Source organism: Solanum dulcamara, chromosome 1, assembly GCF_947179165.1.
Source record: "Solanum dulcamara chromosome 1, daSolDulc1.2, whole genome shotgun sequence".
Classification (NCBI taxonomy): Eukaryota; Viridiplantae; Streptophyta; class Magnoliopsida; order Solanales; family Solanaceae; genus Solanum; species Solanum dulcamara.
This window is the reverse complement of record NC_077237.1, coordinates 3,594,144-3,666,232: the sequence shown is the minus strand read 5'-3', so window position 1 is coordinate 3,666,232 and position 72,089 is coordinate 3,594,144. Positions and strand designations below refer to the sequence as shown.

General features: G+C 32.3%; 7 protein-coding genes and 2 pseudogenes across 11 annotated transcripts in view; 6 read left to right on the top strand and 3 right to left on the bottom strand.

Annotated features, from left to right (window-relative positions):
* Positions 1–3,408, bottom strand: part of LOC129898123 (protein DETOXIFICATION 27-like) — a 7,832-nt gene extending 4,424 nt beyond the window's left edge. Inside the window, exons 1-3 of the mRNA XM_055973083.1 lie at positions 3,036–3,408; positions 1,729–2,270; positions 878–964 (exon numbers count right to left, since the gene is read on the bottom strand). Of these exons, the coding sequence (XP_055829058.1) occupies positions 878–964; positions 1,729–2,270; positions 3,036–3,320 (914 nt within the window). The 5' untranslated portion in view covers positions 3,321–3,408. The remainder of the gene's footprint in view (positions 1–877; positions 965–1,728; positions 2,271–3,035) is intronic.
* A 2,134-nt stretch (positions 3,409–5,542) lies between these two features.
* On the bottom strand, positions 5,543–6,377 carry LOC129885141 (CENP-B homolog protein 2-like; annotated as a pseudogene).
* A 10,501-nt stretch (positions 6,378–16,878) lies between these two features.
* On the bottom strand, positions 16,879–17,566 carry LOC129886073 (classical arabinogalactan protein 4-like). Its single transcript, XM_055960602.1, has one exon. The coding sequence runs from the start codon at positions 17,500–17,502 to the stop codon at positions 17,113–17,115; it is 390 nt and encodes a 129-aa protein (XP_055816577.1). The 5' UTR covers positions 17,503–17,566; the 3' UTR covers positions 16,879–17,112.
* A 7,976-nt stretch (positions 17,567–25,542) lies between these two features.
* On the top strand, positions 25,543–28,714 carry LOC129885131 (hyoscyamine 6-dioxygenase-like; annotated as a pseudogene).
* Positions 28,715–33,997: 5,283 nt separating this feature from the next.
* Positions 33,998–37,129, top strand: LOC129886063 (hyoscyamine 6-dioxygenase-like). The gene is made up of 4 exons (XM_055960589.1): positions 33,998–34,204; positions 34,679–34,929; positions 35,375–35,693; positions 36,782–37,129. Exons 1-4 carry the CDS (start codon positions 34,010–34,012, stop codon positions 37,025–37,027), a joined length of 1,011 nt encoding a protein of 336 aa, XP_055816564.1. The 5' UTR covers positions 33,998–34,009; the 3' UTR covers positions 37,028–37,129.
* Positions 37,130–37,479: 350 nt separating this feature from the next.
* On the top strand, positions 37,480–41,207 carry LOC129886046 (esterase FUS5-like). 3 transcript variants are annotated; one of them, XM_055960570.1, is made up of 5 exons: positions 37,480–37,810; positions 38,976–39,074; positions 39,296–39,482; positions 40,754–40,846; positions 40,945–41,207. In XM_055960570.1, the coding sequence occupies exons 1-5, from the start codon at positions 37,586–37,588 to the stop codon at positions 40,998–41,000; spliced, it is 660 nt and encodes a 219-aa protein (XP_055816545.1). In that variant the 5' UTR covers positions 37,480–37,585; the 3' UTR covers positions 41,001–41,207. The 3 variants fall into 3 exon arrangements, with proteins under 3 accessions (XP_055816545.1, XP_055816554.1, XP_055816536.1); XM_055960561.1 differs by having other exon boundaries at positions 37,483–37,810; positions 40,745–40,846; XM_055960579.1 differs by lacking the exon at positions 38,976–39,074 and having other exon boundaries at positions 40,745–40,846.
* Positions 41,208–42,041: 834 nt separating this feature from the next.
* Positions 42,042–45,546, top strand: LOC129898070 (uncharacterized). 2 transcript variants are annotated; one of them, XM_055973079.1, is made up of 5 exons: positions 42,044–42,340; positions 43,303–43,401; positions 43,986–44,172; positions 44,734–44,835; positions 45,340–45,544. In XM_055973079.1, the coding sequence occupies exons 1-5, from the start codon at positions 42,125–42,127 to the stop codon at positions 45,441–45,443; spliced, it is 708 nt and encodes a 235-aa protein (XP_055829054.1). In that variant the 5' UTR covers positions 42,044–42,124; the 3' UTR covers positions 45,444–45,544. The 2 variants fall into 2 exon arrangements, with proteins under 2 accessions (XP_055829055.1, XP_055829054.1); XM_055973080.1 differs by lacking the exon at positions 43,303–43,401 and having other exon boundaries at positions 42,042–42,340; positions 45,340–45,546.
* Positions 45,547–45,832: 286 nt separating this feature from the next.
* Positions 45,833–50,637, top strand: LOC129898096 (uncharacterized). 2 transcript variants are annotated; one of them, XM_055973081.1, is made up of 5 exons: positions 45,856–46,181; positions 47,109–47,207; positions 49,239–49,425; positions 50,010–50,111; positions 50,425–50,637. In XM_055973081.1, the coding sequence occupies exons 1-5, from the start codon at positions 45,963–45,965 to the stop codon at positions 50,508–50,510; spliced, it is 693 nt and encodes a 230-aa protein (XP_055829056.1). In that variant the 5' UTR covers positions 45,856–45,962; the 3' UTR covers positions 50,511–50,637. The 2 variants fall into 2 exon arrangements, with proteins under 2 accessions (XP_055829057.1, XP_055829056.1); XM_055973082.1 differs by lacking the exon at positions 47,109–47,207 and having other exon boundaries at positions 45,833–46,181.
* A 2,642-nt stretch (positions 50,638–53,279) lies between these two features.
* On the top strand, positions 53,280–55,927 carry LOC129898054 (GLABRA2 expression modulator-like). The gene is made up of 4 exons (XM_055973078.1): positions 53,280–53,916; positions 54,227–54,328; positions 54,933–55,204; positions 55,517–55,927. Exons 1-4 carry the CDS (start codon positions 53,568–53,570, stop codon positions 55,703–55,705), a joined length of 912 nt encoding a protein of 303 aa, XP_055829053.1. The 5' UTR covers positions 53,280–53,567; the 3' UTR covers positions 55,706–55,927.
* Positions 55,928–72,089: the final 16,162 nt, after the last annotated feature.

Here is a 72,089-nt window from a genome sequence, read left to right as displayed (position 1 = left end):
CCCCCCCCCCCCCGAGCTCATCACCCTACTCCAACCCCCGTAGCCCCACCCCCACACCCCCAAGCCCAATTTTTTTAAAAAAAGTTTCAAAAAGAAAAAAAATAATTTTGGCCCCCTCTCACCCACCCCCACGGACCCCCAACCCAAACCCCCTCCCCCCTCTCCCACCCCCCACCACCCAATTTGTTTTTTTATTTTTCTTAAAATTTTCAAAAAAAAAAATTGCCTCCCATTCTACCCCCCATCCACCCCATTTTTTCTTTTTTTTTTTTAAAATAAAAAATATTTTTAGTGCAACAAAATTTTGTTATTATAAGTGAGTGATTTAACGGTCTATATGAATACTCATATTTTACCCACTTTATCCATATTTGTATGAATTTTTAAAATTGATCAATCTATATTTATTCATTTAAAAAATATAAGTAATTCATTTAAATAAATATGGGCTAAATGAATTTATTTTACTTAAACATATTGAAATTGCCACTCTTATGTTGAGCAAATTAAAAAAATAGCTTAGTCATTTTCTTCTTTGTAATAAATTATTATGTTCTTGTTTGACAAGTTGAAAACAGTTGCCCATTAAATTTGACTAAGACAGACGTATGAGACTTGTCATCTTAAACGTCCAAGAATGATAATGACAATAGTTAAAGACAAGAATAATAATATGACAATACCAATGACAAGATTAACAAAAGTTAATTTTTTTTTTGTACATTTAACTACTTAATTTAAATTTGTTAGTGTTGTCATTAACATTTAATAGTACAATTATAATCATCAATAGTGCCATAATTTATTGGTTGTCTTGTCTACTTTTTTTCTTTTGTGGTTAAAACAAAGTGTGATTAAGAAGAATAAGTTTAATTACCAGATTGATAAAGCATCCAAAGCAATTTCAGCATTCTCCAAATTACCAGTCATCACAATTAGCACCCTGTAGTACCAGTTCTCCAAGCTGTTTCATTTGCACCAAAAATGAAAAAAAATATTAAAACAATTAAGTATAATAAATAAATCATTATGCACCTTATGCAATCTAAATCTGAATTAATTGAATTAGTGAGTTTCAGATAATAATTAACTTAAATAAATAGATAACGTAGAAATGGTGCTCACTAGCTAGCTACTTTTCACTTCAGTCTTTAAAAAATAGTCATTATCATAGAGTTTCAAACTTAACAGTGATTATTTGGTTGTCTTTAGAAAATAATTGCTCATGTCATAGAGTTTCAAACTCCAGAAGTGCAATTCCATAACATGTCATGTAGTTCACGTGTGGAATCTGAAACTCCATAGCAGTGATTATTTGACTGTCTTTAGGAAATAATCATTGTCATAGAGTGTTTGTTTGACTTAGCTTATTTAAAACAATTTATAAGCTAAAATCAGCTTATAAGCGAATATAAGTTGCTTTATAGAAGCGGAGCCAAACAAACCATTTTTTGGGCTTATTTTAAGCACAAAATAGCTTTAAGTTGATTAATCTAAACACTCAAAAAAGCTGAAAACAGTTTATAAGTAGTTGAAGCCAATCCAAACGGGCTCAGAGTTTCCAACTCCAAAAGTGAAATTTCATGACATGTCCTGTACTTCAATGTGAAATATGTACTTCAATGTGAAATCTGAAACTCCATGACTGAAACTATTTTTCAATTACATGGACTAAAAAGTGACTTTGCAAATTTAGCCAAAGTTAAACTCAAAGTTAGAAATTGTTACCATAGCATGACTCCAGAAGAAGCAGAAAGCTTGAAGAAGTCCCAAAGTCCAGAAAAGGCCTCCATACTAAAACCTTTCCAAGAAAGTGGACATCCACCACAAGTAGAATAACAAAATAGCACCAAACATATCAACCACCAAGAGAAATTCAAAGTAAGTGTTGTCCCAATAATTCCCAACTGAAACTTGTACACAACTAGCCAACTTATCAACACATGGACAATGAAAGCCACAAAATTAGCCCAAGCAATCACATTGTTTTTCAATTGGCTTTGCAAGAACCTTTGCAATGGGAATTGAAATGCAAAGGAAAAGTGCAATGGGATAAAGGCTAAAACTACAACTCCAGAGAGCTCTGCCACATCCTTTGGTTGGCCTAAAAATAGCAAGATTGGTGTTGCAAAGCAAAATATTGGCAACATTATGATGCAACATAAGAAGAGTACTATCCATGAACGTTGCAAATATACCCCTAACATGTAGTATTTCTTGGCACCAAATGCTTGTCCACATAGTGTTTCCAATGCACTTGCCATTCCTAGCTGCATAATAGTTAATTTTCACTATTATATGTTTGTACAATTCGTGTGTATCGACAAAAAATAATAATTACGCTTCAATTTTAAGCAAAATAGGATCGGTCAAAGGTAGAGTCGTGTGTAATAATGAAAGGAGTTCAATTGAGTCCCCTCCTAACGACGATTCTTGAAAGATAGTATATAGCTTATGTAACAACAAAGAGTAATAATTGTGTTTCAATCCTAAAGCAAATTAGGGTGGCAGACACTACTAGAAACAAAGAATTTTCTTACCGCTAATCAATGAAAATTTTGTGTTAAAAACATGACTTTTCCATCGAATCAACTCACTTGGAAAACATAGCAAAAATACGACTAAACTTCAGTGAAAAATTTCAATTGGAAAATAGTGATTTTTTAGTAATGAGAGTTGTGCATAATGAAAGGAGGTTAATTAAATCCCTAGTAAGTATGATTTTCGAAAAATGATATATAGCTCATGTAACAACGAATAATAATAACCGTATTTCAATTCTAAGCAAATTAGGTTATGCACGTGGTAGAGCCGCATGTAACAAAAAGGGTTCAATTGAATCCTTCGTTGAAAAATTATACAGTAAATGATTCAAGAATCTTTTTTAGGTTGCGTTCGAATCCCAAGAAGTTGACACTTTTGCATTTTTCAAAGAAAATTCATATACACACATATATCATACTTTCAATAATAGAATTGAAACGTAATCAATTGATTGATTGATTCGCATTATAAAAAAAAGGGAAATTATGTACCATGAGTCCAAAATCGAAGCCGAGAACAACATTACTAGCAATGGACATAGCAGCAAGTTCAAGATTACCAAGATGGCCAGCAAAAGCTTGAGTGATTACAAACATTGAATAAGAGGCTATTCTACTAAAGATGGCTGGCCCAACTATGTGCCATAGCTTCTTTGATTCTATACAAAATCTTCTTCCAAATCTTTGATCATTTTGTTCTAAATAATTATTATTTGTGGAAACATAATCTAATAAGGGTACCTTATTTTCATCCATTAATTTCCCATTGCTAGACATTTTTTGCCTTTTTCCTATAGACTTTCTCTCTCTTAAGGCAATAGAAGAGAGAGAGAGAGAGAAAGGATGAGGAAATGAGAGGTAAGATGAATTCATTTGTGTTGTAATGATTATATATATAGTAGTCTACAATAAGAGAACTCAAAAGAAAAACAATAAGAGAACTCAAAAGAAAAACAACTTATGATTAATACTCCCTTCGACCCACTTTATTTGTTATATTGCGCTTTTCGAAAGTCAATTTGATTAATTTTTATGATTAAATTATATTATTTTAACTCAATATTATATAGTAAAAAATTAAAAATTTAAAAACTATACAAAAAGTACTATAAATTATAATTTTTTTATATCAATATGATAAAAAATTATATCTTAATACCTTTCTTGGAGTAATCATTTGTTCCTCAATGTCTTTTAAAGGGATCATGTGTTCCTTTTTCCTTCACTTTATGTCTTTTAAGATTAAACGTCAGTAGGTTAAGCGTTGTTAAGTTTATTACCCTTTTATTATTTTATTCTTTGATTTAAATATTATATGTTAATTATTATTTTTTTTGCTTTAGTTATCATATTATTAGCTTTGATGTTGCTATTGTGATTTTTCTTCTTTATTTTCAGCATGATTTATTTTATATTTTGATATGATTTACTTGAGCCGCATGAATATATAAAAAAACAATCTCTCCATCTATATTTTAAAATATCATGCATCAGCCATTATTATCGAATTTAATATAAATTTTGAATTTAATTACTATCAAATTTAATATAAATTCTGAATTTACCTTCGAGATTAAATTGTACGTATGTACGTATGTTTGGAGTTCATCATTGGGATCAAGAAAGCAAGTTGTCCACATATTCTTGGAGGATAGTACATCAATTTTAACAAGTGTCATATGACGGTTCAGCCCTTTTTATTTATTTATTTATTTATAATCACTATTTTCTTTTGTGGTGAAGTACACAAGATGAGGTCTTTCTATCCACCACGTCTTTTTTTTTTTACCAGATTTTAGAAAAACAAGACACCAAAGAAGACCAAAGGAATATCTACTTTAAAATCGTAGAAATATAAAGAAATTCATTAATTTTGATTAAAATTCTATATATTTTTTTAAAAAATTCATTAGATATCTATAAATTATTAATTTAGAATTTCTTGACTTAAGAAAATTAAAATCTTAAATTCATAAACAAATTTTGATTTCGCCTCTAAATTTATCTAAGATATTTCATATGTAGAATGTGAAACTTAGTGGGTCTTGACAATATGACTATTTTTCAAGCATAGGGCCGATAAGTGACCACTCGATCCGATCTATTACCTAACCCTTAGGGGTTGTTGGAATTGATTAGAGTTATAAGTAATACAAGAATTAATGTTGAGGAAATATATGTATTAGTAATTATTTTACTTTTTATCTTGCATAAAATAATACAGATTCATCTCATAAGTTAAATATTTATTAGTTATGTGGGTTTCTAAATTATATTACAAATCAAATACCGTATTAATTTTATACATGAATGAATAACTTATCTCCTAACTAACCAATTACCATATATGATATGACTTATGCAGAATTTAATATATTTAGTAAAACCTCGATAAAGTAATAATCTCGCTAAATGAATATTTTTCTCCGGTTCTCACTTGGGCCAGTTATATTAAAGTAATATTCTCGCTAAATGCATTAGATAATAATTAAAAATAAAGTATTAAAGGCCCAGAAAAAATATAAAGTAATTATTACTAAAATACATCAACAATTTATAGATATTTAATCAGTCAATAATACTAGACCAATAACTATTTCTTTTTAAAATATGATTTTATAGTTGATTTTTTTTCTTCCCACCAAAACCAAAATTAATCTCATCCTTAACTTTTTGAAGAGCGAACACAGTTTTTGGAATATTTTATTCGTGTTGTACCAAATAGTTTGACAATATAGTCATTGCTTGAAATGCCTCCTTTGACGATACATGTGGAACAATGCTACTATCATCTTGTTCAGGATCATTCTCATCATCATTATTCATTAAAGATTGAATAATCTTTTCCTCCGTAGGTGATTTCATAACTGTATCATTCTCGTTAGGGTAGTTCAAAATATGTTCAACATCCATCACAGTTCTGTAGGCTAAATTAGAGATGACATCATTTAATTCTTGGATACCTTTATCTAATTCACCAACTTCTTTGATACCTTCATCTAATTCACCAACTTGTGGTTCAGAACATTATTTTCTTCTAACCGGATCTTGCAATGCCAAAAATAATTTGCAATTGTTATTTCTTTCGTATCAAATTCCAAGCCAAGTTAGCAAAATTAATAGCATTCAAAATATTAATTTTTTCAGTATTCGGTGCTTCAACCTCAAGGCCTTGTAAGATGCTGAAATAAAGACGACGATGATAATGAGCTTTGAATGCTCGAATAATCCCAACATAATATGGTTGAATCTTAGACGTTGTGTTAGGAGGTAAGAAAAACAACTTTACATTTCTTAGGTCTTCAACTATCTTTGGATGAGTTGGACAATTGTCTACTATTAACAAACCCTTTGTGTTATCCATTCTCTTATCAAACCAGCCAACATATTCTTGGAAAAGCAAGCCAGTCATCCAAGCTTTCGTGTTGGATCTATACATGCAATTAAGAATGTTTGTGGTCATATTTTTAAAACATCTAGGATTTGCAAACTTACCAATAATCCACAATGGTACTTTGTCAGATTCATCACCATTGCAACAGAGAGCAAGAGTAATTCTCTCTTTGTCTTTTTTGCGACCTTGAAGCTGCTTGGTAGCAAGTGAATGATCAGCTTCCAATCGATAAAATAGTCCAGTTTTATCCATATTATAAATATCATTATATTCAAACTGCTCTAGTTTTGATCGTATGTTAGGCAATTCGTTTCAATGTTCTCCATGATAACTGAATCGCTTTCACCAAAACGTCTGTAAGACTTGATTCCGTATCTTGATTTGAAACGTTCTAACCAACCAGAAGAGATGCTGAATTTTGGATTAGTTTCACCATACATTTCAGAAAAAGATCTTTTGCTTTTTCTTGGATAATTTTCCCTGACATATTCACTTTTCTCTTGCATTTGAAGAAACTACTCGTACAAAAATTTCTCTAAATCGGGGTATTTTATCGGTTTATACCTTTTGACATCGCTATTTTTTATCTCAGTTGAGAAATACTCTGTCGACCTTTTGAGAGTGTGATATTGTTGATTGACTAATAGTCAAATCAAACTTTTGTTTCACCCATGCTTGCAAATCTTTTTGGCTAATAGTTGAATTCTCTTTCTTATGCTCACATATTGTGTTTCTTATTTTATTGGTTAAAGATGATTTTTGTATGCGTTTCAAATGATGAGAAGACATTATACTTGGATTATGATTTTTAAACATCTAGCTTTTTTCTTTTATAGTTAACATAAAATCTTTTCATATTCTACATACATGAATACAATTAGAAACATTAAGCTTCACTAAATTCGTTTAGCTTTTCTAGATTAAAATAATAAATATGCAAAGACTGCACTTTTTAGTTTCCTAGATTTAAACTTTTGAAATTCTTAATTCATTTTTTTTCTTTCTTATGGCACATACTACAAAATACTCTTTAAAATAATAAATATTTATTTATCGATAAATAAATATTTTATGTATTTATCGATAAACTAATAATCTCGATAAATGAATATTTTTTTTCGGTCCCAAGCATATACATTTATAGAGGTTTTACTGTACATAACTTACATCCAAATCAGCTACCAAACGACCTCTTAATCTAAAAGAATTTTTTGAAGGGGTCAAATATCAGTAGACACTTAAAATCGACATCAATTCTAGGATAAACATTTTAAGATTAAAAAAAATCAAAAACTTCAAATGCATGCATTACTATATATTTCTGGATCAGTCAATCTGATTAATAATCAGGAGCGAATTCAAAATTTAAATTTTATGCATTCAATTTTTAAGATTGTTATTGTTGAATTCATTGTATTTTAAAAATTATAAATTCATATCTATTATGTATTGTATTTTTTGTGGAATTTTACATATAAAACTATGCTCCGCTACAAAAGTACCAAGTTCACTTGAACTCAATACTCATCAACGCCATCTGCCTTTGCTAACAATATTATAGAATCAATCAGAAGCAAATTCAAAATTTATATATAATTTATAAGTTTATCTGAATTATAATATATATTTTTTATTAAATTTTCAATAGATTATTTATACCTATTAAATAAATCTTTATAATATAAATAAAGAACTTAAATCAAACTTATTAAATTTTATAGATATTATAACAATAATAAAAACACATAATAAAGCCCTATATATAAATACAAATCATGAATTGTTCCGTAATAAAATCGACTTAGAAAACTCAAAAGGAAGGTATAAGGCCAAACTCAATCGTTTAGAGAATCGTCAGCTTTTTTAACAATTTGAAAGAAAAGTTTGCAGGGATAATATCTCTTTCTTTGGTCAAAAATGTAGACAAAATTAATTGCCATTAAAATGGACCTATCATATAAATTTGGTATAATTAACCACATCGACTAAAAAGCATTCACTATTAAAAAAATTGAATGTAGCAATAGATAAATTTTATAGCTAAACAACAAAATTCATCATTAATTTCACATAATAACAAATTAGTGATAAAATTTAGTTAACTACAAACAAAATAGCGATAGATCAGCAATAAAATTCATAGCTTATTCCAATGTTAGGGTTCTTGATTTCTTGATATATACATGGGCCAAATAAATATTTTGGATCGTAACAACATTATGTTGTAAGGTCCCCATCACCTTAGAATACAGGAAAACTTAGTTGGTATTTTGCACTGATGTAATGGCTTACGCATTATTTCTAAATCCATGTGAACTAATAAATCAGTATCACATGAAAATAATAATATTGAAAATAATTGATTTCAATAAGTAAAAGGAGAACAAATCTAATATCATTTCAATATATTATGGGCCTGTTTGACTATTTTCCTTATATATTATTATCGTAATTTTGTCTCGCATCATTTTCTATAGTGTAATGAGCATATTTTTATTCATTGACAATAGAGCCAAGAAGGAAATCGAGTGAATGACTTTAACTATCATTTTAAAAATAACGATTTACTAACCATATATTTTATACTTTTAAAGTAATTTAATATATTATAATTGGTTGCTTATATTTCTTAGGTTATCACCAATAAATGCTAGTTATTAGGAATTACTCCCTCCAATTTAAAATAAATAAATTGTTGAGGCAATGCATACTACTTTTGTCATTTTAGTTATTTTTAAACTATTCTTAAAAATAAAAATAATTCAAATTAAAATCATAAATATGAATAATTAACTCTCTTAAAATTAATTATCACTTAGAAATGTAAATGATGAGACAAAATTGAAGAAATTTTCAATAACTCTCTTGAATTTTGAACAATTCACATATTTTTTTTAAAAAAAAAATCAACAATTCACTTATTTTAAATGCAGAGAGTACCTTTTTAAATGGCATAAAATAAAACTTACTTGAAGATATTCTAATGGTAATTAGTTCTCTAATCACTAACATATGTATCTAACATAGTTGCATCTTATTGACCAAAGGGGTCAATTTCCTTGTTTCCCAAGGGAGTTGACCAAATTATTCCTAACAATAACTTTTTTCAAAATCAAATATATGTAAATTGTAATATGCCATATCTATTTTAGCCTCTCTCTTTTCTTTTCTTTTTTTTTTGGGGGGGGGCGGGGGGGGGGGTCCAATTATTTAGTAGCCAATTTATTTTTTGGTTTAATTATTTATTAGCCTCTTTTTTTTTGGCCAATTATTTCTTACCTCTTTTTTCTTTGTGCAATCATTTAGTACCGTATAATATTTTTCTTTTGTCCAATTATTTTTTAGCCTTATTTAGTCTACTTAAATATTTCATTTATCACATTAATATTAAAATATTATAATTTATAGTACTTTTCGTATAATTTAATATTTAAATTTTGGTTTTAAAATATCGAAACAACAATATGCCCAGAGTATCACATGCAATTGTACCCACGCATTTTAGCACTGTATGCCAGTAAATTCGTAAGCAATGGCAGAAAATCGCAAGCCGATACACACGAAAGCAAATTCAGTGATAATATATATATATATAACAAAAATACAAAGTTTATAAGTCTAAAATAAAATACTATAAATATATATATATATATATATATATATATATATATATAGTGATAATATCTTCATTTTTGCAGTAATATATATTGTCGTAAATACATTAAGCAATAATTCATTAAGTTAATAGTATGTTTATTATTACTGTTAAATATAATATAGCTATAATTATATTATTATCGCTAAATAATTACTATAAAATTCTTTATTTGTTATAATATGATTTTAGGTTCACAATTAAATAGTTATAATTATATTTTAAATTTCTTAATGCATACATAAGATCTGAAGAAAAAAAAGCAAATTACTAATTAAGTTCATATGAATCTATAATATGTTGCATACTAAATACGTCAATGTTTATAAATAAAACAAAATAAATAAATGAAACATGAATATATGTTTTATTTTCTTGGATTTTTTATCTTTATTAGGTTAAGGTCATGGATTTTCTGCATGAGGTTATTATTTAGAAGAATCAAGAAATGAAAGTGATTTTGTGGGCTTAAATTATTCTCGTCTTCTGGAATAGCCATGTGTGGTCCTAATTGCATTTGTCCCAATGAAATGAATGTATGAATGTATGTCATCTTTCTTGGTTAAATAAATTTGTCTCAAGTATTTGCCAAGATCAGAATAATGTATTGTATGATAAAAACTAGTAATATATATTATTGTTACGTTAAAGAGAAATGTTATTTACACTTCATAGATGTAAATATTTGTCCATGAATGTTAATCAATCGACTCGATCGATAGAGATAGATCTAAATTTGAAATTTATGAATTAAAATACTATCATTTTTATTAAATTTATTAGGTTCATAATCTATTTTTAACACACATACATAATTTAAGCACACGTATATAACTTAAGCTAAATTCTATAAATTCAGATAAATAAATACTTAATACACTGAATATCTTATTATTATATAAGGTCTTCTCAAGTCTTATCATGAATATATCAATAATCGTGACATATGATTAAAACGTTGAAGCAAACGAGGAGGTCGCAACACACACAACTAAAATATAGTAATTCACCGCTCAACTCTTTATTTTCACGATCTTAATGACATATCTAAAATATATTGAAAGTGGTGTAAAATCTTTAATTAAAAAGGTAAGTAAATTGTAGTAATAAATTGTACCAGATGATTTTATTATCATTTTAAGAAAATAATTGTATTTCTTATAAATTACTCTTTAGATCTTGTATCCCACGTAAATTCACTTTATATAATGGTAAATCATACTAGTTTAAGAACTAATTACTTAGATACACTTTAGTTTGCAATATTACGTATCTTACCAGATTTTGGTGCATTCAAATACATTCAAATACATGTATCTCGGGATACCTTGAGTCAAAATTAGTTGTAATATATTCTTGATATAGTGTATTCAAGTGGATTCACATGTATTTGGGATACATAGACAAATTTCGTTCGCCTCATTTCCCTCTCTCCCCATCTGGCTTGCCTCTCTTCCTATTTTAGTGTATATGGTAGCAGAAATACAGGTATCTTGGTGTATCTTCCTTAGTATATGGTAGAAAACTCTTAATTAGTGATAAGATATGTAACTATTTAAAAGTATATGTAGAATTATTATATATTGTATGGATGTATGTTTAAAAACTCTTATGGTTGTTTGGTGGGAGCCGAAAAATCGAAAAAAGTGATGGATACATTGAGTCGCTTGTATGATTACTACATGAGTTTTTTTTGTGGGACTCATACCGATAAAATTGGTGGTCAAACAAGCTTGAATGATGAAATTGATACCATGGATAGTGAGGAGATGTGACAATCACAATGGGAGAAATATTGGGCAGATGAAGACAATACTGAAAATAAATCAGAACTCGAGAAGTACTTGGTAGATGATTTGGAAAAGACCAAAGAGTTAGATATTTTGGCCTGGTGGAAAATTTCTTCGGCTAGATATCCAATTATTTCTAGGATAGCAAGAGGTGTTCTTTCTATTCTTATTTCTACTGTTGTTTCTGAATCAACTTTTAGCATCGGTGGTCGGATTCTTGACTCTTATCGAAGTTCTTTATCTCCAAAGACAGTAGAAGCTCTTATTTGCACTCAACAATGGTTAAGATCAACTTCCAAAGAATGCAAGCTTGAAGATCTTTTAGAAGAAATTCAGAAACTTGAGATAGTTGAAAAAAGGTAAATTTACACATTTAACTCTGTATGAATATGTCTTTTATGTTTTAAAAAGTTTTAACGCCTACTTTGTTAAACTTTCTTATTTCTTTTTTCAGAATATGCTGCACAATCTTGAGCATTGATTAGTTTGGATGTTGCAATTGAAATTCGTAGTGCAACTGCTTTGCTTTTTGGTAGTTAATTTTCAGATTTTTGTTGTTGCTTCACCTGAAGTAATTTTGGATTATGCTATTGACTTATTTTTTGTATTTAATCACACTTTTATGCAAGCAATTAAGTGATCTTTCTCTGGTGACAGTTGGGTATATTGTTCTTTTGTGTTGAATGTTGATCATTCGGAGGACTGTTTAAAGACCTTGTTATTTTTCTCAACTTGATTAATGAAAAAATAATGTATATAATTAACATTTTATGGGCTAGCATTCTTAATTTTGTTGTTGTGGAAGTTGTACTACTATGCAGTAGTTGCTATGTTCCTCGTGGTGGAAATTTTATAATTTCTTTCGAGGCTATTTTTGAATATGCTGTTGTGCTGATCCGTGCTTTCAGTTTTCTTTCAAATAGTTTTATCTTGGAGAAAAGTAAAGTAGCAAGTTTTTCATTGGCCACGGCTGGAATGCTTCAATTACTTCATGCAATAGTGAAAAAAATTATGCTTCTTGAAGGACTTCTTTTTATTCTGGTGGTTCCTCTTCTCAGATTCGGTATCGAACTTGGACAGTCAAAACAGGCTGTCAATTCTTTATTTTTGAAGTCATTTCCTTCATGGACCGTAGGAGTTGAACAATCTACCAACTTATGGATTTATGTTGCGGATATTTTGCCCTTTTTAGAGCTTATCATTTTATTTTATATACTTTACAAGAACGTCAGACATAGTTCCAGTCAGGACATATTCAAGTTTGTTATTATTGGAACCATATTTGCTTCTCTCTTATAGCTCTAGCTTGGACTTTAGATGGTAACTTATTTAGCTCATATACTTTTCTTCTGTCCTCACTATCTCTGAACGAGTTCAGGTATCTTTGAAAATTAATGGCAGTTGTTTTGAAATTCTATTGATTTGCAGAATGAAGATAGTAAATAAGTTTGTCAATTTTTTTGCATTATAAAATATATTATTTCAACCCGTAAAAAATGAACCAAACTGATAAAAAAAACAAAATCGATAAAATCGAAACCGATAGAATTTATACTATAATGGTTTGGTTTGGTTTGAATATTAAAAAAATGTCTTAATTGGTTTGGTTTAGTTTTAATCAAAAACTGAGTCAAATCGGACCATGAACACCCCTAGGCAGAATAAAGAAGATAGAATAAATTTGTAGAAAAACATGATGATTCCCTCCTAGGATAAATAGCAAAAATTCCCCAGAATAAGAATCTTTTAATACTCCAACCACAATGCATGCATGTGTGTGAATTGCTTTTTACCTTCCATCTTGCCAACCTAAGGAACCAAAATATCAACATGCCAATCTTTTAAACTGTTGAAAGGGTTTTAATCAGAAATTTAGTGAAGGATGTATAATTATTTTGTTCAATTATAATAAGGATGTGCAAATTTAAATATATGTATTTATAATAGGAGGAATATTTAACTCTTGTACACACTCTGTTAGTGTGTACTGGACCACCCTTCGACTAAGGTGGCTTCGACCATACTTTTAAGAGGTATTGGTTGTAAAATATTCTTTCAAACGAGGCTATATCCATAATAACAATAAGTATATTCAGTTTAATCTCACAATTAGGATCTAAAAAGGGTAGGATCCATGTACATAAACTTAATTTTTATATATCTCCCAGAGAAAGCTAGGTTGTTTTTATAGATCTCCGCCTTAAAAAAAAGTATAATTGAAGCAGAATTGAAAAGAGAATAACACACAACAATAAAATAGCGGATAAACGGAGCAACATATATGTGCGAAAATCGAAGAATAAGATAGAGTGTGAATACCGATGAATACTACTAAATAAGGGAATGATGAGAAGAGGAGACTGACCCTACCTTTCCTACATAAAAGTATGATAACACTCAATTACCTCCTGCTCTCTTTTACCCTTATTCTGAGTGTTCATACCTTTCTATTTAGGGTGATGTCCTCAGTATGTCGAAGATGAAGATTATATCTACTTGCTAGACAGAAAAAAATATACTTTTTTCATATGAATATTATTAGGAGTACCACATAGAGTTAATTAGAATTGGAGCTGGTGCAAGGAAGTTGTCAAAATTTATTTTTCGTATTTACAAATGGCTAAAATTTGAATAGACTTGGAATGCCGATTAAATCCCAATTTTAATTAGCGATATAAAAGTGGCTATTTTTCAAATAGTTCATGAGAGAGAGATTCTTAGGTTACAGGCATACAGGCCCATTTGTGCCAAATGTCATTATTAGTTGAATAGCCCAATTGAAACTCAAGAAGGATTGGGCCAATGGAGTAACATCCGTTCATGAACAATACAGTAAGGAGTCGTTTGGTGTGAGGTATAAGATATAATAATTCAGAATTAAAATACAGAATTATTTTATCCTGCATTTGGTAGGAGGTATTAGGAAGTCCTTGGATTATTTATCCAACCATTTATACCATAGTGATAGAATAAGTTATCTCATATACACAATGAGATAACTTATCCCGAGATGATTGATCCTGGGATAACTTGTTCCCAACAAACAACTCCTAAAAGTTTCATGAGGCATCTATTTTGACACTGACATTAAATCTAGGTTTTAAAATTTATTTTGTATATATCACTTCATATATGCAGTATATGAAGTAACACCTCGTTGAAATTCGTCATTTTTGCATAAAGTTCTGGCAAAGATGGTTGGATTGCAATCATTTTTGCCTGACTTGAGCCACTTCTGACTGAAGTTGAAGCACATAACATTGAAATTCAAGCAAGAAGTCAACAAAAATGGTTAACTTCAGTCATATATAGCCACATATGATTAAAGTTAAAAAAAAAAATTGGAGTAAGGAAAAAATGATCAAATTTTAACCACATATGCTTGAAATTTAGGCAAAATATGTGTTTCAATCGTATATATATCTGAACATTAGTTAATATAAACTTCATAAACAAATCTGAAGCTAGACTTCGTTAAAATTAACTTTATGCCACGTATATCTAAAGTTATCCATATATGTGCAACAACAAAAAAATTGGGTACAAATTAAAGGAAAAATTACGCGGATAAATAAATATATACTAGTTAATTAGCTAACATAACTATAATTTGAATTAATTATGGCTCACGGTAAACATCTTGCTGTAATTACAGTTTGAGTTTTGTATAATTTGCGCGATTATACAGTTGAGTTTTGTATAATTCGCGCGATTTATACAAATGATGTGCACGAATCAAATTGTATAGCGAAACATACAAACACTACAAATTGTATAACAAATTATACAAACGTTGTGTATGAATTGTTTAGTGAAATATACAGACGTTATACAAAAACTGCAAATTGTATAGTGAATTATACAAACGCTTTTAGAGCAGAATAGAGGTCTATAGGGTTTGGAAGGAAATAAGAGGGAACTGAAAATCTAACGAGGAAAAAATTTATTTATGCTAACTATTCAATAAGGATTTTTTATTTTACTTTAAACGTAAATGGGCTTGGGGAACATGGGCTAGTCTTTTTTCTTGGAATGGTCCTAAATTATGAAGTTAAAAAATAGATAAAATTTAATAAACACATATAAATATATATAATACTTTTAATATGTACATATTTATCGGTTCGATTCGGTTTAGTTCGATTTTCTTTATGGGTAACATCAAATCAAACCAAATGTTATCGGTTTTTAAAAATCTAAAACCAAACCAAATCAAACTGAGCCAATTTTTGATTTATTAAATCGGACTTGATTTATCTGTTCGGATCGATTTTTCGGTCTCGTTCGAATACCCCTGATTCTGCCGGACAGAGTCATGATTTAAAATTTATAATTTTTTGTAATAATTTATTCTAAATTTCTACTAATTTTTTCTTTAAAAAATTATATTATTATTATTTAGTCTCAACCGGGGCGAAGCCAACATGATGTTATGGTTTCATTCGAATTTCTTCGGTGAAAAATTACACTATTTATAGATGATTGAAATTATTTTTTTATGTATATAAATAGATGTCAAACTCTTTCGATTTTCATATATTTACTTCTTCATATTTTAATTTCCTCATTAAAAATCTTGACTCCACCATTGATCTCACCAACTTTTTTTATAGGAAAACAAGCAATCGAGCAAAACGAGTAGTCTTTTTTTTTTTATTCATAATTTAAAGTTTACTTAATAGAAATGAACGACTTTTGAGATTCATAACTATTTTTATATTTTTCTTTTGAAAATGCCAATTGCATTAATATATTTGCAAACAAAAAAAAGTTTTTAAATATATTTAGTTAGCAATTATCGGCGCTTCATGTGCAAAGTTTGCGTACAATCTTGACTTCAAAGTTCTAAAGTCTACGATTTACCCTAATTATCATTAAATTATAAATATTTTTATTTATAATAAAATCGTCTAAAATATAAATATAATAATTATTTTTGTTTCGTCCTTCAATTATTAATACCGCTAATTATTAAAAGAGGATGTTGTCCTCTCAAAATTATGAATATTTTCAATTATTAAATAATGAAAAGTCAAATACTTATGAAGTATTTTAATTTTTTAATTTCATATCTGAACATTATGTGAATTTTTCTAATATAAATTACGATCAATTGTTTTTAAATTTAAAAAATTACACATAATAATTCAACTATAAAACTTAACGAATCAGTCATTTTTATTGCCTTTTCAATTATTCTTTAATTTTAACCTTTCATTTTGACATATTTAAAATCAAATCATAACATTTCGATTTTGATACATTTCACATGTCTATCAAAATTGGTCCAACAAATCAATATTAACGAAGGGGGTATTTTTTTTGGTTTTGTCTCAATTTAGACAAAATTGATGTAACACGGTTTATATTTAAATATAATTGTCACTTTAACATTTTATAAAAATAATTTATAACCTTCAACACATTTTGGGGGTAAGTATCTAATATATGCTTTTAAGTAAAAGAAAAAATAAGTAAGTAGTGATTGAAAAATACTCATAACAAAAAGAATAAAAACTCAAATTTATTTCACTTGAATGTACATAGGATGATGAATGATTCACTCTAAAATGAAAATATAATTAACAACAACAAAAAAAAACACAATGTACCAAACAAATAAATGACGTAATTAAACAAAATAAGAAGTAAAAAGAGAGATAGGTTTTACAAAACAGATCTCGACCGTCCATCAAAAGAACTATACACGTGTTAGGACACGTGTCGCCTCTACATAAAAGCAGCAGCTATGATCACGCCAGCGAATGCAGCACCGCCAATGACGGCCCTGTTAGCGGCGTTAGGCGGCGTGTTGTCGGCGGAAGGCTGTTCCGCCGGTGAACCGCCGGTAGGAGTTGGCGCCGGGGGTGAAACGGCTCCGGTTCCAGCCGGAGATGGAGATGGGGAAGTTGCGGAAGAGGTCGGAGATGGAGTTGGTGAAGTAGTAGGCGATGTAGATGGTGCCGGAGATGGAGTTGGTGTAGGCGGCGATTGTACCGGCGCAGGCGCCGGAGTAGGTGTTGCTGCCGGAGAAATTTTTGGTGCTGGAGCTGGAGATTGAGCTATAGATGAAGCAACGAAAACAGCTAAGAAAAGAAAAACTCTGAAATAAGAAGCCATTTTTTTTTAATTTTTGCTTTCTCAAAAGCTTTGTTTATCTCTGAAAAGTGAATAGAGAAGAAACTGTGAAGAAGGAAATATATATAAGGAGGAGATCAGATAAAGGAAGGTTCCTTTGTGGTTTATCACCGCGTGCTTGATATTTATTTTTCAAAATTATGTTTTTAACAAAATAAATTTTTTGTAGTTTATATGATGTTCGATATTTATGTTTAAATTTGATTAAATTTGAGTTCATGCATTATAAGGATTTATTTTTAAGAATAACATTTCCAATCAAATAAAATTTATTTAATTTATCATCCGTTACTTAATATTTATATTAAAATGAGTTATATAATATTTTTTAAAATGACTTTTTCAATTTCTAGTGACTCAAACTCAAAAACTCTACGTAATACCATCTCAAGAAAAATAATGTTGGTCTTGAAGGACAATATTTGTATAATAAAATTATTTTTATAATCAATTGCTTAGTTTAAAATACAGAGATAATATAGGTGTGTCTGTTGGTAATGGTATACGTATTATATATAATGCATTAGTGTGCATGGACAGCTAAAAGTGACTCATAATTCCCCACCTAAATTTGTGACAGATAGGATTCATTAGTCTTTAATTAAAAATTTGTAATTTAAATTTTAAAAATAAAAAAGTAAGAAATGTTTTTATTCAATAGAATTATATATAACACAAATTTAAATTAATTGATATTCTAATGCAAAATATTAAACATTGAGTAGAATAAAAAATTCATAATCACAATTTGATTATGTGGTTAATAATCTGATATAGTCCGAATTTAAAATTTATATTATATTTAAGTTAATATAATTGAGTCAGTTTTACTTAAATATATTTTTGAGAACCGAACAAAAGTTTACTCCTATGGAACACACCTAACCTTTTTCTAATTTCAGTTTCCAAAGCACTTTACCAGAAACTTGTTGGCACAAACCTTTAACCCCAAAAAAAAGATTTAACATATTTATGGCAAATGTAATTGTCAGAGGAATATGGTTCTTTTGATATATCCATATATATTAACAGTGTGGGATATTAGGATAAAAATAATAATTTTAAAATAAATTATAATAAAATATTTACTTGATCATTGACTCTAACGGAAAAAATACTTTATATGGGGTGATATTATTCATTTTAAATTAAGTTGAATAATATCATACACGTTCAATATATATAATCATATATTTTAGTTGTTTAACAATAGTTATTTATTATTGACTTAACACGTACTTTAAAAAATAATAAATAATTCACATAGCATTATTATATTACCCTTTGTGTAATAAATATTGAATAATGGCAAGGGTAATGAACACAAATAAATAAATAATTCATTGATTTTTCAAGCTAGACAAATACTATTAAACATTTATTTTTATTATATTATGCACAAATAAAGATGGACGGAGGGAGTATTTGGTGTTCATGTACCTAAAGCCACCAAAGAAAACGAAACAATTAGGTGGTCATTTTCTCATGTTAAGTAAAATGTCATTATCTACTTATTTGTAATTTACTTGTATCTATAATTTTCTCAATCATTTGCTCAACTTATTTTCATATTTATCTATTCATAACGTTAGACTTTCAAAATCATACAAATCTTTCCTTTCAAGAACTAAATTTTAATTAACAAATAATAAACCATATAAACACAAGATGATAATCATCCATGGGAAATTTCTTCATACTAAGATTTTCTCCATTCACATGATTCGTACCAGAATCACTTGAAAAAAATTTCAAAAATAATATAAATTTAATTAATCAAAACAATAAATTTGAGATATCGAATTGCTTTAAGAAAAATAATCAACACCAAGACATTCCAACCAAATTTCTATTCTTGAAATCTAAGTTCCAACACTCATACCATTAATCTCACATAGTTTAATTAGATTCTTATTAATGCTAATTATATCCTCCAACTTATGGTTAATCCTAGTGTTACAATAAGTGGCAAGTACTTATTTCATCAAATTAATGCAAGCATTAATTTTTTACTGCATTAATTTTTTACTACTACCTATTTCTTCATCTAGTTTGTTTATTTTGCTATTTTACTGTTATTATTTGAATTTGATTATAATTTTGTTAAGTCAGTAATTTATTAAAAATAATTTTTCTATTCTATAAGACAAATATAATATCTGCATACATCCTGTTCTTGTAGACTCCACTTATCGGACACCACCAATATTATATTGTTGTTGCGTAGATCAATTGCTTAATATTTAGTGCTTTTAGAATACGTGGCAAGTAATTATTTGATCATTTTTAAATTTTAAATTAAACTTTAATTAGTGTCTGCATTATTTTCTTAATGTGGGACCACAATGAATTGAAGACAGATTAACTTTGGCTCATATAAAATGTTTTTTTATTAAAAAATATTATTTTTCCTCAATGTGGTTTGCTGAGCTGTATTATAGCCGTTTAACAGGTAGATCATTGGAGATAGGAATAATTAAACTAAATTTTAAAAAATAAATAATTCTATTAAATATAGCAAAAATGTTAATTTGAACGAGTAAACGAACAATATTTTAATTTCATAATGTGTTGCTGTCGGTGTTGTGAACATAAATAATTTAAAAAGTAGAGATAAAATCATAATCATTTTTAATCTCTCAGTTATTGATAAAATTTTAATTGATTGAAATATGCATTTTTTAATCCCTTTGATAGTGAATATTCATAAATGTATCATAATTATTAATCGTTTAACCATTTAATTATTCATAGGTTATCTTAAATTATATTTGATAATAATATAGTTTTAGAAAACTCAATAATAACGAATTATCTACATGAAAATATCCAAACAGGTACACTTATTTTAACTAATTAAAAGTTAAATATGGTTAATCATATATCAGGAGCTAAGAGCAGGATTTAACATGAACTTAGAGACTACAAATACTATTATATTCCTTTCCAAAGGTTAATAGTAAGAAGAAATAATTAAGAAGATTTTCTAATATGAAGATAACTTGACCTGGTTTCTGTATTTTATTTTATTTTATTTTTCTAAGAGAATTCACATCTGTTATCTTTTGAATGCACACAAGATAAATTTTACTTTTGTATAACTGTTTGTAAATCATATAATAGGAATAATCCGCACCAGACAAGTCTCATGTGACAAATTTGATCGAAAAAACGTACAAAAAATTTCGAATCAAAGATCCACCATTCGTGAGATCACATGTCCAACCAACTCAGTCACCCTACACATAAGGTTCTTATTTACACCAAAGTTTGAGGAATTTATTTCAATTATTATTGCCCAATCACATGGCTTAATAAGTTTTAAATCAACTTATTTATGTGACTACTTAAATCATGAACACATGTTATATGATGTGGAAAAAGACATTGAAGTAACTGGCAATTGGCAAATAGTTGTCAAGCACCATCTTGGAATTTTGTATAACATTTGAATATAATTGTCCAAGTATATGCTATCTCTCTGTGTTGCAAGAAAATTCTTGATATAATTTTTAACTTAATATGTATGTTAATTGGTTCAAACATCAATTATATCAAACAAGGACTGATGTAGCCTTCGAGTAGAGACATTTGAATTCATAACTTTAAACACGAAGTATAAATATATAAAAACCTATTAAAATATGAATATTAAATTTGGACAGTTAAGAAAGTAAAAAAGCAATATTAAATTTAATCCCGTAATTTAACTTTATAACAAGATCAATGTTGAAAATCTTACGAGTTGAACTAATTAAATTTAAATTTTAAATCTGTCTCTGATATTAAAATATTAGTAAAAACTGAAAAAACAAATTAAAAAGAAAATTCTCTAAACTATCACCATTTTACAAGTTTTATATTTTAATTATTGGATGTTCCTGATATCTCTTGGATGATAACTTTTTTATATTAAAAAATAATTAAATATATGACAAAATATTTGGGACAACTTGTTTAGATTCTACAAAAGATGAAAAAAGAGTCTTATCAATAACTTCACCCAACACAATAAATTCATTAGTCACCTCCCCCCTTAAATTGCGGGTAGGAAAAAAAGAAATGATGGAGATGATTATAAGATAGAGAATCGAATCTCACTAATAAAATAAAAACTTATATAGTCAACCAACCGATCAAATTACTAAACTCCTTCTATGATAAAACATAGCTATTCAATATATAGTTGTTTAACAGGTAGACTCATTTTTATCTGTGTAAATTTTAGTAAACAAAACTACTCAGATATTTGTGATTTAATACCTAAGTCATCTTTTAAGAAGAAACATCTTTTTTCATAAAGATAAGTATTACATATAATTTGTCCCACGGCCATTTATATAAGTAAGATTATTTGCAAAAGATAAAAAATACATAAAATCATTTTTAAATTTGATGTCAGATTTACTTTAATACTTTAATTTTATAAATATTTAAATATCTTTCTATTCTAGTTAACGTGAATTAAATACCACTTTGAGATTATAACATCACTATCATTTCAAGAATTTCAGCCATAAATTGAAGCTAATTCCTTTTCATAATGGCGTCTTCAGCTATAGCCTATAGCCTTAAGCTTTACATTTTTCATCAACAAGGTCTGTATCTACACTAAAAATAATAACCTAAAACATTAACTTTCTTCAATTTCGAGTAACCCATTTTAAATTGTATCAACTAGATTTAATATAGCTTTCTTTAGAACTTCGGCTTAAATACTCAAGTTTTTGATTTAAATTCCGCTATTCTTTTCTTATAAGGGGTTAAGGGTTTCCTACTTAGGTCATGGAGTGGGTGCATGCACGGTCGGATGGGTTGGATCGTGACACTTATGATTGGTGATTCTTAATTAATCTACAACAATTAGTGATAGTAGTGACCGGTAGATAGCAACCATGATCAGTAAGCGTGTTCATGGTTCAGTTTGGATCGATTATTGGTTAAAATCAAAATCAAACCAATTTAGCCGATTTCAAACTTCTAAATCAAACAAAAAAAATAACTGTGGTGGTTATTGTCGGTTTGGTTCAATTTTTTTGGTTTGTAAATAACAAATTTGTTAAAGGACATATGTATCTTGATAGATACAAACACTTAGTACATGAACAATCCACAGGAAAGCTACTATGGATTCAATTAAGCAATTAAGCAATACTAGAGTTATTATTACACGAAAAAAGTGATTTAGTTAAACAATAATAAAATCATTATACACCAAAGATCAAAAGATCAAATCTTTATAGCAATAAAATAACCTCAAGCTCAATAATTGAGAAACTACCTGGGGAGGGGCACAAGAAAATTATATACCTAAATATAAATGTTGGGCTTGAGAAAATGATAAAATTAAAGACTTAAGTTAATTAAAATTTAATAAACTATTTATATTTTATTTATAAATAATTATAAAAAAATTTATACATAATTTTTCGATACGATTTGATTATTTTTACAGTTCATTTTTAGTAAAATGTTATACATATATGAATTTGACGTTAGAATTGCCAAAACTAAACTTTAGACAAGATATCCGTAGTAACAAATTTTTTACATACGTGAGTAAAGTTTTACGAAAGCAAAACGCCATATATTTAATTTATGTTTAAACTTAAGACATACGAGACATAAGTGATTGAAGTTGAAGGAGGCTGAGCATCAACATTTTACTAAAGTTTTTTAGTATCGATTGTACAAAATAAATAATATATTTTTTATTTCTTACTTAATGTTCGATATCTATATTGTAGCTATGACTAAATTTGGAGTAGGACCCATTTAGAGGGTGATGTTTCTAACAAGGTTTTCTTTATACCAAAGTCCAAATTCGAAATCTATGATTAAGGGTGAAACAGTCTCGTTCTTGGTCAATTTTAATAATATGGAACAACGAGAAATATCGTATATAAATAACAAGTTGTAAACTGATTATCAATTTAATTTTTTCCATTAGCCTTTTGCCAATAGTTTTTCGACATCAGATCTAATAAGTCCCCGAAGAAAGTTGTGTTAAATGGATTATTTTATGTGTCAACTTAGAGCTAATAACTTTTTGTCGGTGAAATTACAAGATTACAAATTACAATTGAAAAATAAAATAAAGAAATTAACTTCACTTCTTGGCTGAGGCGTGGATATCTCGCTCTCTTTAAGGAGATTCAAGCCCACTGCAGTAAATCGTTTCACTGGTACAGCAGTAGTCCTCTTGACTTGTCCCCTCCAGGATACAACAGCCTTATCACAAAATGTAACTCAACAAACTCTGGACAAGAGTTGAGTTTAAAGCTCCACACAAAGAACACCTTCATTCAACTAATAAGAACTCTCTTTTTAGACAAACTTAATTCTCTCAAAAAAAATTTCTTCTCTTATCTTACATTTTAAAACAAAGAAGACCTCTCTATTTATAGGAGAGAAAATCATACAAAGATGAAAAAAATAATGGAATGTCATCATTATCATCATTTAGTGCACCATTATGATTTAGTGCACCACTTATTAGTGATAATTATGTTAAAAATACATAATGGAATGATTTAGTGCATCACTTATTAGTAATAATTAGATTAAAAATACATAATGAAATGATTTAGTCTTGCACTAACTAAAGATGATAATGAAAGACATTTTTATGCACTAAAGAGTGAATAATAACATATGCCACTTATGCAAATTAATATCACTCAATATTGATATTAAAATGCTTAAACACTTACACTTTTTTTATATATAAAAATATTATTTTGACATTTTAAAAATAAAAATTAAAAGTATTTTATGTACTTTAATTACTCCATTTTATCCCTATTGTTCTCGTTATTTGCTTTCTCATATATGTCTTATCTAACCTCTTTTATGCTTTTATGCTTTTATTGAACCGAAGGTCTTTCGAAAACAATCGTCCTACCTTGGTAGAAGTCAGGTCTGCATTCGTTTTACCCTCCCCAACCCCCACGTTGTAGAACTTCACTGAGTTGTTGTTGTTTAAAAATAAAAATATATGTGGAACGAACGTAGTTATTTAAGAGGTAATGTGCTTTTTGAAAATAGGGACAAGTGGTTTGGAGTGACTTGAAAGTGTTAATAGAAAAATATTTACAACGTTAAATAAGATCTAATATTGTAGCTCTTCGAATTTAGTTTTCAACGCTTTAATCCATAAAAGTTACGGTTTTTTTTTTTCATAAAGGATAGCAATGAAGCCTCGCCGAGGCCGCAGCTTTTGAAAAAGTGAGTTAGTTGATAGTTGAATCACGATTGTTCATGTAAGAAAAAGAAATAACGTGTAGTCGTTGAGGTGTGTTTAATTACGTAGATGGTGATATTTCAATTAGGAAAAAGGAACAACTGATAGCTGTGGTGTAAATTTGCGTGACACTTCCTCTGTCGTATCAATTTATGTGTCACTATTTGACTAAAATGGTGTTTAAGAAATAAGAAAAGACTTTATTATGTTTATCAAATTGTCTTTATTAAAGTTATTTTAATTAATGCTTACTTTTAGCTGACTTTCTTCACAATAAAATGGTAAATCACACCCAAATAAGGGTAAAATTGGAATGATGTCATTAAATAGTTGTCAAATAATAAAAGGTAACATCTTTTTTTGAACAAATTAAAAAAAAATATCACATAAATTAAGATAAAAAGAATAGATCAAATATATTTTTGACCATTTATCTCCTCTTTAATAATGCTCTCTAACAATATTGGTCTTGTCCTCACATATTGAAAATGAAATCTCTTTTGTTTGTATATAAGTAACTCCCTTGAACTATCATGTATTTTCAACTACATACCTTTTTTTTAGGAAGTTATTGGTGGGAGCGTCGTCTTTAGAAATAGACCTTTTAGTATATAATTTAGATTTAGTCATTCAATACGGATATCAACTATCGACTATCGAATGAATAATAATCTCTTTTGTTTGTTATTAATACCGAACATCTATATACCAATAGATTCAAACACACCAAAAACTCAAAAAATATTTTTTGTAAGAGAAGAACAAAAATCAAGAAATTAATGGAAATCTTGATTTCAAATTGGTCAAATGTTGAATTTGTGCCTAAAGAATATATTTTCCCACCAGAAACTGATATACCACTCATAGATTTGGCCCATAATAATCCAGCTGAAACAATTCAACAAGTTATTAGAGCATGCCAAGAATTTGGATTCTTTCAAGTATAATTTTATATTTTTAAAAAAATAAATAATCGAAAACAACCTTCTCACCTTACTAAGGTCTGTTTAATCTATACATTCTATCCTATCCAAACTTTATTATTATTAATTAATCTTTTGTAGTTAAGAATTGTTTGTGTATATGAACTGTAATTGACAGTGGCGTACGCATAACTTTTCACGAATTGTATCAATATTTGACTAGTTATTTCAAACCTAGAGTATTAAGGCTGCTTCTTCTATAAACAAGAAGAAATGAACTTTATGTAACGGATTCTAACTCTATTGGTTTTGTTGCTCCTTATTTTATAGGAGGTTGAGGGTTCAAGTGTTGCTGACTGCAAGATTTGATCCCTCGACCTCTCGAAGGTAGATGAGATACTTTAACAACAGAATACGGGAAGGGTCACATCTTAATGGGCGTGATGTAGATAGTTTATTCTCACAAAAGCTAATCACAAAAGGTAGCCCATGAGGGAAAGATTGCTCAAATCCATATAAGCATCAAGAATTTCCTCATCCCAATCGATGTGAAATTTAACACCCCTCCTAATGCCTAGGACTAGAGATCTAGTGCATGAATAATTTACTATGGGGGTCCAATATTGGTAAATCATATATTAGAATGAATCCGACTTTAATACCATATAAAGAAATGGATGTTGGACCTCAAAAGCTAGCTCATGATCAGGAAGGATTACCCAAATTTATATAAGAAGTTCATAATTTCCTCATCCCACCTATGTGAGATTTAACAACTTAACGTTGCTCCAAGACTCCCCAACAATTCTACACATATACATATTTAGTAAAACAAGTCCATGTAATGGTATCTCGTGACACCACCTTTGGTGATCTAGATGTCCAACTTCGGAAAATAAAACGCTCCTCGCCAAAAACAACTTTATATGCAGAATTCGAATTCAAAATTTCTGATTAAAGAACTTATATAATTTTTTTTATTTTTTTTTTGCATATCATGTTGATCAGGTGATAAACCATGGAGTATCAGAAAATCTATTGGATAATACAATGAAAATGTACAAGGAGTTGTTCAAATTGCCTGGTGAATACAAGGCAAAATTTTACTCAAATGACATAAACAAGAGCTGCAAGATATTTTCAAGCACATTATCATATGATACTGAAGAATTTCACTATTGAAGAGATACGTTTACTCATCGTTGCCATCCTTTAGAGGAATATATCCCTTCTTGGCCTGATAAGCACACCAAATATAGGTAATATATGTACATCTCTCTGTTTTAATTTATTTATGTGTCTTACTCTCTTTTTTAGTTTTTTATGACATATTTTAGATTTTAAAATTTTAAAGTGTACGTTTCTTTATTTTAAAATATGATGTCAATTCAAGCTACAACATATAAATTGATACAAGAGAAAAACTTTTTAATTTGAATATTCCACGTGACATTTTTTTAAAGTAACATATTAGGGCCTTATCATTTTGTTTGTTTTCTTTTTGTAGAGAAGTGGTTAGTGAGTATTCAATAGAAACAAAGAAGCTACTTTACAAGATTTTGGATATGATATGCAAAAGATTAGGACTAAAATCAGGTTATTTTGAAAGTGAATCGAGTAAAACTCATTTGGTATCTGTGAATCATCATATTCCATGTCCAAATCCAAGTTTGATAATAGGAATGCCAGTACATTCTGATCCAAATCTCATAATATTGCTTCATCAAGGTGATGTCCCTGGACTTCAAATACTTAAGGATGGAAAATGGATTGGTGTTAACCATATTCCTCATACTCTAATTGTCATCCCTGGTCTACAAATGAAGGTACTAATTTTCTATGATAACTGTTATAATTGGTTTCCAAATGAAATTATGATCAAATATAAGAAGACTAATTAGGGTGTGTTTAGTATGAAGGAAACTGTTTTTCGATAAAATATATGAATTATTTATTTTTTTAATTTGGTAAGTAAATAAAAAAGTATTATTTATATAAAATTTAGACAAATGCTATAGGAATGAAGGTGCAATGGTCGGGGGAGGAGGCGGAGGGGAGAGTGTGGGGTGCAAGCGTACGTAAAGGGGGAGACAATCAACATAAAATGCTATTAATGGAACTTGTTTTCCTTATTTTCATCAAAGAAGTCATTTTTCTAATTTTACATAATTTAGGACAATTAATAAGGGTGAAGGTGATATGGCGGGTGATTGGATGGCGATGGGGATGGGTAGAGCTGTTAATATGAGCCGGCCCAGTCCATTCAGGCTAGCCCATACATGTTTTGAAATTTTACAGGTCAGGCAGGGTTGACCCATTGTTTTGGCGGACTAAAAAATAATCAATCCAACCCACAGCTACGTGGGCTAAGGGTTGCGCCGGGCCAATCCATTTTTTTAAAGTTTGGACTACTTTTGTTATTTTTAGTATTTTATTTTATTTATTATTTAAATTTTATTTGGCACACGGGCTAGTCCAACTCACACTGTTCAAGCCCCACAAACTGATGGGCTTATCCAGACATGGCTAAAAATTCTATTTTTTAGTGAGTTCTAAAAATCTTAATCCAACCCTATTAAGTTACGAATTAGACCAAGACGGTCCAACGGACCTGGCCCTTATTGACGGCTCTAGGAATGGGGGAGTGGTGGGTGAGGAATGGAAGACTAGGAGCAGGGGTTGAGGGTGGGAGGCGAGGGATTGGGTGTAGAGGAATTCATCAACATAAAATGATATCTATGGAATTTATTTTTCTTTTCTCGATCAAGAAAAATAATTTTTATGATTTTTAACGACTTATTTCTCTAGAGATAAAAGTAGAATATATTTTTTTAAAAAATTATTTTCTCCATTTCAAACACACCTTTAAGAGCCCGTTTGACTACTTAGCCCCTGATAAATATCAAGAGTTTAAACGATAATAAGTCATCGATAAGAAGAGAATTTAAAGTGAATCATGAGTTTTTTTTACTGTTATTTTATACAGGTATGGTTTGTTTTTGTACCTCAAAGAAGAGCCCTCCTTTAGGTTGTGTGTTCGGTAAGGAGGAAAATATTTTCGAAAAAATATTTTTTTAATTGAGTTTATGCTTTTATGCCAGAAAAAAAAAGTCCGATTTTTTTGTGGAATTCGGTTCGAAATGTTTGATTTTAGATGTATTTTTCTCTAGAATATTATTGTTTGGGTATATGATCAAATAACTATTAATATTTATTAATATCTTTTTTTAGAGTGTTATTTATAACTTTTTATCTATCAATCTATCTATCTATATTCGCTTGGTCATATAACTTAGATGTGAAACTTGCCGACGTCATATCATATTCGCTTGGTCAAAAAACAAATTATTAGCGAATAAATGAACTCTTCTACATAATAGACCATCTTATGGGGTGCTTTTTAAAACTAATACAAATTGAGTCTACCAACTCTGATAATTGTTGGTGTTATAAATCAAAAGTAACATATCTAGCAAGAACTATGTAATTAATTATTTTTTTTGATTTCTCACCCGATGTTTGGAGCCCATGAAGTTTCGATAAAATCCGGTTCGCGTACTGCAGGGCCGATTCGGGAGTGACGCTCTCAATAAGATTTTTTTCATATCTAAAACTCGAACCTGAAACCTCTGGTTAAGGCTGAAGCAATTCCATCATTGCATCACAGCCCCACGTTGATAACTATGTAATCAATTAGAATTAATAATATGAAGAGAAGACAAATGGTTGGGATCTCTTAAGTCATAATCGAAGTATATAATTTTTTTAAAAAAAGTTTATCCTTTTAAAATCAACTTTAGAGTTATCAGACCAAAGTTGAAAAAACTCACGTTTACAATTATAAACTTCATTCATATACGAATCTAATGTTAGACTTGCAAAAATTTAACTTCAAATAAAATATTTGAAATAATAAACTTTATATACTTTTTTTTAAGTATATCTGTTTTCAAATCAACTTCAAAGTTATCAGACTCAAATTGAAAAAACTCATGTTTATAGTTATAAACTTCATTCATATATGAATCTAATGTTAGACTTGCAAAAATCTAACTCCAAATAAAATATTTGAAGTAACAAACTTTAGACATACGTGACGTAAGTTTTGCCAAATCCAAACTTCATATATTTATGTTTGAACTTCATACATGCAGACTGAAGATATTTGTGATTTAAGTTGAAGAATGAGGAGGAGCAACAATAACCTTTAACCTTTTGTCTGGAGTTTTTCATATTGGCTATAATTTAAATAATTTGGAAAAATGGGATATAGCTTAAATAACAAGGTGTTCGTCTTTATTTTGATTTTCAACAAAAGTAGTTTGAGACTGTAATGACCCGTTAGGCCATTTCGAATATGAGTCCTCCTTCTATCATAAAAGATCCCTTTCGTATATTTAAATTGAGAATTTTGGACTATTCAATAATTACGGTTAATTAGTTGACGGGTGATTTTTAGATAACTAATTAGTTGATGGGCTAAATTGATAATTTATCTAATATCCATTATCACTTTTTTTATATTTATGAAAATAGGTTAGTAGAATTTGTTACCTTAATACATAATTAATTAGAAAAGAAAAAATAAAGGGAATAAACGAGAAACTTACCTGCGCGACGTCGAAGGCGGAAAGGATCCACTGCAACGAACAGGTAAGTTTAAGTTGGTGGTCATATTATTATTATTCTATTAGCATGATGTGGAATCATGAAAGCAATAGGAAATTGATTTGTATACAGCAATAGAAATTTGGCCCACTGATTTCGTAACCAGTGGCTTCAATTTTAACGATTATTATTTTGTTTTACATTATAAATTAAATTTTGATATATTGAGACAGGTAACTAAATATTAGGTGTATGATGTTATATGAATTTTATTAAATTTATGATATTGGAAAAAATTGAGACTTAACCCTAGGCTTGAAATTTAGAAAATATAATATTTGATTTATTAATTGGCATCAAGATTTGGAAACTTGATTATAGAATTGTGTGAGTTTTTGGGTCTAAGCTAAACATGAGTGTTGTTAGTTTCGAAATCTTATCGCAGTTATTTATTTGATTAGATTATACTTATTTGGAAGCCCAACGAAAAGGGAAGACTCAATTACTTATTTAGGGGATTTTGAGATTATTTATTTATTTTTGACTAAGTTAAACCTTGCTTTATCTCAATTACTTCCGCATTTACTTTCCATTGAGTTTTAGGTTGACTTGTCTCGGTGGGTTGAGATGAGTGCCATCACACCCGAATTCGGATCGTGACAGAAACATTTAAAAGCAGTGACGGAGTTAAATTTTTTGTTAAGGGGTTTAAAATATGAAAAAATTAAATACACAAAGAAATTGAACGGAATTTAACATCTACTATGTATACATAAAAATAATTTTTTTAGACGTAAATATTTTTCACCGAAAAAAATTCAGATATAAGCTCAGATAAGCCCCTGGACCTCTACTAACTTTGCCCCTGCTATGAAGTCATCGACCTTCATAGCGTGCCTCAAACCTGTTTTTCCTATCCAAAATATTTTCTTTAGAAAAATATAAATTTCTTAAAAATGAGGAATATGACTTTATCTATAAGTGAAATTTCAAATTTATTATTTTCCCCACGCAATCACCCCCCAACCCACCCCATCCCATCCCATCTCATCCTCATAGTGCTTTGCTAAATTATTACATATAAATTTTTTGAAATAATATCTTTTTACTTACTTACCAAATATTAAAAAAATAAATAGAAAAGACACCGTACAAGTGTTCTTCTATAGCATTACCATCTCAAATATTTTTCAATAATCAAATCCCATTCAAAAAGTGAAAAGGATATTGTTTCCTAATTATTGAAAAGACGAATTTCGAAAGCCACTTAGTACACATAAGTTGAATTTTTTTCTTTTTATAACTCAAGGAATCTAGAAGTAAGATGCTCTTTTAACTATGGCCTTGTCCTCACATATTGAAAATGAAATCTCTCTCTCTCTTTTTTTTTTCTTTTTTTTTTTTTGTATTTGTAGTTCTATCCCTTAATTAAAAACGACAAAATCATTTCTTTGCTTACATAGTACTATCTCTTAATTAAAAACAACAAAACCACTTGATTGTATATATCACTATTATTAATGTTTTGGGAAAGAAATACTGAAATCGTGAACAAGATGTATTCAATCTATTGAATTTTAATTCTTTATTTTTTGACTCGAAAGAGCATCAACGATCGTGTTATCATACAGAATAGCAGAGATAAAAGCTATGACTTTCAGCTATGTGTTGTGCGATTTCCGTAAAACTAATGAAGAGAAGCTCTTTGAACTTTTGAGTGAGCTTACGCTTACTCTCAACCTCTTTTATTGATAGGCGGACAGGTTAAGCTTCCTATATTTAGATATTATTTACTTTATATTTTAATGTTTTAAATCATATTTTGAGTATGTATAATATCATTGTATGTGCGTAATATTATATTTTGATGTATAGTTATAAAAAAACAATTTAAAGCTACAGAGATTTAAAAAACTAAAGCAAGTAGAAAAAATTGAAAAATAAATTAATGAAATAATGGGCGGGGGACGAAGGCAACATTATTTGGTTTTGGTCCCCCATTTTGGTCCACTAGGGTAATTCCAAAATCTCATTTTTTTTTATTTTTTTTTGAATTTAGTTATTTTTGTTGGGATTTTCCCTATATCTATAAGTAATTTATAAACATATTTAGGAAAAAAAAATTACGTAAGAAGAGCTAGAAGTTGTTGCGGAAGTCGAAGATAAATTGAATTTTACCTTTTGTTTTTCATATTATTTGTTTTTTTAAATGATTTGTTATAATTTTTATATGTCTATTCACTTCGCATTGTTGCTATACAGGAGATATAAATGTATTTCGTCGATTCTATTCTACTAGACATAGAGTATTAGGTTAACTTGAATAGACACACAACTGTTGGAGAGTAAATTAACAATATCAATCACTAAATCGGATAAATCAAATAGTTAAACTAATCAAAGAAGACAATGTGATTATTAAATAGTTCGTAATCCTAGATCAATTTCATCTCCTCTGCAACATAAAAATATGTTCTTTCTAATTAATTAGTTAAAGCTCATTAGTATTTTCTTTCAATTTAGATTTTATTTCTTATTTAAATAAGGGATAATTATTGTTATACCCAAAAATGAAAATTATTTATCATTGGATACCTCATTATTTTCATGCCCTAAAAAGGAGTTCACGTGTTTTCTTGATACTATCAGATTATATCGTATATCTCTGATAGTATTATCAAGGAAAAAACATTGCTAAATTATTTCTTGATACTATCATAGTGCTATATACTCTGACAGTATTATGAAGGTATCAAGATCTGAATAGCATTGCACTGTGCTGTTATCAAGGAGCAAAAAGCAACTAATCACTGAATAAACTGTCCAATTACTTTTTGATACCATCAGAATATATATGAGTGTATATATACTTTGATAGTATAATGAATAGAAATTCTACAGTGAAAACACTGCTCAATTATTTCTCTGACAATATCATGATGGTCACGTGAAAATAGACATGGGTCTGGTCACGCGAAGAAGGGGCGGGGCAGTGCTGTAATTACTTAGGATCTTTGGTCCAATCAGAATAAATAAGTAGGGGTAGGTCCGATTTAAATAAATAGTTTACTCCCTTGATCTATTTTGTATAATTTTCCCTTTAAATAATTCACATTAATTTAATTTAACAAACTATTAATCACAAATTTTGTAGTGCTTGATATCTGGCAACTGCCTTGACCTCACATCTTCAAAATGAAATCTCTTTTTTTATGTACAGTACTATCCCTTAATTAAAAACAACAAATCATTTGTTTGCTTACGTACATAGTACTATCTCTTAAGTAATTAAAAATAGCAAAATCATTTGCTTGTATGTATATTATATTATTATTAATGTTTGAGAAAAAAAATACATATATTTAATCATCATGTACTATATATTTTTAGTGCTTTAAAATTATCTTTTGAATATTGATTATATTACGTGTGTTTTAATATTATATTTTTAATGTATAATTATAAAACGATGCGAAAATAAAGAGAGATTTTGGTCCCCCCATTTGAAGACAAAGGAAAAGGCAAGAGGACAGTTGAATAGACCCAAAAACGGGTACTGCAATAGAATTTGGATTTAATGGAGTTCTAATAAAGATATCGAATATCAAATAAAAAATTAAATTTAATAAATGTATAGTATTTTATTCCTCAATGAAATCTCTTTTGTTTGTTATTTATACAAGATTATCTATGTACAACAAAATCCAAGAAATTAATGGGAATCTCTATTTCAAATTGGTCAAATGTTGAATTTGTACCTAAAAAATATATTTTCCCACCAGAAAGAAGACCAGGAAAAATTGAATTTCCTGTTTGCAATGATATACCACTGATAAATTTGGCCAATAATCATCCAACTGATACAATTCAGAAAGTTATTACAGCATGCCAAGAATTTGGAATCTTTCAGGTACAATTAGTAGTTAAGAATTGTTAATTGTGTTTATGAATTGTGATCTGATAGTGGCGTAAGCAGAATTTTTCGTAAATTAACATTGTCAGTATTTGAGTAATTTTTCATGATAATTTTATTTTGCTAATTATCAACATATATACATATGACAACAAGATACTTAATATAATCCTACGAGTGAAGTTTGACGAGGATGTGATGTACACAGATCTTAATTACCTCTATATTTGTGTGGTATTAGAGAGGTTATTTTCAATAAACCCTCGGCTCAAGAAAGTCTTTTTTCATATATACATGTTCCAACAAAACAGTATCCCGTGACACCTCATGGGGCAAGGTAATTAAATCCTTTTTTTTTTGTGATCGAGAAGTTCAACTTTGAGAGATAAAGCGCTCTTTATTAGAAAAATGACTTCATAGCTGAAGTTTCTAATTAAGGATGGATGAGTACTAATATTATATGTTGATCAGGTGATAAACCATGGAATAAGTGAAAATCTAATGGATGATACAATGAATATGTACAAGGAGTTCTTCAAATTGCCTGGTGAATACAAGGCAAAATTTTACTCAAATGACATAAACAAAAGCTGCAGGCTATGTTCAAGCACATTAGCATATGATACTGAAGAATTTCACTATTGGAGAGATAATTTTACTCATCATTGCCATCCTTTAGAGGAATACATTATGACTTGGCCAGATAAGCCCACCAAGTATAGGTAATATATGTTTTTTTCCTTTCAGTTTACGTGATACATTTTTTTATCAGATGTTTTTAAAAGAACAACACACTTGTAAATTTGAAAACTATTAACTTTACATTTTCATTTGATCCTTAACGAGAAACTTTTATACTCCATACAAATGTCATGACATATTTAAAGTCCACGTACTGAAATGTTATAACATGTTTTAGACCACAAATTTTCAGAAGTCTCAGTTTTTTTCTTTCAAATCAAGCAACTTTAGATGAGCTGAATTGAGCAGATCAAAATCGTCTGAATTAATAATTTAATAAGAAGATCATTAACCCGTTCAATCTTGAGCCAACAATCATATTTTCATAAGCTAATTTTATCATCTGTCATCTTTTAAATCAAATCAAACTAAGACACGTAAATTGAAACAGTTAAAGTAATCTTTTGTTTGTTTTCTTTTTTGTAGAGAAGTGGTAAGTGAGTATTCAATAGAAACAAGGAAGCTAGTTTACAAGATTTTGGACATGGTATGCAAAGGATTAGGACTAGAGAAAGGTTACTTTGAAGGTGATGTAAGTAAAACTAATGTGATATCTGTGAATCATCATATTCCATGTCCAAATCCAAGTTTGACACTAGGAATGCCAGTACATTCTGATCCAAATCTCATAACATTGCTTCATCAATGTGATGTCCCTGGACTTCAAATACTTAAAGATGGCCAATGGATTGGTGTTCACCCTATTCCTCATGCTATAGTTGTTATTCCTGGTCTACAATTGAAGGTACTTTTTATATAGTGCTAAGTGTATGGAATTAAAGGTTGGATCTTTTTGGAGGTCAATTTAAATTTGTCAATGATCAAATATATGTGTTTGGTAAGAAGGAAAATGATTTTTTAAAAAAATAAGTGATTTTCTTAAGTATTTTCTAATGTTTGGTATGTAGACAAAAAATATAGTATTACGCTACTAAAAAATCTCTATTTTTTTATTGAAATTTCCTACTGAAAAATATTTTGTAGCTATTTCCATAGATATTTTGATTGAATCGATGATTAAAGAAAAAAGTAGTAGTGTTTTCACATGAAAAAATTAGAAAGCTTCTCAATATTTTAGTGAGAATATATTTCACACTAAGCGTTTTCCCAGTGAATTGATTCGATGAAAAATGAATGAAAAAAATAATATTTTATAACATAAATTTCTTATTGATCCACTGTGGCAAAAACTTTTATTTCTAGTAGGGGTGGTAATTGGACGGGCTGGGTCAAATTTGGACGGGTCATAATGGGTTAGGACAACAATTGGGTCAAGACCCAACCTAACCTAAATTAGCTTGAGTCAAAACAAGTTGGGTCAAAATGGGTTAGGTAATGGGTTATATAACGGGTCAAGACCCAGTCAACCCAATTTTTTACTAAGCTTAATTGTTTTATTTGTTCTTTCAAACCATTTTAGTACCTAATAGAATTATTTTTTTCTTTATTATGACTATATATAACATATCAAATTGAAAAAAGAATTTTTTAAAAATATTTTTAAAAAATTTCTCATGAGCCAATTCGGATTATATATCAACTTAATTTTTTATGGATTGAGCTAATGAATGGACGGATCAATACCCAACCCAAACTTAAACGGATTGAATTGGATTGAACGATTTGACTTGATTTTGTCACCTCTAATTTCTAGTAGTGTCACAAAAGTGTTCAAAAATTGCTAATGAATGGAATGGTCCAACCGGAGTAATGAATACAATTTTATATTTTAATAGTTATATAACAAATTATAAATATAAAAATTCCTTTATGAATGACGAAAATAGAATATACAGAAAATTGAATTTTTTTTAAACCGGTTGTTCTTTGCAGGTAATAAGTAATGACAAGTTCATAACTCCGGTTCATCGCGTGGTGACACACGCAAAAGAGGCTCGAACCACAATTGGTGTATTTCTCGGTCCATCGTCCGAGTATTTAATAAAACCGGCCACTGCTTTGGTTCGCACTGAACCGGTTTTTAGAGCCTTTACTTATCCAGAGTTCCTTGAAGCATTTACTGCTGGAGCTAAATGTGATGCCCAATTTGCCCTCAACCATTTTAGAAACAAAACTTAGCTTTTAATTATGTGAAGGGAAAAAAATAAAAAGATTGTTATAAAAAATAATATGGTGGGTGGTATGGTCCTATATATGGTCACATAAATTTGAGAAATTTGTCAAAAAAAATTAAAAAATTTATGTATGGTTTGTTTGTTTTTGTACTTTATGTTACCTTGTCAATTATTGCAAAATTGTATCTAGGCTTGGCTCATGTAAAATCTATGTAAAATCTTGTGATGTACTATATAGTAAAATACTTTGGATTTGTTTGATAGGGTGTAATTTTTTCATCTTCGATTGATAAAAAAATTTAAAAAACATTTTTTTTAAAAAAAAATTACCTTAAAAATGAGAAAAATAATTTTTCTGACGAAAATAGAAAAACAAGTTCCACTAATAGACTAATCTTATAGGTGCTTTTTAAAAATTGTACAAAGTCGACCAATTCTGACCCTAAACTTTAAATCATTAATCCATCTGATGTGAAAAGAGCATGTGACAACTATACATAGCCTTCACATGCATATACTAAGTTGTCTTACATTTTCCATAACAAAATAAGGGGTACTTAACATGGAAAACGAAGAACCAGAGAATAAAAAACCAAGAATCCTGTGTCTCCATGGCTATGGAGGCAGTGCTGAAATCTTTAAGAACGTGATTTTCCAGTGGCCGGAATCCGTCACCGGAAAATTAGATTTGGTTTTCTTGGATGGACCTTTTCCCGCTCAGGCAGGGAAATCTCCCCGTGAAGGTTTTTATGATCCTCCTTACTTTGTATGGTTTCCATCAAATAAGGCATTAACACTTAGCTTGCTTCATCCCTTTTTCTAAGACTAACTATTATATATGTATCTGAATTTCACGGATTCTATTAATTTGAAGGAAAACTTACGTAATTGTATCTGTTGGCCATCTAATTTATTAATATGGTCGAAGTATATATTATCCATACACTTTGGATGTATATATAGTGTATTATAGGTATGTATAACAAACACTACCTTTACCTTGTGTATATAGTTTATAAACTAGATGTCTTACTACTAAAAAATACTATTTTTTCATTACAAATTGTTCAGTGGCTAATCCAGTAACACCCCAACTTAAGATAAGAAATTTCACATTGACAAAAAATAAGAAAAATGTTAGGTATATAAATAAACAGACTTTATCTACTAGTGACGTGTTTTATAGCTGTGTGGGCTTAGGCCCAAAGCGAACAATATCACTAGCCGGCTGGATTGTTACAAAAAATTATCTAATTACACTCTTTTATATGTCATATTTTTCATTACTCCCATCCATTTCAAAAAATTTCAAAAATCTTTTTTTTTTTCATCCGGATACATTAATTCAGTAATCCGGATACATTAATTTTGATTCATAAATTATATCTATGTTTAATGCATCATGCTTTAAATATTACCTGTTGATACATAAAACCCTAATTAATTTATGCGAATTACTGAATTAATATATTCGGATTATTGAATTAATGTATCTGAATTACCATGTTTTTAAGGGATTTCTATAAATTAAAAAAGATAGACAAAAATGGTAATTAGTATTTAGCCCTCTACACTATGTGATTCCTAAAAAATCTACAAATAATAATGTTTTTGTATGAAAAAAATAGAAAGTTTTCCATTATTTTAGTAAGAATTTATTTTTCTACCACACAATTTTCAAAATCATAATCTATAGCACAAATATCTCACTGTTTCACAATTAGAAAAAGAAAAATTTTATTTTTAATAGTGTCGAAATAGTATTTGACCGTAATTTTTCCTAATTTCAATTCACACTCCTAGGCCACGTTAAAGGAAGAACACTCTTGGGAGATTTATTTCGTTTCGAGGGCTTAACTAAGATATTTGATTAAGAATGAAGCGATTTCATTTATCTGTCCATACTATTTTATTTAGCCATATTTATCCAATCTTTGTAAATTTTATTGTAGGATTTCACAAGGGATTGCAGTTTTGAAGAATGCCTAGACTATATAGAAGGTTTTATGTTAAAGCATGGACCTTTTGATGGTGTTCTTGGTTTCTCACAAGTAATTATGTTTTATTAAGTACCATTCTCTTTGTTTTTCTTTTCTCTTGCAATAATTAATGGGAAAATGATTTGTTATAATTTGAATAGGAGAAAATGATCTTTAAAAAATTATTTTATTTAATTAATAATATCAATTTTGATTTCTTATTATTAACAAATTATTTTTCTAATTATTATGATATTTTATCTTCTTTTTTTGTGTGTGTTTGTTGGAAATAGGGAGCTGTTTTATGTGCAACATTTCCAGGCATGCAAAGGGAAGGAGTGGCCCTAACAAAAGTTCCAATGATAAAGTTTCATATCATAATAAGTGGAGCTAAATTTGGAGGGCCAACGTTTAGGGCACCACCTTTGGCTGCCAATGCATTTTCATCTCCAATCACCTGCCCATCCCTTCACTTCTTAGGTACATTCACACTATCTGATCTTATAGCTTTCTATGATATTCGATATTTATTTTGGAGTTTGACTAATTTAATAAATTTAAGGGTAATTTTACTTTAAGTTAAGAAGATAATATGCTTTTATTAAAGGTAATTTCATTAGAGATTGATGAGTTCAGGATTTTTAATAAGAGGGTTTGAAAAATAAAAATATAGTGTCTAGGATTTAAATTTAAAACTTCAATGTGAATTTTTAAATCCCTAAACCATTAAACTGAACTCTAATCTTGTGTTTAGGAGATTCAAAATCTTTATATATATAAAAAAAATGACCGTTTAATATATAAAATATAATATTTTGCTGAGGGGGTTTGAGTGAACACCCTCCTACCCCTCTAGATCGATCCCTATATTCACATATTTCTTTCCTGACACCTCTGACTTAGAATGAAGGAATACTTATCATTTTACCACAATCTTTGATAATAGTACATTTATATTTTCATTTTGTTAGAACACAACTTATACTAATTGACACAAAAAAGAATTTTATACTATTAATGTAATTAATCTAAAGATAATGATTAAAATCACACCTGAAATATTATGTATTTAAACTATCATTAATTTCATCAATACATACGTCGACTAATACATAATATTGAGTGATATAGACTCTCTTTGTTGGTTGAAAAATGGTGTCAAGTGGCACCCCACATAGTTAATTGGAAAATTTGAAAGAGAGAGAGAAAGTTGTGCATGGCTTTCTGGAAAATTAATGAGTCAACTATCACACGTGAACGAAATATTATGGACAAATTAAATTATCACATATTTTTTGATAATTTTATTTAAACATTTGATCTAGACAATTATAAAGTGTATTTTGATAAATAATTAATTATAATTTAAATTTGAAACTCACAAAAATAATAATACTTCACATATATTTTTGACCTTACGTGCACGTCTTAATTTTTCTTGTTACTAATCGAAGTTACTATGAAAAATTAAATATAATTATCTTTAAAATGATCTAGTAGCATATAAATTTATTTAAGTTGTTAAGTATAGAGATTAAACCTTTTTTGTTTTATGCCATTTTTGAACATTCTTTTATTTTCAACTAATTATTATTTATTTAGGCATATGGATTGAGCTAGGACCCATAGCTTGCTATGATAAGGTTCTTTAATTTATTTAAAACTTTCTTTTTCATATATTAGCATTTCATTTATCCAATATGAATAGGTCTTAATTTTTTTAATTTTTTTTAATTATTAAGGTGAAACAGACTACCAAAGAAAAGATGGTGAAATTCTATTGGAGTGTTTTGTGGACCCATGGGTGATTCACCATCCTGGAGGACATATCGTACCTAAACTAGGTGAGTTTTTTTTTTTTTGGTTGGAATATGAATTTAATTTTTACTTAGATTAATAATTTTTTTAAAAAAATATTAACTAAAACATTTTATCTTTGCAGATGATGGCAACCTTGAAATAATGCTTAGGTTTATTGAAAAAATTCAACAACTTTGATCCTGGAAGGAGAATTCTCTATTAGTATGAATTAATTTCAAATATTTTTATTTTTGTCTTTGTTGATTAAGGGCATATTGTGATGGAGTTGTTCTAAACACTATAATAATAATTAATTATGCACGAGTAGAGATTTCGTGTTCAAACTTGAAAAAAAAGGGACAACAGTCCTACTAATAAGTGAATGTATCTTGATAAATTGTCTCATTTTGAATTGTTCAAAGGCAAACCTTAGTCATTTTTCTTTTGTTTTGGATTAATCAAAAGTAATCCATGTTGTAAAATATGTTTGAAAGATATTTTCCATCATTTTCTTAAAGTTTCCATCATTTTGTCTTTATCAGACTCAAATTCACAATATTAATATCGAAGATAAAATATGTTTACCATCTGAGCAATATTCTTTGATTAGTTTGAAAGATATTTTCAAGTTAGTTGAATAAGAAAACTTTTGTTTAACATTTCCGGAAAGACCACCTATTTGTTCGTTTACCGGGTTCCAATAATTTTCTGTTTGAGCAAAAATATAACATGGAATAAAATTAACCTATTTCAAGATATTTTTAACCCTTTTTCTAAAACAAACTGTTATTTTGGCTGAATTATGGAGATTAATAGTTTGGTATATTTTGGGGATAAATACAAAGCCCACTACCAACACTATGGTCAATTTGGTCTGAATCATAGAGACCACGTGACAATATTTTAGCCCACCACCAATTCTATGGTTAACTTTTTTTTTTTAGGCAGTCAAATACGTCTGATTATAAAATTTCAAAATAAATATCTGCTTTATCTTTAAAATAAAAAAGTGATTGTATTTAATTATTAATAAAAATTGAAATTATTTTTGAAATTTTTATAAGTAATTTCGAGCAAAACATTTTTTTGTTGTAATTTTTCAAATTTTGATTGGCCAAACGTGTTTGACTACCTAAAAAAAAAAAGTTTAAGAAAATCATAGCAAACACGTTTGGATATATATTTTACTTTTTAAAAAAATATATTTTTTTAAAGAACAGATTTTCAAAATTTATAGCTATTTGAAGATTAATTTTTAAAATACTAGCCATATATGATTATGTACCTACCATTTTTTGAGAAGAAATTAAAAAAGAAATACTATGGAAAAAGAATCAAAGAAAAAACCAAGAATTCTGTGTCTCCATGGCTATAGAGAAAGTGCTGAAATACTCAAGAAATTGATTCTCCGGTGGCCGGAATCCATCACCGGAAAATTAGATCTGGTTTTCTTGGATGCACCTTTTCCGGCTCAGGGAAAATCTGCACTCGAAGGTTTCTTCGATCCTCCTTACTTTGAATGGTTTCGATTTAATAAGGTATTTATATTTGCTTCATTCCCCCTTTTTTTTTCTCCGGCTAACGATTCTGCATCTGAATTTCAATGATCTGATTAATTCGAAGGATTCAGATATTTAATTAAGGATGAAATGATTTTATTTATCTTGCGCTATTATTTTATTGTTCATTTCATCCTTGATTATTCACTACTATTTCGGGTCGTACTTACTCAATTATATTTTTAGAGTCAAATTGCAAAGAATAAATAAATGTATAATTATTTATATTTTTTTTAAAAAAAAATTATAAAAATCTTTTAAAATTTGTGAATTTCGAATACATTACTGACTTTTCAGATACATCCATATACATCAGGGAGGGAATAGGACATTTAAATTCATAAGTGGTGTATCCGAGGGGACAGATGTATCAGAGAGGGGAGAGGGATGTATCCGAGAGGGGGATAAAGATCTATCAGCGAGAAGAGAGTGATGTATTTGAAAGGAATTTTAAATTTTTTTTAAATGATAGGGAATTTTAGATAATATGATAAAATAAAATGTGTATTTAGATAATTTTTTCATAAATTAATCAAGATCCAAATTCGAGTGTATTTGATACAAAAGAAAATGTTTTATATGAAAAATATATTATTGTTGTACCTATTTTATGATATTTGATAGGTAAATTAAGTAAAAATATTTTTAAAATATTTATACGTAATTTAAGAACATACTACGGAATGAGTGAGGGAGTGAGGGTGAGGTGGTCAAAGGGTGTGGATTGATGGCATTAGGATGAAGAGGAGATAATGAACGCAAAATGTTATTTATGAAACGTATTGTTTATATTTTTATTTAGGAAATTTCTTTTCCTTTTTATCCTGTGTTTAATATCCGTATTAACTAGGGTTCAACTAAGATAATGTTGTACCGATAATATTTTATTTATTTTAAGAGAAAATATTTTCTCTATAAATATTTTATGTATTTTCTTGTAGGATTTCACAGAGTTCTACAATTTTGAAGAATGCCTAGAGTATATAGAAGATTTTATGTTAAAGCATGGACCTTTTGATGGTATTCTTGGTTTCTCAATGGTAAATATTTATGTTATAAGTACCATTTTCTTTTGTTTTCCTTCTCTCTTGCAACAATGAGAAAATAATCTCTTATGATTAATTATAATAAAAATAATAAAAGATTATTTTATAAAAATTACCTATGTTGTTTATTTGAATAAAAGCATTTTGGTTCCTCATTATTAGTAAATTCTTATTTTGATGCTTATGATATCAAACAAAATGCATTTTTAACATTTAGTTAACAAAATAAATATGTACTTCTAATCTCTTTATTTAGGGAATATGTTATATTTAAATTATTTTTTGAACTATATTACCTTCAAAGATTAAGTAATAATGCATACTTAACATTACACGTAGTCAACGTTTGATAATTCAGTTTGCATTATTTCAACTTATAATTGAAGGTTCAATCCGTTTAATCAGACCAAAATTAGAATTTACTGATATTTAAGGAACCAAAAATATTATTATCTCTATTTTTCTGTACAATAAAAGAACAATTTTTATGGACCATAAAGATCTCCATTTTATTAACCTTTTTATGACATTTTTTTTTAATTATTATTATTTATTTATTTATTTTGTGGTGGAAATAGGCAGCTGTTTTATGTGCAGCAATACCAGGCATGCAAAGGGAAGGAGTGGCTCTAACAAAAGTTCCAATAATAAAGTTTGTGATACTAATATCAGGGGCTAAATTTGGAGGGCCTTCATTTGGGGTACCAAAATTAGCTACAAATGCATTTTCATCTACAATCAATTGTCCATCCCTTCACTTCTTAGGTACTTTCATATTTATCTTTTTTCATCTGGTTATTTCTTAATAATTGTTGTACCTCATTAGTCATATTAATTGGTTGATCAACATTATTTTGATCTTAAACTACTAGAGCGCTATAAATATTTGGCATTTTGTCCAGAAAAAAGACTGGATCGATGATTTTGACGACACACATTAGATTATTATTTTTCAAGCATGAAAACCCCAAAACATAAGTAGTAGAATTGATTCTTATAATAATAAAATATATATGTTGAATATTTTTTTTAAAAAAATTATCGAATTCAAAATAAATGTCCACTAGCACATTCGATCCATTAATTCAATAAAATGGGAATTAGCATTCGATTTTGTTGGCGCTTTTTTTTTTGTGTGAGTGAGATCAAGAGAAGTTGTTGTGAATGAATCCGGTAATGATTGAATGAATTTTTGTATGCAAGAGCGGAAATACAGTGCTTCACATAAATTATGTTTTAAATTTATTTCAAGCTTTCTACTATTTATTGAACATTTCAATTATCCAATTCAATTGGTGTTAAATGTTTTTTTTCCCCATTCTTAAGGAGAAAAGGATTACCAAAAAAAAGATGGTGAAGTTCTATTGGAATGTTTTGTGGATCCACAAGTGATTCACCATCCTAAAGGACATGTCATACCAGAACTAGGTGAGTAGTTTTGTTTTGTAATTTCATGGTTTATTTTTGGGTTTAAAATGAATGTAATTCTTACTTAAACCAATATTTTTAAAAAATCAACTAAAACATTATTTTTGAAGTAACTCTATTAGCTAGGGGCAGGACTAAAGTTCTAATTATAGTCTGGCATAATCTAGTAGATTAGATCTAAATTTTATATTTTTGTTAAATAGAAAATTGCATAAAGTATATAAATAATTTATTCAGAATCAATAGTCATTTTTTTTTCTGAAGTCCTGATAATTGACTTTTAACTTGATTTTCACTATCATAAAAATCGAAAAACCTATCTAAAAGATAAAGTTTGAGTTTTCATATAATTTCACATGAAAAAAAAGTTGAAAATTTATAAATGAAAACTATTATCTCACTTGAGATAACATTTAGTATTCATATATACATTCAAATTCATAAATCTTAATTTTAATGAAAATAAATAATAGTCTTAATTATATCTTCATTTTGTTTTTGCAGATGATAGCAGCGCTGAAATGATGCTTGGGTTTATTGAAAAGAAATTTCATAACTTTGAGACAGGGGCGTTTCAAGATAATTGGAGGTTTAAAGCAAAATTTTAGTTAGAGGCTTATAATTTGAATAAAAAAATTGTATATATATTTTATTTTAAATCTAATTTTTTAACCCTTTTTTTTATAATCGTGGTTGTTTGAATTAACTTGCGTGTACCTCGACTAATTTCACAAGATATTTATCATCTCTCACTAATAACAAATATCAAGTTATTCTATCCATTAAAATTAAGATAATTGAAGAAATCATCTAATATTTTTATCTCTTATATTATTTGAGATTCAGATCGTAAAATTCTTTTTTCATTTCATTAACTACTAATCCACGTCAGTAAATACAACAACACATTTTTTTCTCGAAAATATCAATAAATTCAAATCCAAAACATCTAGTAATTTCATTTGTATGTTTCTAAAAAAACAAAAAAAAATATACACAATCAACAACACTAAATGGTCAATATTGGCAGAATCATGGACACAACGTGACAATTTTTTTTGCCATAAATAAATAAATATATATGTTGCTTAGTGGGTCTGCCATTTTTGCATAAGAAATTAGAACTTATGGAAAAAGAATCAGAGATAAAGACATTAAGAATTCTCTGTCTTCATGGCTTTAGAGGAAGTGCTGAAATCTTCAAGAAATTGGTACTCCGGTGGCCGGAATCCGTCACCGGAAAATTAGATTTGGTATTTTTGGATGCACCTTTTCCGGCTCAGGGAAAATCTCCACTTGAAGGTTTTTTTGATCCTCCTTACTTTGAATGGTTTCAATCAAATAAGGTATTTATACTCACATTTAATTTGCTCAATTTTTTCCTGCGGACATTAAATTTATATTTCCGTATTATAATATTTTATAAGCTATGTGTCGGTCTCTTAAAAAACTCATGTCATGCTAAGGAGAAAGAATTGAGGATTAATCCATTTTGATGGACAAAAATTAAAGACCAGTAAAGGGTAAAAGTGTAAATTTATCTTTTCCTCTGGGTTGAATTTGTACTAGTTGAATCAAATAAATGAATTATAGTTCAATTTTGTCCTAAGTAATAACTCAATTTGTCCAACTTGATTCATTATTTTTTAGGCATAATATACAAACGTACATTTAAGTTTGGTTTTAACTTGCATTTATGATCCTTAACTTTGAGTTTGTACATATAGACACTTAAATTTGTATAAAATTGAACAAATAAATACATTCGTCTTACATGATATTCTACTTGGAAATTTTGTGTTTACGTGGTGTCCTACGTGTATTATGCCACTTAGGACATATGTATCTACTTATTCAATTTTATATAAGTTTAAGTATTTACTTGTGCACGTCTAAAGTTGGAGGGCATAGATGATAACTGAAGCCAAATCGAAGGAAATACAAACTTACATTTCATTACACTAACTAATATAACATAGACTTATATAACAAAACTAAATTGGTGATTTAGTTATAATATTTTTTAGATATTAAGACCAAATGAGTAGTACAATACCAAGAATTTACATTTTTCATGGTTTAAGATCGAGTATTTTCATAATGAGGTTATTTGGACTGCTAATTTTTTATGGATTAAACTTAGGCATAATCCAAAATTCCAAATTAGTCGATCATCAAAATCACTCTAATCCAAAACAAATAAAACTTGACCAAATTAGGCAAGTTACATGAGTTTTGGTAAATTGTAAAATTTAGTGTATTTTTTCTTGTAGGATTTCACAGAGTTTTACAATTTTGAAGAATGCCTCGACTATATAGAAGATTTTATGTTAAAGAATGGACCTTTTGATGGTCTACTTGGTTTTTCACAGGTAAGATTTACTTAAGTTTCATTTGTGGTTGTGTTTTCTTTTCTGTCGCGGTAAACGAGAAAAAATAATCTCTTATGATAAGTTATAGTTTGGAATATGAGAAAACGATCTTACTGTTGCCGCATCCGTGTCGGATCATCAAAAAATGCATTAGTTTTGGAGTATATGATGTGGGAACATTTTTAGAGAGCCTGAGCAACATAGTCCTATCCTAAGAAGAAAAAAAAAACAGCAACAAAAACTAGCTAGGATAGAATTTCATTTGCTCCAAAGTCTTTGTTATCAGCCTTATCGAAAACAACCTCTCTACCCCACAAAGATAGGGTATGGTCTAGTACATCCGATTCTCCCGTGAATCTACTTGTGGGATTAGACTGGGTATGTTGTTGTTGTTCTTTGCTATCCACCTCTTCATATTTGTGGACTTCTTGAATGAGTTGTCTTGTTAAAGCTGTGGCATCTCTCTTTGTATATTTTGGAAGATGTACATGTTCCTTTCTTGCCATATGTAATATACTGCTCCTGCTAAACACAATCGATACTTTATATCAAGTTTGAATACTGCGAGAAATGGGTTGCCAAAGTAGTAGTTTATGTCATACAATAGCCACAAATCCGCGCTCAAAAAACAGATGACTATTTATGGCTCTCACTTCCCAATTTTGCATAAATGACATTCATCATTGTCAACGATGCCCCATTTTGCCAATCGATCCATTGTTAACAGTCTTTCCAGATTAGCCAGCTGCAATATGAAAATCCATTTTGGACAACCATAATTGTTAAAAGCGAGTTTCCTCCATTCAACTTTGGTAAAACTTGCTTCTAATTTCCATATAGAGTTTCTTTATGGAGAACTTTGCAACCAGAGGTAGTTTATCCTCCTCCCAACCTACTTTTCTTTTTTTGATAACCGCAGCAATAGGTAGCATTAGGTACCAAGTTACTCTGTCCACTAAGGTTGGGACAAATGAGAAGAAATCACCTAGTGTTTCTGTCTCTGCCTCCTCCCAGCTTACTCCTTCAAGTAGTTATTTGCATTTAGGATTTTGCTAATAATCCATGAAGCCTTGCTTACATTGAGCACCACATATGGTCCCTTCTTTTGTGTAGTAAGTGTGTACCCAGGCAACCCATAGCTTATCCTTTTTACCGCGCAAATTCCACAACAACTTAAAAATGGCAGCTCTGTTCCATATCTTTGTTTGTCCAGTACATTTGGACCACCAGCTCTCTTAGGATATCATATAATCTCTCCCGTGCTATAAGAGCTTTCTTAGACATTTAGTGGTACTACCGGTCCACAATATTTTCCGACAAATGGCTACTATTACACTTATTTTGAGCCATTGGTCTACGGGAAACACCTCTACCCCAAAAGTTAGGGGTAAGGTATGCGTGCATTTTACCTTCCTCTGACCCCACTTGTAAGATTACACTAAGTATGTTGTTGTTGGCTTCAAGCCTTCAATAAGATGTGCTTGCGATTAATATTTTTGGATTGCAAATAACACACTTTTAATCAACGGAATCATTCCAGAAATAGGACAAAAAACTTAGAAGTCCATGAACATTATTCTCCTCATCATTTTGGTCTCTTTATATAGGAAATATATTATATTTAGATTATGTTTGAAACTGTATAACCTTCAAAGATTGTGTAAGAATACATTTCTGGACTGCTTTGAACTGTTTTTCTTTGAGCTGAAGGTCTATCGGAACAACCTCTCTACCTCTAAGTTAGGGGATAAGGTTTGCGTATATTCTATCCTCCTCAGATCTTACTTTATAAAACTACACTGAGTATGATGAATACACACTTTAACATTGCACATAGTCAATTAAATAATATAACGACTGATAATTCAGCGACTTTGAAAAGTCTCACAAGCAGAAGGATGAAATGTGCACTACGTCTTCAACTAATTGAAGGTTCAATGTGCTTAGTTAGATATTACAACCGATCTCCCTTTTCTTGTCCGTCCTCTAACATTTTATCTGTTTCTTTTGGTGAATGTATGGTGGAAATAGGGAGCTGTTTTAGGTGCAGCAATTCCAGGCATGCAAAGGGAAGGAGTGGCTCTAACAAAAGTTCCAAAAATAAAGTTTGTGATACTAATATCAGGGGCTAAATTTGGAGGACCAACTTATGGGATACCAAAATTGGCTGCAAATGCATTTTCATCTCCAATTAACTGCCCATCCCTTCACTTCTTAGGTACTTTTATCACATCACTATTTGTTTTATGCAGTTACTTTAGAGACTATTGATCAGTGTTGTTGTGGTGAATCGGTAAGTACTCATTCATCCTTAACTGAGATTTTCGGTTTAAGCTTTGTTCGCTATGGAGTTAATATTTGGGCAGCTTTGGCCCTCATATTATATTACTAGTTATTATCTCCATAATTACCTTATTATAACGATAATTACTCCTCTATTTCAAACAAGTTGAGGTCAGTTATATGAACCCTTGCTTCTCCATTTAAGTTCAACTTTAATTTAGATCATCGTCTTACCAAATTCATACTCACCTTATTAGTTATTTCAATTTAAAATTATGCCAAAAAGTCCTTTCATGATTCTTTGCCTTCTTTGCATACTCCGCATTAACAGGGTCCGGAAAAGGGACGCACTCCAAGGGGTGTGATATAAACAACTTACTGTAATGCATTATTAGTGTTTGTTTCTACAGCTTGAACCCGTGATCTATAAGTCACAGGAGGGCAACTTTACTGGTACTCCAAGATTCTCCTTCTTCAATACAAATAGTATATAAATGCATTTATTTTAATTTTTTGAAGGAGAGGCAGATTTCCAGAGAAAAGATGGTGAAGTTCTGCTGGAGTGTTTTGTGGATCCACAAGTGATTCACCATTCTAAAGGACATACCATACCCAAACTAGGTGAGTAACTTTTAACCCCTACAGGCAGAGCTAGAGTTCTAATTACAAGTTCAACAGAATTCAATAGCTTAAATCTTAACTCTAAAAGTGATCTTTTATGAAATAATGAATCCATAAATTCAGAATTCTGAATTCATTTGGAGTAGGACTCATTAACTTTCGACTTGATTTTTATTGTCATCCAGTCAAAAAAATGAATTCGAAAATTGAAGTATGAGTTTTCATATAATTTAACATGGAAAAAAATGTTAAAGTTTTCAAATAATTGAGTGGAACTATAGTTAATTATTATACCTTTATTTTATCTTTGCAGATGATAGCAGCCTTGAAATAATGCTTGGATTTATAGAAAAAAATTCAACAACTTTGAGACAGGGCACGAGTTTATCGACAGTATGAATTATTCTCAAATGTTATTTTGTTTTCTGATATGTTTCTTTGTTGTTGCTTAACTTACATGTAATATTTTCTCCGTCTCAAAATACTTATTGTATTTAATAAAGAAGGATATTTGACTGTTTTATTATTTTTATGAATATTTACTCTATTTGTATGTCATAATTGTGGTATTTGTAGTGTTCAAAACCAATTACGATTAAGGAATTAAATGGGGAGAATGGTTAGATTTAATCGAAATCCGATATTTTAAGTCAATTTGGAAGATTTTATCTACTTGAGGGGTATTTTTGTATATTTTAATTATGAGGGGATAATTTGGCTCTATTTAACTCTCAATTTTTCAATGATTTATCTTATACAATAGGACAAATACATAAACAAGTTTATGATATAGTGATGATTTTTTACTTACACATCTCAATAAAAACTGTTATTTGTTATACTCTCAAAATACATGTATTGTAACCCTTTATTACTAGCAAACAGAATTAAACGTAACGAAGTCATAAGAAACATAACCCCCACCCCCACCCTGGTTAATTCTTCTTTTTAAAAAACCTTAATCTTCCTTCTCATGATTTTCTTAGATAGAAATTAGAATGAATGAAAAAAGAGTACGAGTGTTTAGAGATGGCAATCGAGGCGGGTGAGCGCGAACCCCAATTAAATTCAAGTATGCTATGCTTTTTAGTTATTCGGAGAATCCAAGTATTCTTTTTTCAAATTCATTTTTTTCTTTGGAAAGATATAAGAGCGAAACAATCAACTTATTGATATTGGAAGATTCAATGAATTCTTCCAATGTATCATAAGTCTTGATCGTTAAATTTAACTTGTCATATCTTACCTCATTTACTATTTTTTCAAAATTTTGCTCTGCCTGCTCCATCCTATGCTATCCTATGTTTAATACTTTTTTCATTTGATTGCTTAGCAAAATTAATTTTGCCCCGTCTTTCTCCGTCTTGTTTAAGTTTTCCCTACCTCGTCAAGAGTTAGTCCTACCTTGCCCCGTCTCGTCGTGTCCTGCCTCAATTATCATTTCTAAATGGTTTTCGTAGTTGCAATGTTTAATTTTCGAGGAAACAGTCCGTCTTTCAATATTATGATCGGATCGATCAGATCAAATAATGAGTAAATAAAGGGGAAAATGTATATAATGTTATAAAAATTATTGTGGCAAAATATTTTAGAGAAAGTAGAAGGAGAATAGAGAAGCAAAAAATTAAATAACTTCACAATTCAAGAAGTAGAAAATATGAAGATGAGAGAGGAAGCTTAAGTTATTTTTCTTGTTCATTCTATTACAATGCCAAAATATGGTATTTATAGAAATGAAAAAAATAATATAAAAATAATGCGTACAAGGGACAATCCATTTTCATAAGGTGGACAATCCACCTTCATAACATATAAATAATTGTTCCAATTGAAATATTTGAAATCATTATACTATTTTTTATTATAATGTAACGACTTTTGTGTTGCGTCGAAACCGTGAAAAGGTCGACATAGTGGGATCGTTTGGAACTTTTTATTTAATTATATCCTCCTCTCTTTTTTTTCAAAGCACACAAAGAAGATAATGGTAATTTTATTTATTTATTTCTTGTCGTTTTCAGCCTTTGAAATCAAATATATGAAATTGAATTGAAGACTAACAGAGCAACAAGCTACTGATTTTGGACTTCTATTCACTATTGGTAGAAGCCACGGCAGAGTCAAGGGTTTATTCAAATTTTCTTCGATAAAAAATGTATTGTGCATATATAATTTAAATTATTATATATAGTAATATTATTGAATTTTCTTAATTTTTTTGTGAGTTTATATTTTTATATTTAAAATTTTTTAATAATTTTTTTTAACTCTATCATCGATAGAAGCATGACGTAGAAAAAGGTAATAACGAAGGGGGTTATCACGATAGTTCAATGTGTCACTCCGAATGCTAAAAGGAGGTGTAAAATACACATTATGTCATGACAACAAGTGTGTTTAATAGACACACTATGTATATAATTTAAACTGTCTAAATAAAGTATTGTGATAATTTTAGAATCTCTCTGTGTTTGGCCGAAAAGGTAACGATGGTTATAAATATGTCTCACATGACCTCAACCCAAATAATTAGTGTTATACATGAGGATCTTGTCAATCTGTACTTAGACGGCACCCGAGAGTTAACTGTGGGGTGAACATAAATCACCAAATATCAACCAAATTAAAAATTAAAGCAAATCAATGCTATAAATATGATAAAATTGTCTAATTTTTCTTGAGTAACCCCTAAATTTTATAAATATGTGGTAGATCGTGTCGAGGCTATACATACTGCTCCCCCAGATACTAATGGAGGGTCTCATAAAGGTTTAACAATTTTTTTTTAACGAAAGTCATATCACCAAAACATGTCGTGAAACGTGTCGAGGCTACACATATTTCTCCCCGGATAGTTACGGAAGGTCTCATAAATGTTTCACAAGAAAATTAATCGAAAGACATAACATCGAAAAATTTATAGATTAACACATACGAAAAAAAATAAAAAAAAATCAAATAATTTTGTTTGAGTGATCCCTAAATACTACAAATATGTCGTGAATCGTATCGAGGCTACATATATTTTATAAAAAATTCTTCTAATTCATGTGCTCGCACGTTACCGATCATACCTCCAAGAAGAACAGTCGGACACAAACTAGAAACAAAGGACGTCCCAATATATATACTTATTTTATAAACAAAATGTCCGAAGGGTATTTGTCTGTCAATTTTTCTGTATTTAAAATTGTTTTATTTTCCGATTTTTTGTTTTTGAAAAAAATACAAATATATCAAAGGGAAAATTAGGCGGCAGACAAACCAGAGGTCCGAATACGGACCCTCGTATAGTATCTTCCCGCGTTAATTCGCCGGTCTCTCCCTCTCTCCCGACTTAATAGGAACCAAATCGGAAAATTCCAGAATCGGCCAAAGGTTCCGACGCACCGCCTTATCACGCTAGATAGTAATTTCGCATTGTAGACGTTACATATTTTTCTCTCGTCCGCGAAGATGACGAAGCAGCCAAACGGCGGTGGCGGGGAAGAGAACGCGACGGCTTCGGAGCAGAAGATTAGCTCCGATATGAATCCCGATCAAGGTGCGAAACCGGATCCGAAACGTGTGCAACAGGACAATACTATTACTATGGCCTCTGTAAATGAGAATCAAATAGGTAATAACGAAAATGAAGGTATCAAATCGGTGGACAGTTTGAATAAATCGAAGAAATCGGTGCACTGGAGCGAGGAATTGGTGACTGAGTCGTCGGTGCAGAGAACAACCGGCAACCGGGGATCGAATCCTTACTTAGCTCATTCTCCCGCTCCGGCGAACAATTCCGGTTCCTTCAATGTCAAAAGTTAGTATCTTTTCTTCTCTCTATACGTATATACATACACATTCAAAATCACATGTCTATATATCCATATGAAATATACATAAATATTCACGAATACATACCCCTCCGTGGTTCCGTCCTAATTTATGTGATATTTTTTCAGTTGATACGGATTTTAAAACAAGATGTTTGTGTGGTTAAATAAATATTTTCAAGCTAAATTGTTATACTAAATATAAAAATGTGTTGTTCTTTTTGGATTAGCTAAAAAGAAATTGTGTCATATAAATTGGGACGGGGGAGTATTTAATTTGAAGATATTTGTTATCAGATAAAATGGAAGGTGTTAAAGATGTACTTGGTAGATGGGGAAAGAAGGTTGGTGAAGCAACAAAGAAGGCTGAGGATATTGCTGGCAATACATGGCAACATTGTAAGTCTTCTTATCGTTTCATTTGCTTTGGCTATCGTATTAATTGTTGTTGCTACTGTTTCTCTTCTCCGTTATCATTATGATTGCTTCACTACTGTATTTTCCTTTTTGGAAAAGGGCCAAATATACCGTTGTTATACACCCTCGATATGTTTTACTTGATCGTATTATGTTTTACCCCTGTTATATAGTATGGATAAAGAGTTTATTTTTGTTGTCTAACAAAAACCTCTTTGGAGGAACTCATAAATGGATATAAAGGCCCTATTTTTATGTGTATTAATGATGAAGTTTTAAATATGAGTAGCAGAAGAAAGACAAGCAATTTCTTGGAATTACTTCCTTATAAGGCCTGCAATTGCTTGTTTTCATTGCATGTTATGTATGAGTAGCCTGGTGAGATTTTCCCGGTTTCTCTTTTGAGTACATGGCGATTGTATTCAACGCATATGAGAATTAGAAGTGTTAACTCCCACCCACTCACTCAACAACAGCATACCCAACGTAATCCCATAGTTGGGTCTGGGAAGGTGGATTGTAAGGAGATGTTACCGCTACCTTTACGGATGCAATAACTTAATTTTTTTTTCGTTGACTTGTATAGTGAAAACAAGCCCTAGTATTGCTGATGCTGCCTTAGGAAGAATTGCTCAGGGAACAAAGGTTCTGGCTGAAGGTGGTTATGACAAGATATTCCGCCAAACATTTGAGGCAGATCCTGAAGAGCAACTTCGGAATTCATATGCTTGTTATTTATCAACATCAGCTGGTCCAGTAATGGGAGTGTTATATTTATCTACTGCAAAACTTGCATTTTGTAGTGATAACCCCCTCCCCTACACAACCGAAAACAAGACTGAATGGAGCTATTACAAGGTATATCTCTGTTCATTTCTCAGCCTCCCCTGGTTATTTACTTTAGCTTCCTAAAGATTCTCAATCGTTTGCTTCAAATGTAACTCATTCCATATAATCTGCTCGTTTGCATTCTTACCTCAACGCAAAGGAAGTTCCTAATCCACTTCCATTTCCTCTCTTGGCAAATGGCAATATCTTCCTACCTAGTTTTACTTACTCGGAGATCTAATTTCTTGTTCGTTTTGGATATTTATGCATCATTCATATATACAATGTCATATGAGGAACTGTATTTTAACATTTCTGTCTGTTTGCTATTGATACGAGCAGGTAATTATCCCATTGCATCAGCTTAAAGCAATTTATCCTTCATCGAGCAGAACCAATTCATTAGAAAAGTACATCCAAGTTATATCTGTTGACAACCATGAATTTTGGTTTATGGGATTTCTTAATTACACTGGTGCAGTAAAGTGCCTGCAAGACGCGCTACAAGCACACACATTGCAAGTCGTGTGAGTCGTGTTTTATGAGATGATGGCGTGTTGCGCGATACCAAAAATGTCATCTGGTTGCCATTGAAGATTCTGAAGGTTTATGTATACCTACTCAGATTTCTTGGCAACTAACGGATTATCTTTCTGGTTGTGTTGTCGTGCATTGGTGAACTTAAGTTAGTAGTTAAACAATGCATACAGAATCTGAGGCACTTATATTTATATACATCTTTTATCATATTAATTACTCTCTCTCGTCACTTTTACTTGTTACGTTTTATTTACTAGAATCAATTTGACTAATGTTCAAAAATAAATTGAATCAAATTACTATTTTAAAATTTAGATATTTGAAAACTGTATGAAAAATATTATAAATTGCAGTTCATTTTCATATTAATATGATGAAAAGATACATTATAAAATGTTGATCAGTAAAAGTGAATGGATGGACTACCGATTTAATGATGTAATTATACCTAATTCTCATCTCCTCCTTAAAAATTGAAGAGTGTAATTACTCCTTTCACCTAACAAACACGTCACCTTAGACTTTCAAAATACCATTAGTAATACTATTTGTTTTTTGTTGCACGATCATAAAATATGTCACTATGGTCTAAGACTTTCTTTCTTATGATGTGAAAATTGTGCCTAGAATGTCACGAACGAAAACTTCTAATTTCTTTTTCAGATTCAATTTAAAGTCCTAATAATTTTTAAAACTCTACTGGAGTCGTTCCCTAAGTCGTTACAAATGCTACAATGGAAGAATCCAAGAAAATTCAACCCAGACCCCCGGCACCTAAAAAATCTGTGGGCTAACACACACGAAATACTGGAAAAATTACCTAATTCCTATTGTGTTGCCAATAAAATACTCCTAAACCCTTCTAAAGAACCGTGTAGGCTACTGGAGTCATTCCCTAGGTCGTTACGGATGCTACTATGGAAAAATCCAAGAAAATTCGACCCGAACCTCCGGCACCTAAAAAATTCGTGGGCTAACACACACGAAAAACTGACAAAATCGCCTAATTCCTATTTCATTGCCAACAAAATGCTCCTAAACCCTCTAAAGCACCTCTGGGGCTACTAGATTCGTTCTCCAGGTCGTTACGGACGCTAATATGGAAGAATCCCAAAAAATTTAGCCCGGACCCCCGACACCTAAAAAATCTGTGGGCACACACAAAAAACTGACAAAATCGCCTAATTCCTATTGCGTCGCCAATAAAATGCTTCTAAACCCCTCTAAAGCGCCTCCAGGGCTACTGGAGTCATTCCCTAGGTTGTTACGGATGCTAAGATGGAAGAGTCCAAGAAAATTCAACTCGAACCCCCGACACCTAAAAAATCTGTGGGTTAACACACACGAAAAACTGGCAAAATCGCCTAATTCATATTGCATCGCCAATAAAATGCTCCTAAACCCCTCTAAAGCGTCACTGGGGCTACTAGAGTCGTTCCCTAGGTCGTTACGAATTCTACAATGAAAGAATCCAAGAAAATTCAACCCAGACCCCCGGCACCTAAAAAATCCGTGGGCTAACACACACGAAAAACTGGCAAAATTGCCTAATTCCTATTGCGTCGCCAATAAAATGCTCCTAAACTCTTCTAAAGAACCATGGGGGCTACTAGAGGCATTCCCTAGGTCGTTACGGATGGTACTATGGAAGAATCCAAGAAAATTCGACCCAAACCCCCGACACCTTAAAAATCTGTGGGCTAACACACATGAACAACTGGCAAAATTGCCTAATTCCTATTTCATTACCAATAAAATGCTTCTAGACCCCTCCAAAGTGCCTTTGGGGATACTAGAGTCGTTCCCCAGTTTGTTACGGATGCTACTATGGAAATATCCAAGAAAATTAAACCCGGACCCCCAACATCTAAAAAATCTGTGGGCTAACACACACGAAAAAGCCACAAAATCGCCTAATTTCTATTGCGTCGCCAATAAAATGCTCCTAAACCCCTCTAAAGCATCATCGGGGCTACTAGAGTTGTTACCTAGGTCGTTACGAATGCTACAATGAAATAATCCAAGAAAATTCTACCCAAACCCCCGGCACCTAAAAAATCTGTGGGCTAACACACACGAAAAACTGGCAAAATTGCCTAACTCCTATTGCATCGCTAATAAAATGCTCCTAAACAACTCTAAAGCGCCGCCGGGGCTACTCGAGTCATTCCCTAAGTTGTTACGGATGATACTTTGGAAGAATCTAAGAAATCTCAACCCGGACCCCAGTACCTAAAAAATCTGTAGGCTAACACACACGAAAAACTGGCAAAATCGCCTAATACCTATTGCGTCAACAATAAAATGCTCCTAAACCCCTCTAAAGCACCTTCGGGGCTACTAAATTTGTTCACCAGGTCGTTACGGACTCTACTATGGAATATTCCAAGAAAATTCGGCCCGAACCCCGGCACCTAAAAAATTGGTGGGCTAACACACAAAAAAAACTAGCAAAATTGCCTAATTTCTAGTACGTCGCTAGTAAAATGTTCCTAAAACCTCTAAAGCACCGCCGGTGCTACTGGAGTTGTTCCCTAGTTGGTAACAGACGCTACTATGAAAGAATCCAAGAAAATTTAACCCGTACCCCCGACACCTAAAAAATCAATGGGTTAACACACGAAAAACTGGCAAAATCGCCTAATTCCTATTGCATCGTCAATAAAATGCTCTTAAGCCCCTCTAAAGCACCGCTGGTGCTATTGGAGTTGTTACCTAGGTCATAACGGATGCTACTATGGAAGAATCCAAGAAAATTTAACCCGAACCTCCGGCACCTAAAAAATATGTGGGCTAATATACACGAAAAACTGGCAAAATTGTCTAATTCCTATTGTGTCGCCAATAAAATGCTCTTAAACCCTTCTAAAGCGCCGCCACATCTACTGAGGTCATTCCCTAGGTTGTTACGGATGCTACTATGGAAGAATCCAAGAAAATTCGACCTGAACCCCGACATCTAAAGAATCCGTGGGCTAACACACACGAAAAATTAGCAAAATTACCTAATTCTTATTGGGTCGCCAATAAAATGATCCCAAACTCCTCTAAAGCGCCGCCGGGGCTAGTAAAGTCGTTACCTAGGTCGTTACAAATGCTACTATGGAAGAATCCAAGAAAATTCGACCCGGACCCCCGACACCTAAAAAATCCGTGGGCTAACACACACAAAAAATTGGAAAAATTGCCTAATTCCTATTGTGTCGCCAATAAAATGCTCTTAAACCCCTCTAAAGCGCCACCGGGGCTACTGGAGTCGTTCTCTAGGTCGTTACGAATGCTACTATAAAAGAATCCAAGAAAATTCAATCCGAACCCCTGACACCTAAAAAATCTGAGGGCAAACACACACGAAAAACTGGTAAAATCACCTAATTTCTATTTTATTGCCAATAAAATGCTCCAAAACCCCTCTAAAGCGCCTTAGAGGCTACTAGATTCGTTCTCCAGGTCGTTATGGATGCTATTATAGAAGAATCTAAGAAAATTTGTCCTGGACCCTCAGCACCTAAAAACTCTGTGGGCTAATACACACGAAAAACTCTCAAAATCGCCGAATTCTTATTGCGTCGCCAATAAAATATTCCTAAACCCTTCTAAATTGCTGCCAGAGCTACTAGAATCGTTCCCTAGGTCGTTAAAGATGCTACTATGAAAGATTTTAAGAAAATTTGACCCGGACCCCAACACCTAAAAAATATGTGGGCTAACACACGAAAAACTGGCAAAATTGCCTAATTTCTATTACGTCACCAATAAAATGCTCCTAAACCCCTCTAAAGCGCTACCGGGGCTACTTAATTCATTCCGTAGGTTGTTACGGATGATACTATGGAAGAATCTAATAAAATTCGACCCGAACCCCCAACACCTAAAAAATCCGTGGGCTAACACTCACAAAAAACTGGCAAAATTACCTAATTTCTATTGTGTCGCCAATAAAATGCTACTAATCCCTTCTAAAGCGCCACCGGGGCTACTGGAGTCGTTCCCTAGGTCTTTAAGGATGAAACTATGGAAGAATACAAGAAAATTCAACCCGGACCCTCGGCACCTAAAAAATCTGTTGGCTAACACACACGAAAAACTGGTAAAAGTGCCTAATTCCTATTGCGTCACCAATAAATTGCTCCTAAACCCCTCTAAAGCGCCACCAGGGTTACTAAAGTCATTCCCTAGGTCGTTACGGATGCTATTATGGAAGAATCTAAGAAACTTCGCCTCAAACCCCTGGCACCTAAAAAATCTATGGGCTAACACACATGAAAAACTGACAAAATTACCTAATTTCTATTGCGTCGCCAATAAAATGCTCCAAATCCCTTCTAAAGCTCAGCCGGGGCTACTGGAGTCATCACCTATGTCTTTACGGATGATACTATGGAAGAATCCAACAAAATTCAACTCGGACCCATGGCATCTAAAAAATCCATGGGCTAACATACACGAACAACTGGCAAAATTGCCTAATTTCTATTGCATCGCCAATAAAATGCTCCTAAACCCCTCTAAAGCACTGCCGGGGCTACTGAAGTCGTTCCCTAGGTTGTTACGGACGTTACGATGGAAGAATCCAAGAAAATTCAACCAGGACCTCTGACACCTAAAAAATCCGTGGGTTAACACATACGAACACATTTCAAAATCGCCTAATTCCTATTGCATTGCCAATAAAATGCTACTAAACCTCTCTAAAGCACCTCAGGGGCTACTCGAGTCGTTCCCTAGGTCGTTACAGATGCTACTATTGAAGAATCCAAGAAACTTCAACCCGAACCCCCGGCACCTAAAAACTCTGTGGGCTAACACACACGAAAAACTGGCAAAATCGCCTAATTTCTATTGCGTTGCCAATAAAATATTCCTAAACCTTTCTAAAGCGCTGCCGGGGCTACTAGAGTTGTTCCCTAGGTCGTTATGGATGCTACTATGGAAGTTTCCAAGAAAATTTGACTCGGATCCCTAGCACCTAAAAAATCCGTAGGATAACATACGCGAAAAACTGGCAAAATTGCCTAATTCCTATTGTGTCGCCAATAAAATGCTCCTAAACTCCTCTAAAGTGCCACTGGGGCTACTGAATTCGTTCCCAAGGTTATTACGGATGCTACTATGGAAGAATCCAAGAAAATTTGATCCAGACACCAGCACCTAAAAAATCTGTGGGCTAACACACACGAAAAACTGGCAAAATTGTCTAATTCCTATTGCGTCGCCAATAAAATATTCCTAAACCCTTCGAAAGCATCGCCAGGGCTATTGAAGTCGTTCCCTAGGTCGTTACGGACGGTACTATGGAAGAGTTCAAGAAAATTTTGACCAAGACCCCCCGAGACCTAAAAAATCCATGCTTAACACATACGAAAAACTAGCAAAATTGCCTAATTTCTATTGCATCGTCAATAAAATGCTTCTAAACCCCTCTAAAGCGCCGCTGGGGCTACTGGAATCGTTCCCAAGGTCATTACGGATGCTTTTATGGAAGAATCCAAGAAGGTTCGATCTGGACCCCCGGCACCTAAAAATCTATGGGTTAACACAGACAAAAACTGCCAAAATCGCCTAATTTCTATTGCATTGCCAATAAAATGCTTCTAAGCCCTTCTAAAGCACCGCCAGGGCTACTAGAGTCATTCCTTAGGTCGTTACGGATGCTACTAATAAAGAATCTAAGAAAACTCAACTCGGACCCCCGGCACCTAAAAAATCTATGGGCTAACATACACGAAAAACTAGTAAAATCGCGTAATTCCTATTGCGTCGTTAATAAAATACCCTAAACCCTTCTAAAGCGCCGCCGGGGCTACTAGAGTCATTTTCTAGGTTGTTACAGATGCTACTATGGAAGAATCTAAGAAAATTTGATTTGGACCCCCGGCACCTAAAAATACGTGGGCTAACACACATAAAAAATTGGCAAAATCGCCTAATTCCTATTGCGTTGTCAATAAAATATTCCTAAACCCCTCTAAAGCATCGTCGGGGCTACTGGAGTCATTCCATAGGTCGTTAAGGACGCTACTATGGAAGAATCCAAGAAAATTCGACCTGGACCCTCGATACCTAAAAAATCTGTGGGCTAACACATACGAAAAACTGGCAAAATTGCCTAATTCCTATTGCATCGCCAATAAAATGCTCCTAAACCCTTCTAAAGTGCAACTGGGGCTACTGAGATCGTTCCCTAGGTCGTTACGGATGCTACTATGAAATAATCCAAGAAAATTCAACCCGAACCCCCGGCACCTACATAATCTATGGGTTAACACACACGAAAAACTGGCAAAATCACCTAATTTCTATTGTATCGCAAATAAAATGCTCCTAAACCCTTCTATAGCGCCGCCGATGCTACTGGAGTCATTCCCTAGGTCGTTATGGATGCTACTATGGAAGAATCCAAGAAAATTCAACCCGAACCCCCGTCACCTAAAAAATCTGTGGGCTAACACACGCAAAAAAATTGGCAAAATCGCCTAATTCTTAATACGTCGCCAATAAAATGCTCTTAAACACTTCTAAAGTGCCGTCGAGGCTAATGGAGTCATTCTCTAGGTCATTACGGATGCTACAATAGAAGAATCCAAGGAAATTCGACCCGGACCCCCAGCACCTAAAAAATCCGTGCGCTAATAAAGACGAAAAACTAGCAAAATCGCCTAATCCCTATTTTATTGCCAATAAAATGCTCCTAGACCCCTCTAAAGCGCCTCCAGGGCTAGTAGAGTCGTTTCCTAGGTCGTTATGGATGGTACTATGGAAGAATCCAAGAAAATTTGACCCGAACCCCGGCACCTAAAAAATATGTGGGCTAACACACATGAAAAACTGGCAAAATCGCCTAATTCTATTGTGTCGCCAATAAAATTATCCTAAACTCTTCTAAAGCGTCGCCGGGGCTACTGAGGTCGTTCCCTAGGTCGTTACGGATTCAACTATGGAAGAATCCAGCAAAATTCGACCCGGACCCCCGGCACCTAAAAAATCAGTGGGTTAACACACACGAAAAATTTGCAAAATTGCCTAAATCCTATTGAGTTGACAATAAAATGCTCCTTTACCCCTCTAAAGAGCCGCAAGGGCTACTGAAGTCGTTCCCTAGGTTGTTATGGACGCTACTAAAAACTAGTAAATTTGCCTAATTCCTATTTTATTGCCAATAAAATACTCTTAAACCCCACTAAAGCGCCTCTGGGGCTACTAGAGTCGTTCCCCAGGTCGTTACGGATGCTACTATGGAAGAATCCAAGAAAATTCAACCCGGACCTGTGGCACCCAAAAAATCCGTGCGTTAACACACATGAAAAACTGGCAAAATTGCCTAATTCCTATTGCGTCGCCAATAAAATGCTCCTAAACCCTCTAAAGTGCCATCGGGGCTACTGGAGTCGTTCCCTAGGTCGTTACGGATGATACTATTGAAAAATCCAAGAAAATTGAACCCGAGCCCCCAGCACCTAAAACATCTATGGGTTAACACACGAAAAACTGGAAAAATCGCCTAATACCTATTGCATCGCTAATAAAATGCTACAAACCCTTCTAAAGAGCCACCGGGGCTACTGGAGTCATTTTCTAGGTCGTTACAGACGCTACTATGGAAGAATCCAAGAAAATTTGACCCGAACCTATGGCACCTAAAAAAACCGTGGGCTAACAAACAAGAAAAACGGGCAAAATTGCTTAATTCCTATTTTATTGCACATAAAATACTCCTACACCCCTCGAAGGCGCCGTCAGGGCTACTGAAGTCATTCCCTAGGTTGTTACGGACGCTACTATAGAAGAATCCAAGAGAATTTTGACCCGGACCCCCGGCACATAAAACATCCGTAGGTTAACACACACGAAAAACTGGCAAAATCGCCTAATTTCTATTGCGTCGCCAATAAAATGCTCTTAAGCCCTATAAAGCATTGCCGGTGCTACTGGAGTCGTTCCCTAGGTCGTTACGGATGATACTATGGAAGAATCCAAGAAAATTCAACACGGACCTCCGGCACCTAAAATATCTGTGGGCTAACACATACGAAAAACTGGCAAAATCGCCTTATTCTTATTGCGTCGCCAATAAAATACTCCTAAACCTTTCTAAAGCACCGTTGGGGCTATTGGAGTCATTCCCTAGGTCGTTATAGACGCTACTATGGAAGAATCCAAGAAAATTCGACCCGGACCGCCGGTACCTAAAAAATGTGTGGGCTAACACACACGAATAACTGGCAAAATTGCCTAAATCCTATTGTGTCGCCAATAAAATGCTCCTAAACCCTTCTAAAGCGCCACTGGGGCTACTGAGGTCGTTCCCTAGGTCGTTACGGTTGCTATTATGAAAGAATCCAAGAAAATTCAACCCGTACCCCCGGCACCTAAAAAATCTGTGGGCTAACACACACGAAAAACTGGAAAAATTACCTAATTTCTATTGCGTCGATAATAAAATGCTCTTAAATCTCTCTAAAGCACCACCAGGGCTACTGAAGTCATTCCCTAGGTCATTACGGACGCTACTATGGAAGAATCCAATAAAATTTGACCCCTCTAAAGCGCCGCCGTGGCTACTGGAGTCGTTCCCTAGGTTGTTACGGATGCTACTATGGAAGAATCTAAGAAAATTCAATTCGGACCACAGCACCTAAAAAATCTATAGGCTAACACACACGAAAAACTGGCAAAATCGCCTAATTCTTATTGCTTCGCTAATAAAATGTTCCTAAACCCTTCTAAAGCGCTGTTGGAGCTACTGGAATCGTTCCCTAGGTCATTACGGATGCTACTATAGAAGAATCCAAGAAAATTCAACCCGAACCCCCGGCACCTAAAAAATCTGTGGGCTAACACACACGAAAAACTTGCAAAATTGCCTAATTACTATTTTATTTCTAATAAAATGCTCCCAAACCACTCTAAAGCGCCTCCGGAGCTACTAGATTCGTTCTCCAGGTTGTTACGGACGCTACTATGGAAGAATTCAAGAAAATGTGGCCCGGACCCCCACCACCTAAAAAGTCTGTGGGCTAACACACACGAAAAACTGGCAAAATTGCCTAATTCCTATTGCATTGCCAATAAAATGCTTCTAAACGTCTCTAAAGCGCCACCGGGGCTACTAAAGTCGTTCCCTAGGTCATTAAGGATGCTAATATGGAAGAATCAAAGAAAATTCAACCTGGATTCCCAGCACCTAAAAAATTTGTGGGCTAACATACACAAAAAACTGGCAAATTCGCCTAATTCCTATTTTATTGCCAAACAAATGCTCCTAAACCACTCTAAAGCACCTCCGGGGCTACTAGATTCGTTCTCCAGGTTGTTACGGAAGCTGCTATAAAAGAATCCAAGAAAATTCAGCCCGGACCCCCGCCACCTAAAAAATCATTGGGCTAACACACTCAAAAAATGGCAAAATCGCCTAATTCCTATTTCATCGCCAATAAAATGTTCCTAAACCCTTCTAAAGCACTGTCGGGGCTACAGGAGTTGTTCTCTAGATCGTTACGGATGCTACTATGGTAGATTCCAAGAAAATGCGACCCGAACCCTCGGCACGTAAAATATTCGTGGGCTAACATGCACGAAAAACTGGCAAAATTGCCTAATTCCTATTACGTCGCCAATAAAATGCTCCTAAACCCCACCAAAGCTACATCGGGGCTACTGAAGTCGTTTCCTAGGTCGTTACGAATGCTACTATTGAAGAATCCAAGAAAATTCGACCTGGACTACCAGCACCTAAAAAATCCGTGGGCTAACACACATGAAAAACTGGCAAAATTGCCTAATTACTATTGCGTCGCCAATAAAATGCTGCTAAACCCCTCTAAAGCTCCACCGGGGCTACTGAAGTCATTCCCTAGGTCATTACAGATTCTACAATGGAATAATTCAAGAAAATTCAATCCAGACCCCCAGCACCTAAAAAATCTGTGGGCTAACACGCACGAAAAACTGGCAAAATTGCCTAATTCCTATTGCATCGCCAATAAAATACTCCTAAACCCCTCTAAAGCGCCACTGGGGCTATTGAAGTCGTTCCCTAGGTTGTAATGGACTCTACTATAGAAGAATCCAAGAAAAGTTCGATCCGGACCCCCGGCACATTAAAATTTCATGGGCTAATACACACGAAAGACTGGCAAAATTGCCTATTTTCTATTGCGTCGCCAATAAAATGCTCCTAAACCCTTCTAAAGCACTGCCGGGGCTACTGAAGTCGTTCCCTAGGTCATTACAGATGCTACTATGAAAGAATCCAAGAAAATTCAATCCGGAACTCCAACACCTAAAAATTCTGTGTGCTAACACACACGAAAAACTGGCAAACTCGCCTAATTCCTATTGCGTCGCTAATAAAATGTTCCTAAATCCTTCTAAATCATTGTCGGGGATACTGGAGTCATTCCCTAGGTCGTTACGGATGCTACTATGGAAAATTCCTAGAAAATTCAACCTGGACCCTCGGCACCTAAAATATCTGTAGGCTAACACACACGAAAAACTTGCAAACTCGCCTAATTTATATTGATGCTAATTAAATGCTCCTAAACCTTTCTAAAGCGCCGCCGGGGCTACTAGAATCATTCCCTAGGTCGTTACGGATGCTACTATGGAAGAATCCAAAAATTTTGACTCGGACCCCCGACACAAAAACTGGCAAAATTACCTAATTCCTATTGCGTCGCTAATAAAATGCTCTTAAACCATTCTAAAGCGCCATTGGGGCTAATGAAGTCGTTCCCTAGGTTATTACGGACGCTATTATAGAAGAATCTAAGAACATTCAACCCGGACCCCTGACACCTAAAAAATCCGTGGGCTACACATACGAAAAACTGGCAAAATTGCCTAATTCCTATTTCATTCCCAATAAAATGCTCCAAAACCTCTCTAAAGCGCCTCCGTGGTTACTAGATTCATTCTCCAGGTCGTTACGGATGCTAGTATAGAAAAATCTTTGAAAATTCGGCTCGGACCCCCGGCACAAAAAAAACTGTGGGCTAACAGACACGAAAAATTGGCAAAATTGCCTAATTCCTATTGCGTCGCCAATAAAATGCTCCTAAACCCTTCTAAAGCGCTGCCGGGGATACTAGAGTCGTTCCCTAGGTCCTTACAGATGCTACTATAGAAGATTCCAAGAAAATTCGACCCGAACCCCCGGCACCTAAAATATCCATGGGCTAACACACATGAAAAACTGGCAAAATTGCCTAATTCTTATTACGTCGCCAATAAAATGCTCCTAAACCCTCCAAAGCTCCACCGGGGCTACTGAAGTCGTTCCCTAGGTCTTTATGGATGCTACAATGGAAGAATCCAAGAAAATTCGACCCAGACCCCCACCACCTAAAAAATCAGTGGGCTAATACACACGAAAAATTAGCAAAATTACCTAATTCCAATTGCATCGCCAATAAAATGCTTCTAAACCCCTCTAAAGCCCCGCTGGGGCTACTAAAGTCATTTCCTAGGTTGTTACGGACGCTAATATGGAAGAATGCAAGAAAGTTTCGACATGGACCCCCGGCACATTAAAAATTCGTGGGTTAACACACATGAAAGACTGGCAAAATCGCCCGATTTCTATTGCATCGCTAATAAAATGCTCCTAAACCCCTCTAAACCACTGCCGTGGCTACTAGAGACGTTACCTAGGTCATTAAAGATGCTACTATAGAAGAATCTAAGAAAATTCAACCCGGAACTCCAGCACCTAAGAAATTTGTATGCTAACACACTCAAAAAACTGGCAAAATCGCCTAATTCCTATTTCATTGCCAATAAAATGCTCCTAAACCCCTCTAAACCACCGCCGTGGCTAATGGAGTCGTTCCCTAGGTCATTAAAGATGCTACTATAGAAGAATCTAAGAAAATTCAACCCGGAACTCCAGCACCTAAGAAATTTGTATGCTAACACACACAAAAAACTGGCAAAATCGCCTAATTCATATTGCGTCGCCAATAAAATGTTCCTAAACCCTTCTAAAGTACTGCCGGGGATACTGGAAGAATCCAAGAAAATTCAACCCGAACCCCCGGCACCTTAAAAATCTGTGGGCTAACACACACAAAAAATTGGAAAAATTGCCTAATTCCTATTGTGTCGCCAATAAAATGCTCTTAAACCCCTCTAAAGCGCCGCCGGGGCTACTGGAGTCATTCCCTAGGTAGTTACAAATGCTACTATGGAAGAATCCCAAATAATTCAACCCAAACCCCCGACACCTAAAAAATCTGAGGGCAAACACACACGAAAAACTGGCAAAATCGCCTAATTTCTATTTTATTGCCAATAAAATGCTCCTAAACCCCTCTAAAGCGCCTTCGAGGCTACTAGATTCATTCTCCAGGTCGTTATGGATGCTATTATAGAAGAATCCAAGAAAATATGGCCTGTACCCTCGGCACCTAAAAAATCTGTGGGCTAATACACACGAAAAACTCTCAAAATCGCCGAATTCCTATTGCGTCGCCAATAAAATATTCCTAAACCCTTCTAAAGTGCTGCCGGAGCTACTAGAATCGTTCCCTAGGTCGTTTACAGATGCTACTATGAAAGATTTCAAGAAAATTTGATCCGTACCCCCGACACCTAAAAAATATGTGGGCTAACACACGAAAAACTGGCAAAATTGCCTAATTCCTATTACGTCACCAATAAAATCCTCCTAAACCCCTCTAAAGCGCTACCGGGGCTACTGAATTCGTTCCATAGGTTGTTACGGATGATACTATGGAAGAATCTAAGAAAATTTGACCCGGACCCCCAACACCTAAAAAATCCGTGGGCTAACACACACAAAAAACTGGCAAAATTGCCTAATTTCTATTGCGTCGCCAATAAAATGCTACTAATTCCTTCTAAAGCACCGCCGGGGCTACTGGAGTCATTCCCTAGGTCTTTAAGGATGAAACTATGGAAGACTACAAGAAAATTCAACCCAGACCCTCGGCACCTAAAAAATCTGTTGGCTAACACACACGAAAAACTAGTAAAAGTGCCTAATTCCTATTGCGTCACCAATAAATTGCTCCTAAACCCTCTAAAGCGCCACCGGGGCTACTGAAGTCGTTTTCTAGGTCGTTACGGATGCTATTATAGAAGAATCTAAGAAACTTCGCCTCAAACCCCTGGCACCTAAAAAATCCATGGGCTAACACACACGAAAAACTGGCAAAATTATCCAATTTCTATTGTGTCGCTAATAAAATGCTCCAAATCCCTTATAAAGCTCAGCCGGGGCTACTGGAGTCGTCACCTATGTCGTTACGGATTCTACTATAAAAGAATACAAGAAAATTCAACCCGGACCCACAGCATCTAAAAAATCCCTGGGCTAACATACGCGATAAACTAGCAAAATTGCCTAATTTCTATTACATCGCCAATAAAATGCTCCTAAACCCCTCTAAAGCACCGCCAGGGCTACTGAAGTCGTTCTCTAGGTTGTTACGGACGTTACGATGGAAGAATCTAAGAAAATTCAACCAGGACCTCCGACACCTAAAAAATCCGTGGGTTAACACATACGAAAACCTTTCAAAATCGCCTAATTCCTATTGCATTGCCAATAAAATTCTACTAAACCTCTCTAAAGCACCTCAGGGGCTACTCGAGTCGTTCCCTAGGTCGTTACAGATGCTACTATTGAAGAATCCAAGAAACTTCAACCCGAACCCCCGGCACCTAAAAACTCTGTGGGCTAACACACACGAAAAACTGGCAAAATCGCCTAATTTCTATTGCGTTGCCAATAAAATATTCCTAAACCTTTCTAAAGCGCTGCCGGGGCTACTAGAGTTGTTCCCTAGGTCGTTATGGATGCTACTATGGAAGTTTCCAAGAAAATTTGACTCGGACCCCTAGCACCTAAAAAATCCGTAGGATAACATACGCGAAAAACTGGCAAAATTGCCTAATTCCTATTGTGTCGCCAATAAAATGCTCCTAAACTCCTCTAAAGTGCCACTGGGGCTACTGAATTCGTTCCCAAGGTTATTACGGATGCTACTATGGAAGAATCCAAGAAAATTTGATCCAGACACCAGCACCTAAAAAATCTGTGGGCTAACACACACGAAAAACTGGCAAAATTGTCTAATTCCTATTGCGTCGCCAATAAAATATTCCTAAACCCTTCGAAAGCATCGCCAGGGCTATTGAAGTCGTTCCCTAGGTCGTTACGGACGCTACTATGGAAGAATTCAAGAAAATTTCGACCAAGACCCCCGGGACCTAAAAAATCCATGGTTAACACACACAAAAAATTAGCAAAATTGCCTAATTTCTATTGCATCATTAATAAAATGCTCCTAAACCCCTCTATTACACCACCGAGGCTACTAGAGTCATTCCCCAGGTCGTTACGGATGCTACTATGGAAGAATCCAAGAAAATTCAACCCGGACCCCTGGCACCTAAAAAATTTGTGGGCTAACACACATGAAAAACTGGCAAAATCGCTTAATTCCTATTTTATTGCCAATAAAATGCTCCTAAACCCCTCTAAAGCGCCTTCGAGGCTACTAGATTCATTCTCCAGGTCGTTACGGAAGCTACTATAGAAGAATCCAAGAAAATTTAGCTTGGACCCCCGACACCTAAAAAAACATATGGGCACACACAAAAACTTGGCAAAATTGCCTAATTCCTATTGCGTCACCAATAAAATGCTCCTAAACCCCTCTAAAGCGCCTCCAGGGCTACTGCAGTCATTCCCTAGGTCGTTACAGATGCTAAGATGGAAGAGTCCAAGAAAATTCGACTCGGACCCCCGACACCTAAAAAATCTGTGGGCTAACACATACGAAAAACTCGCAAAATTGCCTAATTCCTATTTCATTGCCAATAAAATGCTCCTAAACCCCTCTAAAGCGCATCCGGAGCTACTAAAGTCGTTTCCTAGGTCGTTACGGACGTTACTATGGATGAATCTAAGAAAATTTGACCCAGAACCCTGCCACCTAAAAAATCTGTGTGCTAACATACATGAAAAACTGGCAAAATTGCCTAATTCCTATTGCGTTGCCAATAAAATGCTCTTAAACCCCTCTAAAGCATCATTGGGGCTACTGTAGTCGTTCCCTAGGTCGTTACGGATGCTACTATGGAAGAATATAAGAAAATTTCGACCCGGACCCCTATGACCTAAAAAATCCATGGGTTAACACATACGAAAAACTAGCAAAATCGACTAATTACTATTGTGTTGCAAATAAAATGCCCCTAAACCTCTTTAAAGTGCCGCCGGGGCTACTGGAGTCGTTTCCTAGGTCATTACAGATGCTACTATGGCAGAATCCAAGAAAATTCAAACTGGACCCCCGACACCAAAAAAATCTGCGGGCTAACACATACGAAAAACTAGTAAAATCCCCTAATTCTTATTGCGTCGCTAATAAAATGCTCCAAAACCCTTTTAAAGTGCTGTTGGGGCTACTAGAGTCATTCCCTAGGTCGTTACGGATGCTACTATAGAAGAATCCAAGAAAATTTGACCCGGACCTCCGGCATCTAAAATATCTGTGGGCTAACATACATGAAAAACTGGCAAAATTGCCTAATTCCTATTGCGTCGCCAATAAAATTTTCCTAAACCCTTCTAAAGCACCGCCGGGGCTACTGAGGTCGTTCTCTAGATCGTTACGGATGCTAGTAAGTCTTTCCATACGTCGTTATAGACGCTACTATTGAAGAATACAAGAAAATTCGACACAGACCCCAACACCTAAAAAATTCGTAGGCTAACACAAACGAAAAACTGGCAAAATTGCCTAATTCGTATTTCATTGCCAATAAAATGCTCCTAAACCCCTGTAAAGCGTCGCCAGGGCTACTGGAGTCGTTCCCTAGGTCGTTACGGACGTTACAATGGAAGAATCCAAAAAAATTTGACCCAAACCCCAGAACCTAAAAAATCCGTGGGCTAACACACCCGAAAACTCGCAAAATTGCCTAATTTCTATTGCATCACCAGTAAAATGATCCTAAACCCCTCTAAAGCACCGTCGGGGCTACTGAAGTTGTTTCTTAGGTCGTTATAGACGTTACTATGGAAGAATCCAAGAAAATTTGACCCGAACCCTGACACCTAAAAAACCCTAGGTTAACACACACGAAAAAATCGTCTAATTCCTATTGTGTTGCCAATAAAATGCTCCTAAACCTATCTAAAGCGCCGCCAGGGCTACTGGAGTCGTTACCTAGGTCATTACGGATTCTATTATGGAAGAATCCAAGAAAATTCGACCCGGAATCCCAGCATCTAAAAAATCTATTGGTTAACACACAAGAAAAATTAGCAAAATTACCTAATTCTTATTGCATTGCCAATAAAATACTTCTAAACCCCCACTAAAGCGCCGTCGGGGTT

Bases quoted from the DNA above. Each gene is read 5' to 3' on its own strand.
- LOC129886073 (XM_055960602.1), bottom strand. From the start codon at position 17,502: ATGGCTTCTTATTTCAGAGTTTTTCTTTTCTTAGCTGTTTTCGTTGCT.
- LOC129886063 (XM_055960589.1), top strand. From the start codon at position 34,010: ATGGGAATCTCTATTTCAAATTGGTCAAATGTTGAATTTGTACCTAAA. The intron at 34,205-34,678 runs GTACAATTAGTA...TATGTTGATCAG, and splicing joins AAGAATTTGGAATCTTTCAG to GTGATAAACCATGGAATAAG. The intron at 34,930-35,374 runs GTAATATATGTT...TCTTTTTTGTAG, and splicing joins GATAAGCCCACCAAGTATAG to AGAAGTGGTAAGTGAGTATT.
- LOC129886046 (XM_055960561.1), top strand. From the start codon at position 37,586: ATGGAAAACGAAGAACCAGAGAATAAAAAACCAAGAATCCTGTGTCTC. The intron at 37,811-38,975 runs GCATTAACACTT...ATTTTATTGTAG, and splicing joins TATGGTTTCCATCAAATAAG to GATTTCACAAGGGATTGCAG. The intron at 39,075-39,295 runs GTAATTATGTTT...TGTTGGAAATAG, and splicing joins GTGTTCTTGGTTTCTCACAA to GGAGCTGTTTTATGTGCAAC.
- LOC129898070 (XM_055973079.1), top strand. From the start codon at position 42,125: ATGGAAAAAGAATCAAAGAAAAAACCAAGAATTCTGTGTCTCCATGGC. The intron at 42,341-43,302 runs GTATTTATATTT...ATTTTCTTGTAG, and splicing joins AATGGTTTCGATTTAATAAG to GATTTCACAGAGTTCTACAA. The intron at 44,173-44,733 runs GTACTTTCATAT...CCCATTCTTAAG, and splicing joins TCCATCCCTTCACTTCTTAG to GAGAAAAGGATTACCAAAAA.
- LOC129898096 (XM_055973081.1), top strand. From the start codon at position 45,963: ATGGAAAAAGAATCAGAGATAAAGACATTAAGAATTCTCTGTCTTCAT. The intron at 46,182-47,108 runs GTATTTATACTC...TTTTTCTTGTAG, and splicing joins AATGGTTTCAATCAAATAAG to GATTTCACAGAGTTTTACAA. The intron at 49,426-50,009 runs GTACTTTTATCA...AATTTTTTGAAG, and splicing joins CCCATCCCTTCACTTCTTAG to GAGAGGCAGATTTCCAGAGA.
- LOC129898054 (XM_055973078.1), top strand. From the start codon at position 53,568: ATGACGAAGCAGCCAAACGGCGGTGGCGGGGAAGAGAACGCGACGGCT. The intron at 53,917-54,226 runs GTTAGTATCTTT...ATTTGTTATCAG, and splicing joins CGGTTCCTTCAATGTCAAAA to ATAAAATGGAAGGTGTTAAA. The intron at 54,329-54,932 runs GTAAGTCTTCTT...TGACTTGTATAG, and splicing joins TGGCAATACATGGCAACATT to TGAAAACAAGCCCTAGTATT.